Raw genomic sequence first — 70,088 nt, forward strand, 5'->3', positions numbered from 1 at the left:
GGACACCTTGGCTTCATCCTTCCTTTGGCTGTGATTTGCACTGGTGCTTGTGCAGGCATTTTACAGTAACTGGCTTCAGTTTGTTCCTCCTGGTACCAAAAACCGAGACTAAACCTCTTTAACACCACTGTAGTATTAAGAGGCAGGCCTTACTTTCTTGACTTGCTGGATGCACAGGCCATTGGCATCACAGGGCCTTCTTGGTGGGGTCTTCAGATACCCTGGTGGTCACTAAGGAAGGAAGCTTTTTTTTCTGGGAAAAACATACTTTCCCATGTGTGGAAAAGAATAACCTCTCACTTCCCCCTCCCTTTCTATACAAAGTGATACAGGCAAGTGCATTCATATATCTCTATCTTCCCTATCTATCCATCTATCTATCTATCTATCTATCTATCTATCTATCTATCTATCTATCCTATTAATCTATTGTGATGTTGCGTTTTATTCAACTGGTATGCTCTATCTCCAAAATGTACCTCTTGAAAATATATGGTTTATTCCAAGCTGTGTTCCTCCCCTGAAGTCTCATCAATCTGCAATCCCATTGACCCAAATCTTATTTCGCACCCACTTTGAATTTCCCTCTTAAGCTGTGCAAGCAACAACAGATTCTCTCATGTCCCATCTCTCCCCTAGGCTCCCCCTCTCTCCCCCTCCCTTTCCCTTTCCCCCTTCTCCCTCAGAAACCATGTTACATCCGGGGCTGGGACCCCAATAAACCCTCATCTAATCAGCACCCTCAGAAGCCGTGTGGAGTCTCCTTGCGTGCCTGCTGCTGCCAGCGTACTCACAGCCCAGGGGGCCCTCCGGGGACTCCCCGGGGAGCTCCCCTCAAAGGAACTGCTACAATCTATGAAATATTTCTATGCACGATATTTTGTTTATTTGGAAATTATGACACATCACTTGAGAACTGGAAAAGAAAACCATCCATCTTTGATATAGCAAAGCTTGGGTGGAGGAGCAAACCTGAACTGTGATTTCCTTCTTGCTAGACATATGCTGGCTTCTTTAGATTGACTTTGAACCAAAATCCTGCAAAGCAGGAAAATGACTGGTGGCCATCACTCTGATATCCTTAAAAGCACTTTTATCATTTTAATTGTTTTCATCTACGATGGCTGGTAAATACCTTTCTTCTTTAAGTTATGTGCTGGCAATATTGGAGGTAGAAAATAACATAATACTGCATATTTTAGATACTTGATAGTTTTCTTGTGAAATTTTCTGGCAGTATCTCCTGCCCCAAAACTAAAGCAGCAGGTCAGCTACTGAGCACAACTCATTGCATAGCTGCAGCTCATGTTTCTACAGTGGAAGTGGCTTTTTGTTCTTCTGCATGGGTATGAAACACTACCAATTGAAAGGCTGCCTACAGAGCAAAGAGCCTTTTTTAGGGTAACCTGGACTTTGGGAAGGTGGTAGCTGTTACATGAATACCCAGCAAACTGCCGAAATTAATTTTTGTGACTACTCTCTCATGATTTTGGCCTGGCTTCTTTAGGAGATTCAATTTTCATTAGAAATGGCACAGTGGAGCCAGTGCTGCCTCGGGACAGGTGGAGCTGGGACAAATGGCACATTGATTTTGATCTCAACAAAAAGCCACCTGAGCTCCTCATGACAGCAACCCCACAGACTGGTAACGGATCCATTAAAAATAACTCATCACAGACCTTTTGACTTGAAGCTCTGACACATGGAGCTTGTTCACTTCTGCCATGGAGGAAGGGTGTTTGAAGACAAAGAGGTTCAGCAAGGAGATCCATGTACAATAAAAGTGCTTCTATTTTAGCAAATGAAGTATCATCGGATGTAAAACCTCATCCATACTCCAGTCTTATCCCTCCATTTACCCAAATTCTTGATCTTAATTCCTTTGTCAGTAGGAAAATATGAAAGGGAAGTGTAGATCCTCCTTTCCTTCTTGAGCTGGGCAGCTTGTAATCTCGTCTTCTTCCATAAACAAGAGCAGGCAAACGGGAATTTTGTCATGAAAGCATACTTGGGAAAGTTTGCCTTGTGTTTGTTTTTGTCCTGAAGTAACTGAGATTCATCGGAGTATTTACAAGCCAGAAATGATGGATTTATTTCGTTTGCTAGAATTTTGAATTTTTTAGACCTTTTCTGCTGCAGAAGAGACTGGCACTTGCAGAACTCTTGCCCCATGCACTTCTCCAGTGCTTCTTGCAGAGAAGCTTTGGGAAGCACTTAGGAAAAGTGCCATGTTCATGTGTGGTTTATGGAGCTCACAGGACAGGGAAATGTCTTTGCAGTGGGCACTGCCTTTTATTCCAAGGTGTAGAAGGATTCTTGGCTGAACAGGGCCATGATATTCTCCTGCGGGAATGGGACAGCCCTGGGCTGCAGATTACAGAGTCACTCTGAAAACCATGAAGCGTCCTCAAACAGGAACAAGATAGACCATGTCCTCTCCTCAAATAGATGCAACAAGGAAGAATGAGCATTGTGCCAGGATGAAACCAAATGCGCCAAGCACGTCATGAGAGCTGCTCATTTGGCACACCTGAGCTAAAGATGCTTATAGCGTGACAACCAATCAGTAATTAAGATGTATGTGTGAATATAGCTACTTAACCAATGAGCATTAAGAGCATTAAGCACTAGTGGCATGAGAATGTGTATAAAAAAGGATAAATATGCCAATGTTGCTTAATAAAGGAGGATGATGTGTAGCCACATTTGTTGTGAGTGTCGTTACTCAGCCGACTCTCTGTGGGAGCCTCACCACCAAGGAATTGTCTTTGCTGTGGGCACTGGCTGTTATTCCAACACCTGTGTCATTTGTTCTACTGGAATCCTTGTGAGAAAGGTTGTTCTTTGCCATTGAGATTTTTAGTTGACATTTTTGATCTCAAACAGCCCAAAGTTTTCCATTTCTCAGGTTTCTGATGCTGGTTTTTCCTTTCCAGTCTGTTGTTGGCCAAGGAAGATGCTGCTTAGATTCTGCAGGCCCCCATACATGGGTACTGTTATAGGTAAAAATCGATCCAGCCAATTTAATCAAAATAAAATATAAATTTATTCACAACCGATATACTGTCACGACAGCCAACAATCAAGGACAGCACCGACCCCGGGATGGAAGCTGGGTGAACACAGATCCGCCTTCTATCGCACCCAATCCCCCCTGTTCACCAATGCCGCTTGGCAGAATCCGTTCTTATACTCTTTTTCTAGCCCGTGGCGGAGTCCCTTTGTCTTTCCTCAGGGTTCTTCATATTCATGACGCCTCTATTCTCCGTCCTGTGCTGGACAAAACCTTGTCCGGGAACTGATGTGTATCCACTCTTCGGTTACCGGAATCCCGTGTGCAGATGTATGTCCTTGATGGTCCCCTCTGTCTAAGATGAACATCTCCATGGGCCATCATCGCTGGGCCTCCTCCTGTTCACACCAGTGAGAACGACAATCTCCTGTGCCGGCGAGGTTCACTTCCTATGTTAATGACACTCCTCCTACCCGACTGCCAGCTGCGGTTTCCTCACCCTGTGAAGCAATCCCCTCTTCCCTTGCTACTGTGATTTCAAGGTTTGATATTTTATTCTTTTATATATATGTGTATATATATATATGTGTATATATATATATTTCTATCAGCATGAATTACCATAATATACATAACAGGTACCAAGCTGAAAGTTCTCCAGTGCTCCACAGCAGCCCAGTTATCCACAGGAGGGCCAAGAGCAGCTCCAGAAGCTCCAAGGAATTCTAACAGATGAATTTCTGTCCCTCAGGAAGGCAGGGCTGGGTCTGAAGTAAAGGGTCTGACCCTGCACCCACCTTTGCATAAGAGCAGCTGTCCCACTCTTTATGAAAGACACATAACATGTGCCACTCTTAATTCAGCACTGGCTTAGTCAGTCTTATAAATATCTTAAAAAAAAAAAAAAAAAAACAGGCTGGTCAAAATTATTTATATTTTTGTTGGTTGGGTTGTTTTTGGCTTTTTTTTTTTTTTTTCATGGTTCTTTGCATGGTGCTCAGAGATCATGAAGTAAAAGAGATTTTCTGTTCAACTTGCCTGGCAGTATGCAGGGGGCAAGGAAAGGAGATCAGTGTTTCACCAGCTGGTTAAGGAGCTCTAGAAGCAATTGTGCTGTCCCTAATCGGGGGTGGGGGCACTGCTAACAGCCTGGATTGTCCCCACCCGTGTTCCCTTCCTTACCAAAGTTCTGTGTAGATCCAGAGCCTTGTACCTCGGCCTGATGGTGCAAAAATCCTCCCAACATCCCTCGGTTTGCAAAAATAAAGGCTTTGTGCTCATTAAGGTGAAAAACTGTATGGGTGGCCTGCAGCTAATGTTCTTTTGTTGCCTGGACCCCAGTCAGTGCTGACATCTAAATGACTGACCAGCCCCAAGCTGCTCTTAAGACTGTTTTAATCAAAGGCACTGAAGCTCTGTTGAGTGCAAATTCTCCAGGAAAACAAGCACAGTAACTTGGATAATGTTGGTGGTAAAAGCATATTACAGAATGGTACCAATTCCAGCCTTTATTTTGCCTTCTTTTGCTGCCATGCATTAAACTGTCAGACTCATCAATGAACTGGGTTCTTCCAGGATGGGGTGTGCAAGGATGATCCCTCAGCTCGTGTGTGGACCTGGTGTGCACCAGGCCAGAGAGGTGACTGTCATCCATAGCCAGCCTCCGTCTGCCAAGAGAACAGGGAGCTGCAGCTCTGAGGAACTCAGGGGTGAGGCAGCAAACAGCCCAAATGCCTAGTTTATATCAGTTACTGGTCAGGAGTATTTACTGCGGAGAGATTTTTATTTTCCTGCCCAGAGCTGGAAAAAAAGAACCCTGGCAGTTTCCTTTAGCTGTGAAGAGACTCTCTTCAACAGGTTCCAGCTCTGCTGCTTGTTTCAATTAAAAGCAGAGCCAAACTCTTCTGTTGGTCACATCAAACCAACATAAGTTTCAGGAGTCTCTGAAAGACATAAGAGTGTCAACATGATTTCATTTTATAATACTTACAGTCTTCTAATTCAGCCATGGGATAATTAGGCCATCACTCACAATATCAAATAACTGGAAAAAGCCCTGGAAGTTTATTTACAACTAAGTTTTAAAAACTAATTAACAAGTTTCATAAAGAAAACCATGTATTAAGAATACAGTAATTGAAACATCTCAAAGCTCTTTGATAATGGAGCCCTGAATCCCAGTCATGTGCAGTGCAGCCTCAGCTGTCCCTGTGAGGCCAGAGAACTGCCAAGGCTCAGGGCTGGGATGAGCCTTCGCCCAAAACCAGCTCCAAGACTGATTGGGAATCAATCCAGAGTAGGGCTCACACAAAGAGCAAAGTCTCAAGGCCAAATCCAAACCTTCATCACGTTGGATTTGTTTTAACACAGATCTGGAGCAAATTTGCTTCCCCTGCAACACCACTGTTACCATGAATCTTTACATGAGCTACTAAATAAGCACTGTCCTCTTCTGTCCTGAGCTGTGCTGCCCAAATACTGTGGAGAACTTGCACTGCCTCTGCCCTGTGCCCCTGGGGCTGCCCTTGGCCAGGCAGCCTCAGTGGGAGCTGAAGTTAAGGGAAAGGGCACATGAGTGAGCTCTTGCCACATGGACACAGATTATTTAGTCAGGAAACACACATAGAGAACTTGCCCTCAGCATGCTGTAGAATATTCAAACTGTCATTCACCACCTTTCCAATATAAGTAATGTCACAATCCCAATGTAGAAGGAAGCACAGACCAGACCCATTTCCATGGTGTGCTGGGATCCCCCTCTGCTTTTGGGAACTGGGCACTTCAAGGGGGTCGGGTAAGGCCATGGGAGCCAGATGTCAGTGGACAAAGCCAAAGCTGCACAGGGGCCTGGGGAGCTCTGGGTAAGCTCTGGTCACTCTTCACCCTCTTTGCAGGCCCTGTGCAACATCCCTGGATGGGTGGCTGGAGCAGCCCCAGGCCCGTGGGGGCTCTCTCTCTCCCACAGAAGAAACCCTCCCCAGAGCCCTGGGCAAAACCATCCCCAGCACTTCCCGGGGAGCAGGGAGCACTGCGGGTGGCCAGAGTAGCTTCCCCAGGCAGGTGCTGTCAGGGTGCCTGCAGCACCAAAAGCATCTCCGCTTTGGGCAGCCTTGGTAACTCCCCCAGCCCAGCAGACGCCTGAGCCTGGATGGAGTAATGACAGCCTCACCAGACAGACGAGGGCACTCTTGGCTTGGCAGATCCAGCAGGGTTTGTTTAGGGAAGATCCAGGGGTCCAGGTGGGGTGAGGGTGAGGAGAACAAACAGGAGCACAACCTCTGCTGAGGATAACCAGGGGCCAAGAGTAACCAGCAGGGGATAGGCCAGGGTATATCACTGGGGGAAGGTAGGAGGGGTCAGGGTACAAATAATGCAATGGGGAAGGGAGTCGGGGGAGGAGTTGAAATGGGGTGACTGGGGTCCACCAATGAGGGAGCAGAGTGGGGGTGGTTTCCCAGGGAAAGCCAGTGGGGGAAGAGGGGGCACAGAACTCTCTAGAACAGGGGGATGAACAGCAGTTGAGTGACAACAGCACATTAACAACCAGAGACTCCTGGGGATTTGTGCCAGCCTCTAACTAAACAGCACTGTCCTCCCAGGGCATTCCAGCCCCATCATTCCCATGACTATCTCCCACATCTTCCCCCTTTTTATTTATTAAATAAACATTTCCTAAAGTTTTGTCTCTGGTTTTCTTAAAACACTTCAGTGCTGTTGAGAGTACAGCAAGGATGAGAAAGACCCACTGTAAACTCTTAAGAATGGGGGCCACTCTCCCAGGAACGCCCCATTGCATAAGTGTTTTGTCCATCATGTCCACAACCTTCTTATCAGTAAGAAGAGTATTCATTTGGTCTTGCATTTGCTTGATGTTGGCTCGGATCGACGTGCTTCTTGAACAAAGGTTAAAACCACAAAGTCCTTCAAAATCCTCACAACCATGGCCATGGGCGAGCAGCAGGAAGTCGACTGCCGCTCTGTTCTGGAGGGTGGCATGTCTGGTGGTTTCTTTGTCCACCAAGAGGTCTGATAGGGTGGCAGATGTAGCGTTGGTCGGCTTACTGAGCCAGCACTCCAGGTGAGAAAGCTCACCAAGGGCTTTGGCGGCTGCAACCCATGGCAAAAATATGGACACAGCTACCCCTCTTTGTCTTGCCCCTGTTATAAATTTGGTCACCACAATTTTGGTTGAATTGAGAGTTTGATCGTTTTTGGTGTGTCAATTGAGTTTCTCACTTCCAATATTTAATTTGAGTAGTGTTGGGGTAAGGGTGGTAAGCTGATCAAGGCTGCAGGGGCCCCCTTTGATCTTCGAGGGGATCCCTGTGGCTGCAGATGAGAAACACTGCCCTGGGGAGCACTCTGGGAAATGGAGAGGACTTAGACAATGTTTCAACAGTATAATTGCACCACTCAACAACGTTGTATCTTTTACCATTTGGAGATACATCTTTTCTCACAATCATCTGTGGCTTAGTTATTTCCGGACAATTTTGTTTGGGTGGTTCACAGAAAAATTTACACAGTAAGTCGCTTTTGAGGAGCCCAGTAGGTCTAGTTGCTGGGGCTCTTGTGGTGCATGTAGTAGAGTCTTCATCCAATCATCCCAAGTGTACACTGGGGTGGGTTTCTTACCTGTCTATGGGTACTCGTTTGGTGACAGGGGGATTCCCTCCAGACATGTAGACAGCAGGTCTTCTACGCTTCCCATGGCCATGCAAAAATTATCTTGTTTGAGAGATTTCACTAGTGTGATCTATACATTTTCTTTCGGTTGTGGCACGACCCATCCGACCGATGTTTGGATGCACAGGAGGGCAGTGATGGTGGTGGCCGCTCTTAAGATGTTTTGGGGTGTCCTGGGAGTGGGCATCTGCTTCTCAAATGAATCAGGTATAGACTGTTTGAGCACTGATAGAAACAGGAATAGTAAAGTTAGTTGTCATGGTTATTTTCTTTGTTTTGTCCCCACTATATATTAGATCTTTGGTTTTCCTTTCTGTCTTATCCTATATTTAAATTAATAGGTTAAAGACATAGGTAAGGTTGGTTATGGGGGTAATGGGTAGGGGTTACGGGAGAGATCGAGGGAAGTGGTATGAGGGAAATGCTACTGGGATTTCAGGAGAGGGTATAAAGGAACCTGTAGAGTCATTTAACATTGGAAAATATTTCCAATATAACAAAATATTAGAGCTTCAGCAATGATGTTTGGCTGGACAGGCTTCTTTCTTCGGCGTCGCCAGGCAACAGCGTTCTCGGAACTGTTCTGCGGTGGGGGCATGTTGAGGTAGTCTGATGTAGTATTATCATCTGCTGCGGTGTCCAGGGAGGGTTTGATGAATTTCCCTGGGATGCATCGTGGGCCCTGCTCTGTGGAAACACACCCGTACCCTCTTCCCCAGGTTATCAGGGGGTACAGACCTTTAATACATTTCAAGTCTGGGTCTTTTATTAAAACAGGAGGTCTCTCCTTTAAATGTGCATAGGTGTTGGAAATGCCTGAGAATGGGCGGATTTGGCTCTCTTAGAGAACAGTTTGTAAAGTAAACGACATAAAGTGCTTTGCAAAGTCTCTCTGTTGGAAACATGGTTAGCTCAGCATTGTGCTGTTGCTCAAGCATTCTTTTTATTTCTTTGTGCACTCTCTCAACTGCTGACTGGCCAGTGGGGTTACAAGGGATGCCAGTACAGTGGCTGATGCCCCACAATTGTGTGAATTCCTTAAACTGATTTGTGCTGAACCCAGGGCCGTTATCTGTTTTTATAGCTTTTGGGACGCCTAGGTTGGCAAATGCCATATAGAAAGGCTTTATGATATCTTTTGTTTTTTCTCCTGTGTGGGTGGATGCGAACACAACTCCAGAGAATGTGTCTACTGAGATGTGTATGTATTTGAGGAGTCCAAATGGGGTGTCGTGTGTCCCATCAGTTTGCCACAATTCCAGAGCTCCCAAGCCTCTTGGGGGTTGACCCCTGATGCTACAGATGGAAGGGCTAGGGACTGGCAATTGGGGCAGGTGGAGACAATTGCTTTGGCTTGGTCTCTGGAGGTCTTCAATTGATGCACTAAAGCGGGAGCATTCTGATGGAAAAATGTGTGACTTAGATGAGCCTGTTGAAAGACTTGTGGTACAGCTGGGGAAATGTGAGTAGCATTCACTGCCATCACTAACAAGTCTGCCTTCCCGTTGCCCTCAGTGATGTATCCTGGCAGCTCTGTGTGGTACAGGACGTGATAAGGTTGCTCTCTGTGGGAGATGAGCCAAATTAATTCAGAGAGCAAGCTATATAATTTTTTATTCTGTACTTCTTTGAGCAGGGCATGCTCTGCTCGCTCTGCTATCCCGGCAACATACGTCAAATCTGTGACCAAATTAAAGGGTTGTTGAAATTTTCGGAATGCTCTCACAACTGCAGCGAGTTCTGCAATCTGGCGGGAACCTTCAACAACCTGGACATCAGAGTCCCACTTCTGAGTGTCCAGGTCCCTCCAGGTGAACACTGACTTGTGGGATTTGCCTGAACCATCAGTGAACACTGTGACAGCTTCTTGATTGGGGTTTTGCTTTTGTATGATTTTGGAGCCAAATGTAGTGAATCTCTAAAAAGCCTATGTTTAGGTTAATGAATTTAAATTTGTCCGGGATAGCTGTCTAATGGAATTTCGAGATGTTCATTTGTTTGTAATAGAGAATCCAATTGTTCAAGGGAATAAGGAAGATAAATGCATGCCGGATCACAAGCTGCAAGAGTCCAGAGACCATGTCGGCCTTTGATAATAAGTTTGGCTATGAGTTCCTGTGGAGTGGTGACTGTCTTGTGTGTTTGGTGCGGCAGAAAAAGCCACTCAAAAATAATGAGTGGGTCTTTGGAAAAGGCATCCCACTGAAAAAGCAATGCATGGAAGTTCGGCACTTACAAAAAATACCAAGATTGAGGGGAAGGGACCGGTCGATCCGATGTGCCTGGCAGTGCTTGATGGCATCAGCAACTTTCTCCAAGGCCTCATGGACTTCCAGTGTGATCGAGCGTGGGGAAGCCAGGTCGCCATCTCCCTGCAGAAAGTCGATGAGCGGTGCCAGCTCCTTTGTGGTGAAGACCAGGAAAGGTCGGATCCACGTGATGATACTGCACAGCTGTTGCCTATCTCTTAAGGTCTTAGGATGTTCGTTGATGGACAAGCTTTGGGGCATGATGGTCCTTCCCGTGATTAAAAACCCGAGGTACTTCCATGGGCTCGATAGCTGAATTTTGTCCTCAGCTATCTGAAATCCTGTTTTCGATTGCTGCCACAGTGTTGGATAGTGCTGAGTCTAAGTTTAGTACGTTGTCCATGTAGTGTAAGATTATAGCTTCTAGGAGCATCTTGCACACAGGAGACAACACTTGTGTGACAAAAGTTTGGTAGAGCACGGGGGAATTTTTCATTCCCTGGGGCAAAGTGACCCAGTGATATCTTTTGAAGCGTTCTCCATGGCTGACAGATGGAACAGAGAATGCAAACCTGGGAACATCTCCGGGGTACAGCGGGATGTTCAAAAAGCAATCCTTGATATCAAGGATCGTGAGCTGCAAATCCCGGGGGAAGCATGGAGGGAGAAGGGAGGCCAGGTTGTAGGGGGCCCATAGCCTTGACAACCTCATTGACCTTACGTAGGTCTTGGAGCAAGCGCCACTTGTCTTTGCCAGGATTATAGTAACAAAGACAGGGGTGATCCAGGGACTGGTGGATGGTACAAGGTGCCCCAGGCACCATTGCTCCTCAACTAATTCATGGAGCACGGTCAATTTTTCTTCTGGGAGGGGCCACTGATCCGCCCACACTGGTGTGTTGGTCTTCCAATTGAGAGGTGAGGCTGTGCACTCTGCAGTGGCCCATACTAAAAATCCCACTTGGGGTCAGGGATATTGAGGCAGGCTCCCCACTGGGACAAAACATCCCTTCCAAGTAATCTGATGTTAGAAGAAACAACAAATGGCCAAGTGGTGACAATCTGCCCCTCAGACCCTTCCACGCTTACCTGATGCTTGCTTCGCAAGGAATTGACAGCTTCCCTGATGCCAGAAATTGTGCCACAAGGGGACATGAACTCCCAGTCGCGAGGCCACTCTGCCCTGTGAAGAATGGTAATATCTGTACCGGTGTCTGCCATCACGTCCAGTTCGACGAATCACCCTTTTTGGGATATAACAGAGGAGATAGGTGGTCTTTGCCTACTGAAATTCTTAGAGTAATAAACATGGACATCCTTGTCATCATTTGGATAGTCTTGTCCGGATAAAATATACATTTGAGCAAAGGGGGACCCTTTGCACAGGGTATAGGGTGGGTTATAACACATTACAGAACCAGTGATTTCATTTCCAGGATCGATGGTCACCACCTCGGGGAGGACGGTAAGTTTGTGCGGTGTAATGCGAGAGTCTCCGAGGAGGAACACGGTGGTGCTGCGGTCATGGTAAGAGGGACCCAGGTACCCTGCAGAGACCTTACCAGATCCTCGTCGATGAAAAACAGGTGGATGCAGCTGTATAAAATCCTACCAGTGTCTTGGTTTACGTTGCGGGTTCTCCTGAAGGGCCTGAGTCCTTCTTCATGGCTCCGATCCTGGGAAATGAGCTGTCCGGGAACTGGGTCTCCTGGATGGTCGGGAGACTTTGGTGATACGGCCTGCCATTTGGTGTCTCCGCGTGGAGCTGCCACGCGCTCTGCCACCCGTTTCCCGGATGGTATGGGGATTGGTGGTTTCCAGGCATTCTTGGCAAAGGCACATAGGGGGAATTAAAATGTCTGGGGCAAATAGGGATTGGTGGTTTCTGGGCATTCTTGGTGAAGGCACAGAGGGTGAATTAAAATGTCCGGGGGGCAAATGAGGACGGTTACCTTGGAAATGGCCTAATTGGCCACAGTTAAAACACCTGACATTGTTTATGTTCACCACTGCCTCCCCGACTCCCTTACTGACAGCCAAGGCCCAGGTGTTTTCTAGAGAGGAGGCCTTGGTGCATGCATCCACCATCTGTGGTATGGTTGGCTCGGGCTCCTGCGGGAGAGCTCTAAGGATATTTTTTGTTTCCACGTTGGCGTTGGACATTGCCATTTTCCTCAAGAGCTCATCCCTGGCATCAACATTGTCTATCTGGCGTTCAATGGCCTCTCGGACGTGGTCGACAAATTTAATAAATATCTCTTCAATCCCTTGATGGATCAAAGAAAAGTTTTAGAGGGGGGTAGTTCTGTCAGGTATTTTTAAAAGACCACTTTTTGCAGCAGTTTTGATGTCATCTAAGACAGCAGCAGGTAACATGACCTGGTCTTCCAAACTAGAGAACTCCCCCTCCCCCGCCAAAGCTTCAAGGCCTTCTTCCCCTTCTCCCAGCACAGCACCTAAATCACATTTGGAAAGAATGGGCTTCAACAGCTTTTTCCATTGCATTTCCCATAGTAAAAATTCAGTGGGAGAGAGCAATGCGGTAGTAACATATTGTAAGTCATGGGGAATTAAGGTGTGTCCAGTAAAAGTTAGATCTAGAACATTTTTTAAATATGGTGAATTGCAGCCATAGTCCGTGGCCGTCTTTTTCAACTCCTTCACCTCGGTGTAGGGAATGTGCTCCCATCACGGTTCCGTCCCTCGGTTCATAATGACTGGCGCCGCAAAGCAATCAAGGTCCCGCACCAAACCCAAATCACCCTCCCGTAAGGCTTTTTCCCTGATGGCGCATGTCCACCTTCCTCCCAGCTTGATGGTGCTGCTAGGGATGTCAGCGTTCCCATCGTCCTCGGAGGATGAGATCAGGCAAGCTGGGGCGCGGAGTCTCCGACTGGCCGGCGGGACCTGGTGACTTGGGTCCCGGCAGGCCAAGATGGCCTGCTTCCGGCCAGGCCTGCTTCCGGTTCCGTTGGCATGGGAACCAGGAGAGGCAGGAGAGGGAGGGGCGTGGCCTGGTGGTAGACCTGACCCGCCCACTGGGGCGTGGCCTTCTTGGAGGCCAGAACCACCCACAGGAGGCCCACCCAGGGGTGCGGTCAAAGGGACGGAGGGGTGGGCCCCGACAATGACACCATCGATGCAACCGCGCACGAAGGGGAGGGACCCGACTTGGGGAACACGAGGGGGTGAAGGAGGAGAGACGCCATTTCATTCAGTGTTATAAGTAAAAATTGTTTTAAATTAGATTAGGGTTCAATTCTATTGTATTAATTATGTTACGTTAAGAGTTAGAATGGTTAGAATGTTCTGGAGGAAGGGTCCAGGCTTTGGTGGAGGGGCAGTCTGGCGGGCAGAGCAAGGATGACGAAGATTGGACGGAAGATCTGACCAATCATTCGACGCCCTGCAGAAATGATTGGTCCAGAATGAACGGCATTAAAGACCAAAGAGAAGGCTGTAAACAGACCAATCACCGTGCAGATCCAAAATCCACCAAGCCTGGACTGGAAGGGGGCTATAAAAGGGGAAGTTCGATTTAGCTTGGTTCTTTTTGGAAACTTGTTTTCTGGGGAGAACCCAGTACGTTTGAGAACAACATACTCTTTTGTTTTTTTGAGTCGCTGCGTGAGTGCTCGGGCCTACCCTGGGCACTCTGTTCCTTGTAGCTATTTAAATAAAGGAGAACCTCTTTCTCCTGAGAAAGTTTGGCCTCGTTCATATTCATAACAACATTGGGGTCTCGTCCGGGCTAGGCCACACCCCAAAACGTTCCAGTGTAGCCCAGGACCTGGGAGACGCGTCCAGCCATCTTTTTGGCTACCAGAGACTGGACTACATCGGACCACGGAAGGGATTGCGCCTATACCCGAGGCTGCAGGGAGCACAGCGACTCAAAAGGTGAGAGCCCTCCGAGAGGGAGCAGGGCTCACCTTGCCTCTGAGTTACGTGAGTGGGGTTTAAGGTGATAGGGGGTGGGAAGTGGGTGTGTGTGACTGAGATGGGGGCTGTGAGTACAGACCCCCAAAGTGAGTGCAGACCTCCCAGTACCATAGTTCCGGACTCCTGTGAGGGGGGACTGACCGGGAATGGAGGGAAGCAAGTGTTGTTGTAGAGTGTGTGTACCCCTATGGATCCCCGGGAGTAGGGGAGACGGGGAGTGCCTACCTATAGCCACCCTTACCCACTCAGGCTCCCGTTCCTCCAGTGATTGGAGGTTCCTAGGGGTGGTTTGAGCCATTGGCCTGAGTTGTACCCCTCGAACGAGGATCCCATTGGGGGACCATAGAGGGGGACACACTCGGTACCCCAAGCTAGGATCCCATTGGGAGGGGTTGTAGGGGTATCCAAGGAGGGTTAGTGGGGGCGGACTTGCCCAGTGAGGAGTAGAGCTTCGACCACTAGCTCAAACCAGCTGGAGGGCTGTTCCTCAGGAGCAGACCGGGGGAGTCTAGTCTCTGAGGAACTGGGACCTTGGGGGTGGGAGAAAATACTCCTATACGGAGACCACCTAACAAAGTGGCCACTGTGTAGGGGAGTGCCCCTTTTTGAGGCCAGGGAAGGGGACGGTGCCCAAACCAAGGGGAGTAGGGCCCCCTCGAACTAGGACCCCAGTAGAAGGGGTCATAGAGGGGAAGTAGGCTCACCCCGAGCTAGGATCCCAGCTAAAGGGGGTCATAGGGGTGGCTGAAACAGACTTCGCAGGTGCGGGGACCCACAGTGGGGAGGTGGGCCACCGGCTGCGGAAGGGCCCTTTCAGTCACTAGGACTAAAGGGGAGGTTAGAACCGCCTCACGTTAGGGAAAGGGGTTTTAGTGTGTGTGTGTGTGTGTGTGTGTGTGTGTGTGTGTGTGTGTTGGAAACTGGGACCCCTGAGGAGTAAGGTTCAGAGGTGAGGGGAACCAAAAGTCTTCTGACCGCTCCTTGGGGATTCTTTTGATTTCGTGTGTGGCAGGCCGAGAAGCGGCCATTTTATGTTTCTTGTGTGGTGAGCTGAGAAGTGGCCATTTTAAGTTTATAGCGTGCTGTTTTGAGTAGGAGATTGCAGCTAGTTGTTGACCAGCCATCCTGTTAAACAATATATACTTAGAGTTTAAATCATATTTTTATTAGTAGTAGTAGGTATAGGTGAAAGTAATTTTATTTCTTGGAATCGCCATTCATTATTTTGTTTTCTAATTACCATTTCGCCATTTTCTCCCTAGTATTTTTAACTATTTTTTAAAAATTATTGATATTATCATTTTTCTATTTTAACCTCCACCCTTAAATCACCCCATTAAAGTCACCATATTGATTTAATTTCTTTAATTCGCTATCTTTATATTTACTCTATTTCTTTAAGTAGCCATCTTTATTTTAGTTTCCTATTTCTTTAAGTCACTATCTTATTCTATTTTCCACATGAAATTCACTGCCATATTTATTTCGTTCCTTTAAGTTGCTATCTTTATTCTGTTTCCCACATTAAAAAGTGCCATATTTATTTCCGACACCAAATATTTTCTTTAAATCATCATTTTTTAAATATCTACTTCCTTTTAATCGATACTTTAATAATTATCTAGGCAATTCCATTCCTGGAACTTTATTATTTAAATCAGTAAATAAATTAATTCAGCGGTATCTAAAGTCTGAAATATGGGGCAGTGTGTGGGAAGCTTTTCCCACTGGATTCCCAGAGGAGCAGCTCTCTTCTCCACTGGATTCCCAGAGGAAGCCCAGGCCCATCTACACTGCCACTGGACCTTCAGAGGAAAACTCCACCCTTCTACAGGATCACTGCTCCAGCAGAATCACATCTATCACTGCAGGAAGACTGCAGCCACCATTTAATGGGACTGCTGCCAACACCCTGACCAACGGGGTGTCAGGTCATATTCTGACTCTGTCAGTATTTTGTATTACTGCATTGTTTTGGTTTTTTTTAAATTTTATTTTCTTCCCTAATAAAGAACTATTATTCCCATAAGAGTCTTTATTAGGGAAGAACTCCTTATCTTTGGGAACTCCCATATCTTTATTAGGGAAGAATTCCCTGTCTTAGGGAAGAGCTCCCATATATTTGCCTGAGAACCCCTTAATTTCAAAATTAAAACAATTTGGAGGGAGGGGGTTTACATTTGCCATTTCAGGGGAAGCTTCTGCCTTCCTTAGCAGACACCTGTCTTTTCAAACCAAGGCAGATTTCTATAACAAACCCCCCTCTTATTCTTTATAAATTATTTGGCTTGAGCAATATTTCTTGTCCACTTGTATGTTTTGGACTACGCTGGTAATTAGTCAAATAAAACAGGATTAAACAAGGAAGAAATATCAAACCATCTGTAGCACATAAAAGGAAGAAGCCTAATTTCTTCCACCTTTCTATCCCCAATACATTGCCCCACTAGCTAGATTTTAACATTGGTTCCCAATTTTGGACCGGTACCTGGGTTATTTTTCTGATATCTTTTGCTATTTCCAGGATGACATCCCTGTTCTCATCTATATTCAACAATCTGATATATTATAAACTTTCCACAAGCACCCACTTCTTTAGTCAATAGTCTAAAGCCAATCTATTTTGATACACTATGGTTTTTGTTTGGCTTTGTTGACTTGGTATTAATTCTGATGCCTGAGCACTTCTGTTTGTTAATATCTCGAAAACTGCTTGGAGTCTTATCATAGAATTCAGCACATAAATTTGGGTTCATAATGAGTTAGATTGCTGTGCTGGTTTTGCCTTTTTGTTTACTAATTGTTTTTTTTTCCCGAATCTTGAACTACACCCCTAAGGGCAAATGGGAAACAAATCCATCTCTCTCCTTTTGGATATTCAATTCCCAGTCTATAACCACTTTTTCCGAAGTTTCTTGCAATCCAATATTTTTTCACGTTTTGCCTACAGGTACTTCATTTGGATGGGTTATAACAGTGCCTGTTCACACGGGTTTGTGCAATAAAAGAGGAACTTTGGTTTCTTTCTATGTAATGCTTTCAGTAGCATTTGTGATACAATCTTGCCATTATCCCAAAAGGGAAAAAACAAAAGATGAGTGACAGAAAAAGGAATAACAGAGGTCTGGTATGGCTTATACCCCCACCTCCCATGCCCATGGGGTTGCAGCCTGTTGGAACCCTGCATGCTGAGAATTTTAGATTTTCTGTACAGACAGACTCTGACACCCTGGAGAGCACTGCATTTGACCTGAGGCCGTGGAACAGGCTTCCAAAATTGATTGATAGCACTGGGGTCATGGGTGTGTAATTGGTTAGAGGTGTATAATATCACAGGGTGGAAAATGTAGAGTTTGGGTTTTAGAATATCATAATAAATATGAAGCCAGATGGAGGTTTTAGGGCGGAGACAGGTTGTTCTTCTTTACCTTCTTCTTCCTTCTTCTCCATGTGTTTGGGTGGTCTTTTGTAATTAGACAGAAAAGTCCACACTGTGGGCTTTGAGGGATTAGTTATTGGGTTAAAAGGGAAAATAATTTAGGCATCATTTCTTAATTGGATAGTTTAGCCTTAAAAGACCTTGTAACAAGAGATAGCGAGCCATTTTGTGCCTTGCTAATGAAAGACTGCAGAACTCACGGCTGTGAGGCTGTAACATTGATAGGAAATCATAAACACCTGAGTCTGAACGTGAACTATCCTCTCAAGTGCCTTCATTTTTGACCTCGACAGAGGTAGAAAAAGGAAGCTGAAAACCAGCAGCAAGCCATTGCAGGTGTATTTGATCTTCTCGGAGGCAAGTACAGCGGCCAACCCAGTCTTGCCCTCTTTTTCCCTTGTCACTTCCTTTTTACTGATTTCCAGGCAAATAATTTTTGACATTCCTTAACTGTTTCCCACCATTCCTCAGGTATCTCCCATTCAACAGGCACTAATAATTCCCATCTACAAAGCAAAGTTATTATTTCAGTTGTTTTGAGTTCTATTTGGATAGGGGGTAGATTTGGTGCTTGACATTTCATGCAATGAGAGTCCGTTTTTTTGAACTACAATACGATTTTTTTCACAATTTAAACATTTACATATAACTCAGCTAGCACGTCTGGTATTGGGATGAATCAGACAGGGTATACGATATGCCTCTGATGGAAGTTGTAATCCTTCTTTTTCTTCCTATAAGTCACAGGCTAAGGCCAGAATATGAGAACTCTCTGTCTGAACCAGTCCTGATGCTCCTGTTTGAAGAGGAAGGATTCCTCCCCAAGGAGGTGTCACAAAACTTGTCCAGGAGCTGGTGCTGCTGCGGCCGTGGGGTAGAGCAGGTGCGGAAGGCGGGTCCGGGGTGGGAGCGGAGGAGGAGCGGGAGGAAGGGCAGGGAGAGGGGAAGGGGAGGAGCAGGAAGGCGAGGAGCACGAAGAGGAGCGGCCCGAGGAGGAGCAGCAGTGGCAGGAGCATTGCGGGGCTCCACGGCGAGCCCGCTGAGCCCGCAGCTCGGCTGGCCCCGGCAGCATCGCATTGCCCTGCGTGCCGCGGGTGAGCGCGGAGGGGAAGCTCGCCCCGAGCCGATCGCGGCAGCTCCGGGAGGGATTTTTGGGGGTGAAAGGAGGGAGGTTGGAGGGGTTTGGGTCTCGCGGAATCCGGAGTCGCGTCCCAAATATATTTCGGTTTTGCTGGGAGCGGTATTTTTTCTTCCTATGACGAGGGGACATTTTTGGATGTGGCCGGAGTGCAGAGCTGAGCCGTGAATGGCCCGGGGGGATTTTGCGGGGCCCACGTGGCGCTCGGCCGGTGCCGGCGGGCGGGCCACGGGTTTGGGGATCCCCGGGAGAGGCGGGGATGAAAGGCGGGAGCCCCGGCGTGGGGAGAGGGGCGATAGCAGAGCTGGGGGAGCTCCGGCAGGCTGGAGGGGCGGTGGAGCCGGGAGATGAGTGGGGCCCGGGCCCCGAGGCTGAAAGTATTGTCGGGGAGCGGGGGAAGCGCTGAGTGCCTGGGGTGGGGGATGCTGGAGAAGGGGACCCTGGGACACCTGGGAGCCGCGCTCGAATTGGTATAAAATTTCAATAGTCAATCCGGATTTTATTTTTTATGCTTTTTATTTTAAAGCCAGCAGCACTGGGTTTTCGGGAAGTCACCGCTCCACTCACGGCACACACCACTTACAAGTTCGGTAAAGTATATATACTGTTTTTAAGCCTACAAAGCATTTTCCAATGTGCTCGGTTAGTCCAAATCAGCAAATATCAATAAGCTGGGAGCAGCAATTTCATAATCTTTCCAGGTGGTCCTTGGCTTCCTGTCCTTCTTGTGGTCATCTGGAGGGAGGTGATTTACACTGGTGTCTGCTACCTGATTTTATCACGTTGTTGTAGGTAAAAAATTGATGCAGCCAATTTAATAAAAATAAAAACAGAATTTATTCACAACCAATATACAGTCCTGACAGCCAACAATCAAGGAACAGCACCGACCCCGGGATCTGAGCTGGGTGAACACAGAGTCCGAGCTGGCTAGCAGCGAATCCCCACTGTTCACAAAGAGAGCCTGGTAGAGCAGGCTTAAATACAGTTTTTCTAGCCCCAGGCAGGGTCTCTTGTCTTCCATGTAGGACTCTCGTCTTTTTTCAGGTTTTCTCATATTCATGTCGTTTTATTTCTCCGTGCAAAAGTCTTAACAAAGCTCGTCCAGGAATCCATGTATTTTTGCTGCCGAGTTCCTGGAATATGTATTTCAGATGTAAGTTTCTGATGGCTCAGGTTATGTAGGTCAGACATCTTCATGGGCCATCATGGCTGGGTGGCTCCTGGTTCATTCTAGAGAGAACACCCATCTCCTTTCTCAGCCAGTCTTTTTCATGTGTTAATTTGGATTCCTTTCCTCTGCTGCCAGCTGTGGTTTCCTCACTCTCTGTAGCAATCCCTTGTCTCTGGCTAGTGTGCCCTCATGACTTGTTTGATTAGAAATCATACTATATCCTATATAACACTCATACCACATCTGACAGAATACTCATAATGTACGAATTATCACTATACACATACACATGTAGTCTCAATCAGCACGAATTGCCAAAATACACCTAACAATCCCTCCCCTTCTTCATAAACACATTAAGTTGTGCTGTTTTTCTAAAAATGTTCATGCGTACATCTTTCTAGCCTTTTAAAAATTTTCCCTTAGAACCCATGTGATTACCTTTAGCTACTTGGTGCTTATGTGAGTTTACTGTTAGGATGGAAATACATGGAGTATACTCTTCTACTTCATGATATTCTTTTCCTTCCCTGCTGATGCAAATTGTTGTAATCACCCTTTTGTTTTTGAAATCTTTGCATTATCGCATTTGAGAAGCTGCTCTGGAGCTAAACTCTCACTTTTCTAGGGCTATTTTTCTGCTGATATGAGCCTTCCACAAATCCAGCAGTTGGATTGTTCCACCCTCTTCTTCTTTATTTCTGACTCCTGTCGTCTTAACTCTTGAGCTACCTGCTTTATTTTGCTCTCTGGATCCACCCCATCTTTATTCTTCAAAAACAAAAAGTCCTATCATATTGCAGACAAGCCCTGTCATCATGATCTTCAAGAAGGTCAAGAATAACTGGCTCATTCTTGAGGGATAGCCTATTTTCATATTTCAAATTCTTTCTTACCCAGTATGTTTTCTTCTTATCACACACCTTTTCAGGCGATTATGATCATAAGATAGTTTGTTAACTTGGAAATAAGCTACAGACTCCATTCTTCCCCCAGTCTACATGGTGTGATTACACGTATCACAAATAGGGATGGGTATCTGTTCAATATTCCTCTTATAAATTTTATGCATGGGTGTTTCTAACTTTTTGCTTTTTGCACATATTATTTTTCCATTCTAGTCACATATACTGAGTACTATTTAAGGTACTGTACCCACTTTTCTTACCTTTGCTGCAATCTGCTGGGGCTGGGTGTGCTGAAGTCTCTGTCTCTGCTTGTCCTCTCAGGACAATCTGCAAACATTGCCTGCACTCATTACCAGGACTCTGCCTCTCCATGCTGGGCAAATTTTCCAGGTGTGAACCAGCTGTGCTGCTGCACATGGTTAGACTCAGGCCCATCAGGATCCCCATATTTGTATTCTTCTGCTTCTGCTTATGCCCACTGGGTTGCTGCCAGCAGCAAGGTCCGACCATCTTCTCAGCAGCAAGAATATTCTTCTGGGGTCCCATACCCGGACCAAGCCACATACTTTTTTAAAGATGCCCCATCTTGAGAGTTGAACTGTATCAGTTCTGCAGGGCACTGTGTTCAATCTCTGGTACTCGATTGTTAGAATTTGAGCTTGCGAATTTACTTTTTCCCTCTGTCCTGTTCTGAAACAAGTGATGTCACTCCAGGGAATCCAATTCTATTATGCCTAATTCAGTAGTGGTTTCTAAGATACAGCTAGTCAGATACTGTTCTTCCTCTGTATCCCTTGTACATAAACCTCTTGGTCTATATCCAAGTGTGTGTAACCTAGACTTAGTGACAGCATTCGCATTTAAAATAGATGGATGTGCAACCAGTCACTGTGCAACTTACCTGATCTTTTTCAGTCATTTACTTGGCTTTTCTCTTTTAATTTGGTGCTTACTAAATATCCAACAGTTTTTGTCGTACTTTAACTTATTTTAATTTTACTTTCAATGTTTCTTATAACTTCAATCTAGTTTGTATCTTATATACCCAGTCTTTCCAGATTTTTCACTGATCACGTTACTTGTTTTATTATATTCTTTACAGTATCTTCTAACTATTCAATATACTTAAAGCAACTTCATGAATAATACTCATAGTTCCAAAGAAAAGATTTTACTTCTCGTAACAATCTGTTTTTACAACTTACAACCTTAGGTATTAACATGCATAAACACAGACTCATTTACTTATAAAACAAGAGGTGTTTTCCACACTTCAAAATTACTAGATGGACATTAATTATGATGGGATTCTTTTGTTTTTTTGTGTAACCTTGTGGCAAATAATTTATCAAAGAATATTTTAAAAATTGAAAACATAGGAAAAGATTGGGAAGATTTCATCTCACTTGTGCAAGAGAAGTTAGTTTAAGAGCAGTTTAGTTGCTTAGCTTACAGTTTGGCAATTTACTAGGCCTACAGTGTCTATTGAACTTGTAAATTGAGTCCTTTAGGAGATAAAGGCCTGGATGTCTCTTTTGTGGTTCAAACAAAGGGCTCAGCTCTGCCTTTGGGAGTCTTTAATAGGGAGCTTATCTAGCTCCCAGAAGAAGTTTTAAGTTTTACAACATTTAATAAAAACATAGTAACTTGATGCAACTATAACTTTTCTCAGAGGATGACAGTATTGTTTCAGATCACACTACAGTTCTTAAACTTATAATTGCTTTGTCTTACAAACACATCTAAACTTTTAAAACTTCCACCCAATGTAGCTTTTCTTAATTTCACACATTGAATGTGATGTTTTAAATCTTTCTTTTCTGTTTAAGCACAAATATATATATATATATATTTTAACCAATATACTACTAGTTTACTTTAAAGCACTGTAATCATAATAAATACAGCACAAATTTAACACTTACAGACAGAGACTGGTTAAACACATATTTTATGCACATATCAATTATGAGCTACAAGACTCGTTTGGACTTCAAACATATAAATCTGGCTGATTTACTTTAGAGCTGCTAGTTCTGTTAAACTTTTGTCCAAACTTTAAAAACTGCATATAATTCACAGACTTGAGCAGACACTTAAGGATCTTGATCTTTACAATATTCTAAACGTCTTCTTAGCCTAGCCTTTTTGTGGTAACACAATAATTTACTTTCAACACTTCTGAAAACTTCTAAAACTTCTAAAACTTCTAAAATTTTTTTCAAAAACTTCTCAAGACTTTCAAAACTCCAAGCAAATTTCCAAAAATTTTTTAATCTGCAAAAGTGCATCAATCTTTCTCAACTAGTCTCTCTTAAAAACTTTTTTTCAAAGTTGTACACCATCTCTATAGGTATGCACATAATTAAGGAGATACACTTCAATACTACTTTCTTCTAGGAAAGACATTTTGCTATTTTTCTCTAATAACACCTCTAGATCTTTTCTTAACACATTGAAACTTAGTTTAGAAATTGATAAGGTATTTATTCTTTTATATTTTGGTGTCTCTCTTAATTGCAACACTTTTAATAATAGGAACTTCAAATTCTTTTCCTTTTTCTATTTCTGTAGGGACTTTTCATGTTTCACATCTTCCTGGTATTTCTATAATACATGTTTTCTTTGCACTAAGATCAAAAGCTTTGCTAATGTGAGCCTCTTGAGATAATGTGAGCTGTATCTACTGGCACTTCTTCCTTCTCTCTTTTTCTTGAATTCAAATAATTAGGAGGAGCAGATGGTCTTACAGCCTCCTCCACAGGCTGGGCAAGGGAGGTAAATTGTCACAGGACTCCCAAGTGTTATTTTTGATTTTCAGCTTTAACCCTTGATTCTGACTCATCTTGTCCATTTTAACCTATTAGTAGTAAGTTTCTCATAAAGGAATTTTACCTTCTCACTATACCCTTCAATCCAGTGCCTGCAATACCTTAGAAGTTTCAGCAGCTGTCTGATCTCTCTTTTTGTCTGTGGGAGGGTAAAGCAACAATTCTTGCTACTCTTTCAGGGTCTAATTTATTTTTCCTTTTTATTAACCAATGTCCCAGATATTTAACTTCAGGTTCAGTAAACTGTAACTTAGATTTTGAAATTTTTAGGCCCTTATCTTTTAAGAAGTTTAATGATGTTATGGTACTTGCTTTTACATCTTTCTCTTTAGGATTAGCCACTAAGAGGTTATCTACATATTGTAATAATTTTGTCCCTTCTATTTGCACAAATTGATTTAATAATTGTTCAAGAGCCTGACCAAACAGATTTGGTGAATCTACAAACTCTTGAGGCAAAGATGCCTACTTGAATTGCTGCTTTTTATTTGTCTTTGGGTCGCAGCATTTCTGTAAATTTTGATTGGGAATAATCTTGTACTAGCATAGTCCCATAATCTGGCAGAGTCCCCTTCCTCTTTATTTTGCAAATTCTTACCACCCACGTGATGATGTAAAGCTTGGCAAGTCCATCTTTTTGAAGGTGCTAAACACAGGCTAGATTAGATGTTTTCTAATTTCCTCATTTCCCCCTATTTCTACGCAATAATGTATCATTAGTTCTTTGGATCTTATTTGTCTCTTGGGGCAGTTCTCTTAGTGTTCTAGCATCCACCTCAACGCACTATTTCTCGGAATTTCAGGTAGACTGTTCTCCTGTTCTTTTTCAGGTTTGCTCTGAGTATTTCCCTGAATCTTGCTCTTTTTTTGCTCCATTTCACAAGCTCTTCCTAAAGTTCCCTTAACGTACGTACCTTTTTCTGAGCTGAAAGGAATTCCTAGAAAAACTTTTTTACTGGTACTGTGTCTAAGTTCTGATCCCCTTTTGAAAAAATATTACCAGTCTACTAGACACACAGCGAACCGGTCTGTGGATTTTCGGCTGGTAATGAGCTCTTGTTCTTTTCTTTTACCTGGATTTCTTTTTCCCCCATGCTGGAGAACTTACCTTCCGCTTTCTGATCCTGCCCGTAATCGATCCCCCTAGCTCCCCGACTTTCAGGTTTTTTTGTCTGAAAATGATTTTTTGTCTGCTTCCCCCTCGACCGACCACTTTCCTCTCGGAAGAGTGGAACTGTGATCCTGGGGTCCACACTCGCTTCGTGACAGTGCCACGTCTCATGACTTCATGACTTGTTTGATTAGAAATCATACTATATCCTATATAACACTCATACCACATCTGACAGAATACTCAAAATGTACGAATTATCAATATACACATACACATATAGTCTCAATCAGCACAAATTGCCAAAATATACGTAACAAAATGCATCAGGCTTTTTATTATACATAAGCATTTAGTTGCTTTGTTGTAATATCTCTTAGCTTTAGCACAAGTTCCTCTATTTTATTCTAAGCATCAGTCCTCTTGCTACTTCCTGTCTTTTACTCTACTATACTTCTTTTATTTTGATGCTTTATTTGGCCATTTGGTCAGAAAGTTTCAGAACCTTTCTTTGTGTCTATTTTGGGCACAGCAGATAGAAACATTTGCTGATTCCATTGCCAATTGACACAAATCACAAAAACATTTTTCATAATCCTCCCCTTTATCTTATTGATTCATGTCTTTGCTTCAAATTGAGCTAATACTGTTTGAGTTTCAGTTTTATTTGGTTCTGCTTTGCCCTTGACTGTCATAAGGGAGTGAGTTTTTTCTCCTGTGGTTGTTATTGTAGGGTTTATGGGCATTGCTGAAATCTGCATTCCCTGGATCACTGAATGCATTAACCTAATAAAGCATGGAATCAAACATGGTATAAACAATAGGCCTAATGCAGAAGAAAGCAACATAAACCCCAATGTTTTCCACCAGGCACCTTCAAACAAATTATTCCGTGAATTGTCAGTTAATGTGGAATTCCATTATTGCACTGGAACATGTGCAACTTGTTTAATTTTGTCTACCAAATGTGTAACAGCCTCTCCATTATCATCAGTCTCTAAACAGCACTCAGATGTACTAAATTTTCCACAAAACTCCCTTTTTTCAGCTCATAAGTAATCTGGGGCTAGCCTATTTTGATATACTGCTGCTCTGGTCTGGCTTAGTTTTCTAGCTGCAAGTTTCAATGCCTCTGATGTTTGATTAAAAGTAATTTCTGCACTGGCCTGTAATCTAATAATTTGGTTAAGCCTATAAATAGGGGTTCTATAACCCCAGCTGCCGTGCTGAGCCCAGGAGGCAGGATCACAGTAATCTGTGATCCATTGGGAAGTCCATTCTTCATTTTTCCAGGTCTGTTTTCCTCCTATTTCAGTTTGTTTTCTTCTGCGCAGAGTTTCCTAAAGAGATTGTCCTAAATAATCACCTTTGCTCTTTGGTAGCAAAAAGAATGCAGGTTGTATAATTGCAATTGTACAGGTACCTCTCCACCTCTTTGATAATTCATCATATGCCCTTTTTACCACATATCCAAAATAATCCTTTTGAAGCTTTCCAATTTTCAGCCTTCTGCCCCTGATTTTCCCAATATCCCTTAAGATCTTTTACCTCCTCTAAAGGATTGGCATGTGTTGCACTTTCCCAGCAAACAGTTCCATTGGTACAATTGATGGAGCAATAACCTGTTGGTGGTTTTGGCCACCAGGTTGTAAAAGTGGAGTTGGTGGTATATATCAACTTGCAGGAGGTATGTCCTACATACGTAGTATAATTGTTTCCTTTCCTAGAAATACAAATTTGGCCTACTGCTTCATGAGTCAATATTTACCCCTGAGGTTGAATTTCATTAAATCTTTGTGTCGTGTTCCATAATATCAACTGATCAGGTCCAACCCCTTCTCCCCTCCATGACCATTGCTTGGTTATTTGGGATCCCCACCAACCCAACAGTTAGTCACATTTAATTCCTTAACTACTTTTTGCATCAGATCAATAAACAAATTTTTTTCCTAACATGGGGAGGTCCCAATCACTGAGTATTTTCTTAATATTTTATACAGGTCACTTCCTGCTCTTGTTCTTTTTGGTTTGAATTTCCCCTAAATGCTTTGTGATGTTTTTCACTAACTCTTCCTTGAATTTGTCTTGTACTCCCCCTTTATTTGAGTATCCCCACGTTCCGCCTTTGGGAGAAGAGAAGAATGGTTCTCCCTGGTGACAAAATTGATAGTTTCCAGGTGCCCATCCTCCCACTCCTGAATCTGTTGCTACCCAGTAACTCTTCTCTCCTGTTGTACAAGTTTCAAGTTGTCCTGGCCCATAACGTCCTGCATTAATATGAGTGTGTGCTTGGGCCATGGTCCAGCCATACTTTACATTTTGGTAGCACTTCAAGCAGGGATTGGTTTCCCATTCCCTGGAAGACCCAACAGTACCAGAAGGCCCCACAGTTTTATTGTCCCTCTTCCTCCTTGGCCTCCCGGGGTGCTCCCAGCAGTGAGGGGTGCCATCTTCTCTGCAGCAAGGATATTCTTCAGGGGTTCCATGTGAGCTTTCCTGCATTTCGTGCCATTTCTTAAATACTTCCCAGTTCTTTGCTTTGGCTGGCTTGGATCTGCAAGGGACTCGATTACGTTTGCAACGCTCAATCTTTTTAATGTTTGCCTCACTTGATAGTCCCCCTCTCAATCCGTATTTGCACAACATCCACCACTCATAAGAATCTAGTTTTAATGTTCCTTTCTCTAGTCTCTTTTATAAAAAATATATTCAGACAAAATCTGTTCAATGTGTTTACACTCTGGACACAACCCACTTGGAGGATAATCCCTGTGACAATGATAACACCACCTCTCCTTCCAATAGTTGCATTCAGTGCTTACAAAGGGATAGCAATTACAGTCCTTTTCAATACAGGTAATTTTATCTCCCGACATCTCTTGAGAATATGGCATCCCATATAACATCTTGCATGGGGAGATCCCATGCTCTGAGTTTGGCATTGTTCGAATATTTAACCACACCAATGGTAAATACTCGGTAAATATTGGATTAATGCTTAATCCAAGATAGTTTTTTTTAATCATTAGTTTTGCTAGGCGATGCTTTAGGGTCTGGTTCATTCTTTCAACTCTCCCCAAAATCTGAGGGTGCCAAGGGGTATAATATTCCCAAGAGATCCCTAGAGCTTTCATTACTTTAACACTTTTGAGGTAAAGTGGGAACCCTGATCCAAATCAATCACTCTAATCATCCTAAATCGTGGAATTATTTCTTCTAAAATAATCTTTGTAACAAAATGTGCTGTTGTTTGTGTCACAGGGTAGATCTCCACACAATGAATTAATTGGTCCACTATTACTAACAACTACTTATATCTTCCCATTTTCTGTAGTTTGGTAAAATCTACTTGTATCTTTTCAAAAGGCCTATAGGCAGTTTTTCTCCCTCCACGCGAGGTCTGTCTAGATGTCTTCTTGTTAATTTTCTGGCAAATAATGCATCCTTGTGTCTTCTGTTTTGCTATATCAAATATTCTTATACACTCAAAAACCTTTAAAAATTGGGCACTTAGTGCTCATGTTCCCCAATGAGTTCATGAATGTAACTTGGGAATTATTCTTTTAACATTACTTTTAGATAGCGTTTCTCTACCATCTGGTAAAAGCCACTTATGCCCTTCTAGCTTAGCCCCTAGTTTCTGCATCTCTTGTATTTCCTTTGAGATATAGCATTTTTGATACTGATACTTTGTATCATCCTCACTGTTATTCCAGTTATTTTAAAAACACAGGTAAGCATACTGCTGCCCTTTGTGCTTCTGCATCAGCCAAATTATTGCCATGAGTCCGATAATCCATTCCCCTCTGATGTCCTCTTACATGGACAGCAGCTATCACTGATGGACCTCTCAAAGCTTCTAATACTTTCACTCTTATTGGAATGATTGGCTTACTTATTTCTATCTTAATGGGTCCATTAATGCTTATTATACATAAGCATTTACTTGATTTGTTTTAATATCTCTTAGTTTCACAACAACTTTGTCTATTTTATTTCAAGCATTGGTTTTCTTGCTACCTCATCTCTTTCACTCTACTGTACTTCTTTTATTTGGCTGCTTTATTTGGCCATTTGGTCAGGAAGTTTCAATACCTTTCTTAGTGTCTATTTTGGACACAGCAAATTGAAGCATTTGCTGATTCCATTGCCAATTGACACGAATGACAAAAACATTTGTCACAGAATCAGGGGAGGATGAGCCCTGGGACCCCCAAAAGCCCCTCAGCATGGCTGAGCAGAACCCGAGAGCGGGGGGGATGCCCGGGACCCACGGGGCCCCAGCAGCTCTGAGAAGAGGGACCCCCATAACCCCAATGTAAGGACACTGGAAGCAGGGAACTCCTAGGAAGTGGTTTTGGACTTAGTGAATTTTGGAGGTATTTCTGGCCACCAGCCACCCAGTGACTTCTAGAGATGGACTTGGAGAGGAGGACCTTCAAAGCTAATGTCCTGGTTTAGGACAATTTTGGGGGAAAACCTCTAAAGGTCTTTCCTCTAGAAGACCAAATTCAAGTGGCTCCTCCCCCAACTGGTTCTGGAAAAATATTTCCTTTGAGAAAAGTGGAAAACACTGTTTATTTAACAGGCAAAGCACTCACCAGCCCAAGTGTCATGGTTTGACCCTGGCACAATGCCAGGGCCCCCATGAAGGGTATATTTCCAAAATGGTTGCTGTGAGATGTGACCCGGGAACAGAACAAAGCAGGCTCCCATTCGGGGATGGAGGGAAAAACACAACACTTTATTTATTACAAATCTAGAAAGGAACACATACCAAGCTAAAAATGAAAACCTTCCAGATACTTTCCTCCTCCCCCTCCCTTTTCTCCACAGATTCACCACCCCTCAAGTAACCAACCCTCAAATCCATCAGGGATAGAGGAGTCCCCCCTTGCCTCATAGGCCTCCCCCGGAAGCACAATTAAAACCTCCTGTGCTTCCGCGTCACCCATGGCCCTGCACAGAGAACATCGGCCCTCGTGACTTCTCCCCCCCCATGTCCAGTGCTCTCACCACTGGACACGGGCCAGGACTGCTTTTAGGGCTCCCCGTTTAAAGATGCTCCACCCAGTTCCAGTAGCAGCAGTCTCTCAACTTTGGGACACCAGTCCCCCCCAAATTTCACCCCCTGGGGCCGAGGGGCCTCATGAACAGTGTCAACATTGGGACACCAGTCCCCCCCACATTTCATCCCCCTGGGGCCGAGGGGCCTCATGAGCAGAGATCTTCCTCTCCGTGGAGACAGAGGGCATCTCACACCCTCCTCAGCTGTTTCTGTTCACGCCGCTGCTTCACTCTTGACTCCTGGGTGTTGCCTCCCCCTAAATACAGTCTCTGGGTCACAGGAAAAAAACACGGGTCTGTCCATGGCTATACAAGAAAGAGTCCAGCCCAAGGCCACTCCATCATCTCTTCCACTCAGGATTCTTCTCTCCTCTTCCAGCTTTCCTCACGCTTGCCCATTTCATCTCTCATCTCTCCCTCTCACCTCATCCTGATTCAGGAGGATTCAGTATTTGTAAGGTTTCTATTAGTCTACAAAGGGGTTAAAATCTTCAACTCTGCCTGCCCAAGGACTCCCACATCTGCCGGGCACCTTCTCTCGACGCATCCCCCGCTTCTGGCTGGCTGAGTTGCCAGCACAATTTGTGTCCCTCTCTCCGGGGGGGCTGCCCAGACATCTCAATTCTCATCAACCCCTGCATGTTCTCCTCCACCTCTGCACCTTTTGGGGCTCCCGGCCTCCTCCCTGTCATGGCCTCCCCCTCCCCCACCCACACGCAGCTGGGCAGGGGAGAGGCCAGACCTACTCACCAACGCCGGATTCCCAAAGAGGAAGTTCTCTGGGAATCTCCTGCTTTTAACCCCCGTGTGTTCTCAGAGGCGTATCCAGATCCTCAGTGGCCACATCACATGCCAATTTTGAATTTGGCCACTGATTGGCCCGACTTAGACCTTTCCAGAAACACATTTCCAGGCCAAACCACGACACCAAGAAACGAGCAGTATTAAGCAATAAAACCTCTTGCTGCTCCAGAAGAGATGACAAACTCACAAAGCCCCTCCATGGGCTGTAGCTCAGCTCACTCAGTCTCTTATCAGTCCCTCTGGTGCTGGAAATGCCGCGGCCCAGCCCCGGTGGGGCACAGGTGTGAGCTCCTGGTGCTCTTGTGAGTGCTCAGTCCAGAGCAGGTTTAGACAGGTCCAAAGACAAGGAAAGCCAAAAACCACAGTCCAGGGGGAACTTCTCTGCCTCAGCAAGCTCGAACTAACTAAAAGCAAAAGGAGAGCTCTGTCCTGCTGTCTGTCCATCCGCAGACAACAGAGGAGCAGGAATGTGGAGGTTCTGAAATGAGAGAGGTTCTGAAAACAAACTCCATGTTTCTTCTTCCTCTTTGCTCTCAGAACCAGCCTTAATGATACAAAACTTACTTCAGAGGAATGGGGATGCGAGCATCATGAAGTCACTCCTGAGACCCCTAAACCCCACTCAGCCTGTCTAAGCAGGAGCTGGGAGAGGGAGGATGTCCAGGACTCATGGGCCCCTCAGCAGCTCTGAGAATAGGGACCCCCATAACCCCAAAGTAAGGACCCTGGAAACAGGGAACTCCTGGGAGAGGTTTTCGACTCCTTCTTGATTTTTGGAGGTATTTCTGGCCACCAGACACCCGGTGACTTCTAGAGATGGAATTGGCCAGTGGGACCTTCAAAACCAATGCACTCACATCTTGTTTTTCTCCCAAATTAGGATTTCCCATTCCCAGACCTTATCTGGATAGAGGAGAAGGCTGCGAGGAAGCAGAATATGCTCCAGGACACTGAGGCAGGTGAGGAGGAAGTCAGTGCCCCTTTTCCCCTCTCTCCTGCTCCATCTCCCAGCCCAGCACTGCCCCTGGCTGCAGGACAACCCTGCTGCCAACGCTGTCCTGCTGGGGATGGACTGGGGGGATCTCTTTCTCCTTCCCTCTGGCACAGAGGCAAATCCCTTCCTCTCCTTGTCCTTCCTCCCGCAGACAAGGAGCTGAAGATGGAGAGCAGGGAGGACAAATCCCCACGGCAGAACCTCATGGACGAGGCCGTTTTGAGCGGCTCCACAGCACGGGAACCTAATGGGGCTGAAAAGCCTCGGAGATCCCTCAGGAGGAGGGGCTCCAAACCCAGCCCAGGATATGCTGAGGGAGAAAGACCCAGCCTGTGCCAGGAAGGCAGCCAGAGATCTGGCCAGAGCTCTGAGGTGGTGGTCAATGAGCAGCTTAATGATGGCAAGAAGACCCACCAGTGCTTGGAATGTGGGAAGAGTTTTCCGGCGAGCTCCTGCCTGATCATCCACCAGAGGATCCACACCGGGGAACGGCCCTACGAGTGTGGGGAATGTGGGAAGAGCTTCAGGATCAGCCACCACCTGATGAACCACCAGAGGATCCACACCGGGGAACGGCCCTACGAGTGTGGGGAATGTGGGAAGAGGTTCCAGACCAGCTCCCACCTGATCACCCACCGAAGGATCCACACTGGGGAATGGCCCCACGAGTGTGGGGAATGTGGACAGAGGTTCAGGATCAACTCCCACCTGATCGCCCACCAGAGGATCCACACTGGGGAACGGCCCCACAAGTGTGAGGAATGTGGGAAGAGCTTCAGGATCAGCTCCCACCTGATCGTCCACCAGACGACCCACACCAATGAACGGCCCTATAAATGTGGAGAATGTGGGAAAGGCTTCAGGAGGAGCTCCAGCCTGAAACTCCACCAGATGACCCACACTGGGATACGCCCGTATGTGTGTGGGGAGTGTGGGAAGGGCTTCCGTGACAGCTCTCGCCTGATCATCCACCAGACAATGCACACTGGGGAATGCCCCTACACGTGCTTTGAATGTGGGAAGACCTTCATTGAGAACTCCAGGCTGATTATGCACCAGAGGATCCACACTGGGGAGAGGCCCTACAAGTGCGGGGAATGTGGGAAAAGCTTCAGCCAGAGCTCCACCCTAAATGCCCACCAGAGGATCCACACTGGGGAGAGGCCCTACAAGTGCGGGGAATGTGGGAAAAGCTTCAGCCAGAGCTCCACCCTAAATGCCCACCAGAGGATCCACACTGGGGAGAAGCACTATGAGTGTCCTGAGTGTGGGGAGAGGTTTCAGAGCAGATACCGTCTCCTCAAGCATCAGCAGATTCACACAGAATAGAGGCCCTTCCGCTGCCCCGAGTGCGGGAGGGGCTTTAAGAGAAACTCCACTCTCATCACCCACCATCAGATCCACGCTGGGGAGAGGCCCTAACAGAGTCCCAAGTGTGGGAAGCGCTTCTCCCAGAACTCTACTGTGACCCAGCACCAAGGGAGGCAGCAGTAAGGGAAGCCCTAGAAGTGCCCCGTGTGCGGGAAGAGCTTTGAGCGCTGCTCCAACTCCATCCCCCACTGGAGGACCCCCATTGGATGGTCCACGATGACCCTCGTTGGGCTGAGACTTGGTGATCCATGGTCCTGGTGATCCATGTTGGGAAGAAACCTGGCTGGTGATCTCCACATCTTCCTGGCTCCCCTTGGGCACTTGGGATACAGCCAGAGAAAAATCCATTGGGATGCAAACCGAATTCAGAATTTCATAGGGGACAGCACAGTTTTTTGCTTTCAACCCCAAAAAAATCTCACCTTTTGCATCCAATCATTTCTTCACGTGGCATCAAGGAATACTGGATGGTGTTGGAGGTCTTTTCCAATCAAAATCATTCTATGATTCTAATTCTCTCTGGCCCATAGGCATTTTTCACAGCCAAATGGTGATTGACTGGAGCAAAAACAAGATTTTGGAGACAGTGGAGTGGAAATTCCTCTAGAAAAGGTTCTACTCACCCAGACACATGGATACTCAGCCAGCATGGACACGTAAATTCTTTTATTTTGGCTTTCATTTTCCTTCATTTTTCTTCATCCCTTCACTCAAACATTGGGGTAAAAATAAAAACATTTAACTAAGATATGGATGGTGACATTGGGGAATATGGTGGGGATGGGGCTGGGGACATGGACAAGGACGTGGGTGTGGACATGGCTGTGGATGGCGATATTGGGCATGGGGGGGTGTCACAGATATAGATGGGGACATGGGGCTGTATGGCCATGGATGAGGACAAGGGGACAAGTCCATGGGTTGACATGTCCATGCCATGAGATGTCCCATGACCAAGGACACCACATCCCCACCACCACCACGATACTGTCCCCTTCATGCTCCCGTTTATTCCCTGCTCTTTCCCTGGCTGTGACACCTCCCTTGCAGGATGTCCCCATGTCCTGGTGACCCGTGTCCATCAGCTACTCCCACCAGTGGTTCCAGCAGCAGCCAGAGCCCGTCCTCAGCATGCAGGATCAGCTCGGGCTTGCGGCGCGGGGGTGGCCTCGCCGTGTCCCTCCACAGCACAAACCGGGACAGTGTCAGTGCCACTGCCACCTTCATCTCAGCCATGGCAAAGCTCTGCCCGATGCAGTTCCTGCCACCACATCCCCACTGTCAGTGTCACCCCACTGTGAACCCAGCCAGGGATGGGGGTGGCACCTGGGGACACTCCTGTCCCCACTCCACCACATACCTGGGGCCAGCAGAGAAGGGGATGATGGACAACAGGCACTGTCCCTTGGTGTTCTCTGGGCTGAACCTCAGGGGGTTGAACACCTGGGGTGACACCGCCACAGTCTCACTGAGGGGACACAGCTGTCACCACCATGGTGACAGGGACCCATCATACGGTGGCCCTACCTCAGGCTCAGGCCAGAGGTCTGGGTTGTGGTGGGTCCCGTAGACGCTCATCGGGCAGATGACCCCTGGTGGGATGGGAATGGCCACTTTAGGGACAGCAGATGAGGGTGGCTGGTGACACTGGGGACACCTTGGCCATGCCATACCCTTGGGGTGACACGGCCATCACGCAGGGGTATGTCCTCGGTGCAGCACTGGGACACAGCAGTGACAGGAGGGTGCAGCCGCAGGCTGTTCTTGATGCACATGGTGGTGAAGGGCAGCTGGGACAGGTCCTCCCTGGGGACAAAGTGGGGGTGGCATCGTGTCCCCAAGCCACATGACCTGGGGTGGCCCTGGGGACATCTCACCATTCAATGTCCGCAGTGTCCCGGCCAGCCAGGAGCTCCTGGACCTCCTGGCGGCATCGCTCCTGGTGCTCAGGGTGGCCAGCCAGGTTGTAGAAGAGCCATGCCAGGCCACTGGCCGTGGTGTCATGACCTGTGGGGACATTGGGTGAGTGAGGGGACACTGGAGTGGCTCCTCCCCAGTGGCGCCTGGGAGCTCGTGCTCACCCTCAAACATGAAGGTGTCAGCCTCAGCCGCGATGTTCTCGTCCGACAGGGTGTGGCCGTTCTCGTCCTGCGGGGGTGAGATGAGCCAGGGGCCACCTGGGGCCACCGGTCTATGGCCAGATCCCATCCATGGCCACCACTCTTCCCCCATGGCCACCACCCTCCGGGCACCACCATGCCACTGGCCATCAGCTCTATGGTCAATGCTGCCCATGGCCACCACTGTTCCCCTGTGGCCACCAGTCTATGCCCCAGCCCACCATGGCCACCAGCATCCTCCTGGCCTCCATGGCCAACCCTTCCATGGCCACCACCATCCCCTAGACCACCATCCCCCCATGGCCACCACCCTATGGTCACCATCATCTCCCCATGGCCACAGCCACCCTCTTGAGCACTTCCATGTCTCCATGGCCACCATCATCCCCCATCCCCTCATGGCCACCAAAGGACGAGGGTTGGGGGACAACCAGAGGCTGGACATGGTGACACTTTGGGTGGCCTTGGGGAACCTCAAGGACAGGTTGGTGGCCACTGTGGGGTGGCATTTGGCCTGGCCATGCTGACACCTCTGGGACCTGTGGACTTGGGTTGGTGGCCACTGCCTGGGCACTGCCAGGTCTCTGTGCCAGGTGCAGTGACACCCATGGGTGGCCCTGGGGATCTGTCTGATGTCCCATGTCCTACCTGAGGCACTGAGGAGTGGCTGGAGGGTGCTGGGGTGGAAGAGGCGCAGGACAGCAGCCAGGGAAGTCCCCCCCAGAGGCAGCCATGAGGGTACTGGGCCACCAAGGTGTCCACCTGCTGTAGGGCTTCCTCCGTGCTCTGGCCCTGGGGAGAACAGGACATGTGTGTCACTGGGGGCACAGATAGGCTTGGGGACGTGTGTCCTCAGGATACTGCCAGCCTTGGGGACATGTGTGATTGTCTCCACTGTCCCCCTGGCAGGTGCCACCACTCTGTCCTCACCATCCCAAGTGCCACCACCCCATTCCTTCAGTCCCCTCATAGGTGCCACCACCCAATTGTTCCTTTGCAGGTGCCTCCACCCCTGTCCCCGTTGTTCCCGCAGGTGCCACCCGCTGTCCTCTCACCATGCTGTTGTGTCCCAGCAACCAGTTGCAACAGGATGGGATGGGGAACTTGTTCAGCTGGTGACAAGTGGCCCGGAATCGGGTGACAGCCACCAGCGCATCCCAGAGCCACCACAGCAGCAGGGCCACCACAAAGGTGCCCAGGGCCACCGCGCCCAGGGAACCTAGTGCCATGGCCACCGCCATGGAACTGCTCCTGGGGACAGGGCAAGGGGCGGGCATGGGCGGTGTCACCGCGGGGTCACGTGGCGCCACGCTGGGTGTCACCGGATCCGCCTTTTGTCGTAACGCGCGTTCTGGTGGCAGCGTCCTCTGACATGTCCTGATGGCTTCTTGTGCTGACATGTCCTGGTCCTGCGTCCCCATATTTGTATCCTGGTGGCATCGTGTTCCCCCCTCCATGTGTCCCTATCCCTCCTTCCCTCTATGTATCACCATCCCCCACCTGTGTGTCCCTATCCCTCTGCACATATCCCTGTTCACTTTCCCCGTTGTCGTGTGTTCCTGTCCCATCCTAGTGTCCTCATCCCCATCTCCCCCATGTGACCCCGTTCCCTTCCATGTGTCCCTGTCCCCTCTGAGTGTCCTCATCCCCATCTCCCCCCTGTGACCCTGTTCCTTTCCGTGTGTCCCTGTCCCTCTCTGTATGTCCCCTGCCCCCCGCCCCTGGTGGGACCAAAGTCCCCGAGGTCCCAGTGCTGTGTCCTGTGGGATATTCACGTGTCCCACAGCATGTCCCTGTGTCCCATAGGATGTTCCCGTGGCTGTTCCTTGCACTGAGCTTCTGCGCCTGTGCCAGCACAGAGAGGGACACCCCATGACACCCCACAGCACCCCACAGCATTTTGACCTCTGGTTTTGTCTTTTCTCCTTGGTTTGGTGGGCACCTCTGGCACAATCCTCTGGTACAAGCGGAGGTCGTGGTGGTTCATTAACTGATCTCACAGTGCAGAAACAACACAGAGGGGATTTCAGTATTGATCAAAACAAATGCACCTTTTATTGACTGCCCACAGCAAATGCCATAGAAGGGTTAGAAAAGAGATAAAAGATTAAGACAGAGAGAGAGAGACAAACAGAGGGTATAGCTACCAAACATAGAGACAAAATCTTCGTGGTCCAGGTTGATGGAAATTCACCTTGTGATGTCAGGGAGAATCTCAATGTCCTGGTTAACTCAGGTATTGTATTTGTGTTTCCCCCAGACAAGGAAGGAATGATGAATCTGACTCCATGTTCTCAGAAGGCAATTGATTATTTTATGATACTATATTATATTAAAAGAATGCTATACTAAACTATACTACAGAATACAAAAAGGATAATTACAGAAGGCTAAAAGCATAATAATGAAACTTGTGACTCCCTCCAGAGTCTGCCACAGCTTGGCCCTGATTGGCCAATAAGTCAAAACAATCAGAGCAAAAACCAATGAAACAATCACCTGTTGGTAAACGATCTCCAACCACATTCCACATGAGCAAAACAGAGGAGAAGCAAATCAGATAATCATTGCTTTCATTTTTTCTCTGAGGCTTTTCAGCTTCCCTGGAGAAAAATCCTGGGCAAAGGGATTTTTCAGAAAATGTGAATGTGACACTCAGGGGTTTATTATAGTCCTTTGCTAAGGGGGGGAACAGGTAATTCTCTGGAAATCGCTGAGGGGGAACAGGTACAATGAAGAATAAATCTGTTGAAACCATCAAGGGGGAACAGATCATGTTCTCAGCAGTGAGTGAGAGTCATTGTTTTCTTGACCCAACGACCACACCTGGCACATCTCCCTTCAGTTTGGTCAGCCCCTCCCCATTATAGAATCATAGGGGTCTCAGTCACAGCCCTTGGGAGGGGGGGCTTCAATCTCAGTCTGTCATTGTGGTAGAGAAGCAGATGAAGGGTTTTCCATGGGGAACCACCAAAGTTAGCCCTGAAAGTTCATTTGGCCAAGAGGTGGGGAAATTCATGGGCTATTGCCAAGAAGCAGGTGCAAGCATATGGGGTGAGTCGCTCCTTTGCCAGCCCCCTGTTAGAAGCAGTCACTGCAAACACAGCTGTGCACAATCACTTGGGCAGCATCCACCTCAGCCAGGCCAGAACTCCAGTCAGGGTCTTTGGGCTCCCGGTCTCTGTCATTGTGATGGTCGTGAGGCAAATGAGGGAAAGTTCAGACCATCACTTACAAGGGCCCATGGCCCCAAAGGGGCCTCTGGATTCTCCAAGACCCCAGAGTGTCACAGGGCCCCTGTGATCCCATCAGTCCCTGCAGTGTCACCATGTTCCCATGAGTCCCTGTAATGTCACAAAGTCCCTATGAATCCCTGCAGTGTCACAATGTCCTCAGGAGGCCTTACAGTGTCACAGAGGAGCAGCACTGGAGTAGGCACAGCACCAGGGGAGGTTTGGCAGCGTTCCCCTCTCTGTGAGACCACAGCAGTGGCAGCCACAATGTTCCCCTCTCTCTGACACTACAGGTGTGGCAGTACCATCTCCCCCTCTTTGTGAGACCACAGCAGTGGCAATTCCAACATTCGCCTCTCTGGGACACCACAAGGGTGGCAGCCCCAAAATTCCATTCTTTATGACCCCACAGCAATGGCTGCCCCAGCGTTCCCTTCTCTGTCACACCAGAGCAGTAGCAGTGCCAACATTCCTCTCTCTGTGACACCACAGTGGTGGCAACCCTGACCTACCCCTCTCTGTGACACCACAGCAGTTACAGCCCCAGCGTTCCCCTCTCTGTGACAACATAACTGTGGCACTCCCCCTAGTCCCCCTCTCTATGACACCAGAGGTGGCACCCCCAGCGCTCCCCTCTGTCTGACACCAGCACAGTGGCAAACCAAAGATTCCCCTCTCTATGAGAAAACAGTGGTGGCAGCCCCAAGGTTCCAATCTCTCTGACACCACATCCGTGGCAAACCCAACGTTCCCTGGTGTATGAAAACACAGAAGTAGCAGCTCCAGCGATCACCTCTCTGTGACACCACAGCACTGGCAGTCCCAGTGTTCCCCTGTCAGTGACACTACAGTGTTGGCAAGCTCAGTGTTCCCCACTTTGTGACATGACAGCAGTGGCAATACCAATGTCACCTTGTCTATGACACTGAAGCAGTTGTAAGCCCAGTGTTCCCTTCTCTGTGAAACCCCAGGAGTGGCAGCCCCAAAGTTCCCCTCTCTGTGACACTGCAGGGGTGGCCATCCAAAGTTCTACTCCCTATGACAGCACCACAAGTGGCAGTTCCAACATTCCTCTCTCTGTGACACCTCAACATCTGCATCCCCAGTGTTCCCCTGTCAGTGACATGACAGCAGTGGCAATACCAATGACCCCTTGTCTATGACAGCAAAGCAGTTGCACCCCCAGCGTTCCCCCGTCTGAGACACCACAGAGGTGGCACTCCCAGCATTCTCCTCTCTATGACAGCATTGCAGTGGCAGCCCCAACATTCCCCTCTCTATGACACCGCAAGGGTGGCAGCCCCAAATGTTCCCCTGTTTGTGACAGCACAGCAGTGGCAGCCCCAGTGTTCCCTTCTATGACACCACAGCAGCAGCCGCCCCAACCTTCCTCTCTCTGTGACACCACAGCTGTGGCAGTTCCCTTGTCCTGGTCTCTGTGACACCACAGTAGCTGCTGCCTAAACGTTCCCCTCTCTGTGACACTGCAGCTGTGGCAGCAGCACTGGAACAGAAGCAGCAGCCGTGGAACAACAGGGGAGCAAGGGAGGAGCAGAGACAGAGCTCTGGATCAGCGGGAGATGAGCAGTGCTGGAGCAGTGCTGGAGCTGTGGTGGAACTGTGGTGGATGAGCAGAGGAACTGTGCTCAGAGTTCAGAGGAAGATCCCCAGAGCAGCACTGGAGCAGCTTTGGAGCAGCAGTGGAGTAACCATGGAAAAGGTGGAACAGTGGTGGAACAGGAGCCATAGCCACGAACTGTTGCCACATTTCCCGTCATAGAGAAAAGCAAGGCACAATTCTCCCCAAGGATTTCTGAGATTAACATTCTCTGAAGCTCAGAGAAAGGGAAAACACAATTCTTATCTCATTTGCTGTGCGTGTGTTGTGCCAAAGTAGAATGCAATATGGAGATTGTTTACCCAAAGTGAGGAATTTTGTTTCCTGGGCCTATTAGGGCCAAGAGAGTGTGTGTGTCGGACTGTCGGCTGCCAGTCAGGGGAGAGTCACGAGATGAGTGCAGTTCTGTGCAGTTGTGTGCAGAGATGAGTGCTTGGCAGATTCAGTTTAGATGTAATGCATACAGTATAGTTTAATAAAGTAATAAATTAGCTTTCTGATATTAATGGAGTCCACCTCTTCATTCCCTCACCAACATTGGAGACACCTTTGATTTACAATAATGAGCATTGGTGGCACAGGAACCACAGCCATGAACAGTGGTGGCACATAGGTGGCACACTGCTGGCACACTGCTGGCACATTGATGTCACATTGAAGGTTCATTGGTGGCACATTGGAGGCACATTGGTGGCACAGGCAGATGCCAACACTGCGGGGCACAGAGCGGCTCTGAGCACTTTGTCCTGCAGGGACTGGCTCTGCACACCAGAGCAATCCCGTCAGGCTGACCCAGAGTGGGTGAAGTAGCAGGAATTGCTGCTGGCCTCTGGAAGGCATGGATAGAGAACATTTGATGGTGACCTGGGGCTTTGATCCTGATCATTGTTGCTGATTTTGGGTTGCTGGGACTGTTCCAGTCCATCTGAAGTCATGAACTCAGGAGATACTCAGGACAAAAGCAATCAAACTGCCTTCTTTACTGCAGGGAGGCACAGCTTGGGAGAATGTGGAAACCCAGAGCACTGGGAATATTTCTCTGTATGCGCTGGGTGCCCTGACACCCAGGGCCGCACTGACTTGGACCCTGCTTTCCAGAATCTGCTCCTCTGGAGTCAGGATGGGACAAATGAGCAGTGGGAAGTGGGAAGAAAATGGACCATTCAGACTGCAAACTTTCTTCTTGTAGCCTTTCCAGTGTTTAGAAACTGTCCTGTTTTCAACAACCATGACCAACTTCCACATTTCTCCCTTTTGCCCTGGCAGAAAACCTTCCTATGGCCCTATTTAGGAACTGACCCTCAGATACAGCTCAGTGCAGATGCTTTTTGGTTGGTTTTGCTAACAGATGAAAAAATCAGTGCAAAGGGAGTGATGAAGGAGAGAGAAGAAACAATTCCTTTCTTTTCTCTTCCTTGTGGAAAGTCTCCTGTGCAGGTTGTGCTGCAGCCAGAGACTTCCCAGGCCAAGGGCTGAGGGAAGCGATTCAGCTGAGGCAGCTGAGACATCTCCTCCCTGCTTTGCAGCCCTGGGGCTGGCAGGGGACACAGCTGCCCCCCGTGCACCCCACACAGACCCTGGAATGGGGGATTCTTCCTTGTTGAGGTTGGTGGAAGAAATACGGAACACTCAATATGAGTGATCAGCAAATCTCGGAACTTTATTGAATAGGCACACATATTTATATTAGTGTTAATAAGGCTAATGCATATTGCAAAAGGCAAGCTCATTATTGGTTAGTTACTTATCAGCTAACTACGCCTACCTCAGCATTCTTGTGGCTACTGTGTTGCAGCTGTTCTCATCTTTTCTTCATATTTCTAACTAACGATCCTCTCCCCCATCCTGATGTTGCACCAAAGGCACAGTGCCCTTGCCTGATTTAGACACTGACTGCTGGCTCCTATACCTATCTCCTTCTTCCTTAACTAACGGTATTATGTCAGTGTGACCTTTGCCAGCTGTTCACAAAATCCTCCACACTTCCCCTGTTTTTCTGTTGCACAAGCATGGTCTGCTTAGATGTAGCAAATATCATCCTGAACATGGATGCCAGGGCGAAGAAAGAAGAATGACAGGGCACGCCCAAATCCCTCCATATTGAACTCTTGACCCCTATGTACAATTCTCTAGAATTTTTCCCTTCACCTTGTGATTGCTACTACTATGCTACTTAAACTTTTGTGACCTGTAACTCTTCATATAAAGTTGGCAATTTGCTCCATGGGGTTGAGATTGAATTTTTAGGTGTCTTTGGCTTCCTACCAGGGTCTCCGAGCTCCTGCCAGGGCTTTGAGCCATCTAGGGCATCCAGAGAGATATCCTGGGTTCTGACATCTCCTCTTTCCCTTTGCGACAAAAACACCTCTTTGGCAGCCTTATTCAAGACCTGCTGGATGCACTGAAAAATGCATGGCCAAAAGGAGCAGAAGAACTACAAGTCCCATTAAAATGTAAAAAACGATCAACTAACAAAAACTGTACATCACTGATTCCCACACCCATGAAAAAGCTTAAAGTCCATAATCTCCTTTGAGTGAAGCTCGAGGGTTGGAATCTCTGCACAGTCCACATCTGTCTGTCTTCTTTGCTTGTCAAATGGTCAACCTTTTTCTTGCTCTTGATAGAGTTTCACATTCTTCGTTGAAATCCATCTGGACTTTGCACCTGTTAAAACACAAACACATCCCACGTCCCCGCAGGGACTGAAGGATTTTCTCAGAATCTTGGAGGTGAAGAATGGGTCCTGGTTTCATTTTGCAATGTTACATAGAGAAATGTTAAAATAAGAGTAATTAGGAATCAATTCAGATAATACACACAATCAACAACACATACAAGATCAGAAAATTACTAAACACTACAACACTGAACTCTTATCCCAGAGTCTGCAACAGCTGATAAACCTTAAAACAACAGAAAATTGGAGAAATCATGTCCGGATTCATGCTTCTCCAAACTTTCTCTGAAAATGGCTCAGCTGTTATAAATGGTCAAATTGCCAAGTCAAAAGGACTTGAATACTTTTTGATGCAGAAAACATCTGGGTTGATTGCCAATCACTCCATCCAAATAGAGTTAGAACTTGGCCAGAGCCCAAACTCTAATTGGTGGGTATCTCTTGGCACATTTTTAAACATATTTAAAAATAACAGTTATAAACAAGAAACCTTAGGATTACAAACCAATCGAACTATCAAACAACCGAATCCTTTCTAAAGCCTCTGCCAGGATGGAGATTCTCCAAACACAGCAAACTTCTTGAATTCTCTGCTGGAGTACTTCTGAAGTAATAATTGAAAGGAACCACAAAACTGGCAATTTGGATAAAAACCCTCAGAAACATATAAGTAGTTAGGAAATAAAAAGCCAGGATCCTGAAGAGACACGTGTCTTGCAGGTGATCGCGCAAAAAAAATAGAAAAACACATGAAAGCCAGGTGCAAACACCACAACAACACACCAACAACAATTCTCATCACAAAAATCTGAAAACTCCCTAACAAGAAGTGCTTGAAGGGGTTAAGACAACCTTCCCAAAGTATTCATCTAATATTAACAACAATCACTATCTATCAGCATTACTTACAAAAACCGAAAATAACAAAGGTTATAAACTTAATATAAATAATTCTTAAAACTTTGAATCATTGGGGAATCGACTAATGACCCCACAACAGGATCTGATTGACCGTTCCCAAATGCTTTGTCTTCCAAGACACCTTGGGTAATTAAATCTTTACTAATACTTTCATCTACATGACATTTTGTCTCCCTGGGAATAATTTTTCAGAATAGAAGGGGTTCCCTTGATTTTTTTTTTTTTTTTATCTTGTGCAAAGACTTGTTTGGTGCTTTCTCACTTTTCCCATGAAGATTCTGTGGAAGTGGCCTGTGGAACAGCTGGGTGAAGTGCCCCGTGGAGTTGCCCTTTTTTTTTAAAAAAGCTGGATAAAGCACTGTGAGAATTCTCAGAAGTTTTCCATCCTGATCTTGAAGAAAATTCCTGACCTGTTTTTTCTCAGATGCCTGTTTGAATTGCTGCAATGGGCTGCTGTGGCTGCCTGGCAGCTGTGACCGGGCAGTGCCTTTAGGACCGTCTGACCGCGCCCTGTCTCCGCCTGCTCCGGCACAGCCTCAGCCTGCGCCACCTCGGAGGTGTGGAGAGGAACGCCCTCGCCGGACCCGCGCAGCCCCAATCTTGTTTGGGGTCCGCTCCGCCTGGATCTCCGCTCGGGCTGGTTCCCCCTGGCTCTGCGCCAGCACCCGCAGCCAGCAGGAGCATGTTCCACACTGCTTGTGCTATTGTGCGCTTACAAAATGTGAAAAAGCCCTCCCAGCTCCAGCTTTTGGGTTTCGCATTACTGGTGCGCGTCTGCCGCGCTCTGCTGCCACTGCCACTGGCACTGCGCTTGTCGCTGCCGCGTATTCGGCCCCCGCGTCTCGCCTTGGCTGGCCCGGCCCTGGCTGGCACTTCCCTCGCGATCTGTGCGCTTTCCCCACGGACAGCTGCCGTGGGAGTTTTTGTCACCGTGCGTGTCACTGGACCCACGGTGCGTGTGACCGCTGCCGGCACCGAGCATGCCACCGCCACCACACGCGTTCTCGCCGCTGCGTTTGCCCTGGCCTCTCCCACAGCCCCTGTCGCCCTCCTGGTCTCGAACTTACGCCACTCTGTTAATTCATGTACTGTATGAGGATTTTGAAAAACTCTTTGTGCGTACCCGTAAGCTAACAACTGTGGGAGCTCTTTCTGCAAGTCTATGTCCTTAACCTGACGCTTTTTTAAAAAGCAAGTAAGTAAATCATGTGCTGCTTGCCTTTCCATTTCCATTTTTGAGAACGTTGACGTTTTTGCAGCCCTTCAAGGTCTCAGCAGCACGTGTCGGCCGGGCTCTTCTATAAGGTCACCCAGGGCGCGGCACCTTTCGCTTTTTCAGCGGTGCTTATTCGCCGTCCTTGCTGCTATAGGACCCAAACTCGTTCACTGATCCACCGTGGTTGCCGTTACCGGTATCACATCCGGGGTTACCATTTGTTGAGATTGGCGGAAGAAATGCGGCACTCAATATGAGTGATCAGCAAATCTCGGAATTTTATTGATAGGCACACACATTTATATTGGTGTTAATGAGGCTAATACATATTGCAAAAGGCGAGCTCATTATTGGTTAGTTACTTATCACCTAACTACACCTACCTTAGCATTCTTGTAGCTACTATGTTGCAGCTGTCCACATCTTTTCTTCATATTTCTAACTAAGGATCCTCTCCCCCATCCTGATGTTGCACCAAGGGCACAGTGCCCTTGCCAGGTTTGGATACTGACTGCTGACTCCTATCCTCGTCTCCTTCTTGCTTAACTAACAGTACTATATCAGTGTGACCTTTGTCAGCTAGCTAACTGTCCACAAAATCCTCCACAGGCACTGGCATTGTCCCTGTTCATCATCGCCTTTTTCTTGCTCCTTGCCAAAATTCATTCTTTGTCCGTTCATGTCCCTCCTGCTACTTTACCTCCTGTAACATACAATTTATGCCATAGGTTATTCTTACCCCAAGGTTAAATCTCCTTGAGGTATACACCAGGTCTCCCTATCCTCCTGAATCACCCACCAAGTACACCCAGGTTCTCAGGCAAAGATGATCCCACAAATGGGTTTGCCTTTTCCCATGGGGGAGGAAATCCACAGTGACTTCCCCAGCCACTTCCCTATGTGTAATGCAGGAACCTTGTCTCCTTCCACAGTGTCTAAGGGCTTGGTTCAGGTGGGAGCAGGGATGTAAGCAGATCCCCTAGTATTGGCTAGCCAAGTGGCTTCTGCCAAGTTTGCATCCCAGTACCTCCATGTCTCATTACCTAATGTCCTGAACATAGTTTTTAGCAGCCCATTTTATCGTTTAAATCTTCCCAGAGGCCTGTAGATGACAGGGAATGTGATATATCCACTTAGAGCCATGCTTCTTTGCCCAGGAGTTTGTAGGGTTATTGTGAAAATGAGTCCTGCTTTGTGACTCAATTCTAACTGGGGTTCCACATCACCAAAAAATGTGTCTTCCAAGACCTGAAATTGTTCTGGGCAGTGGCATGGTTTATTTGGTATGTTTCCAGCCAGCCCGTTGTGGCCTCTGTCATGATTAGGATATAACTCCTGCCTTGGTGTGTTGGTGGCAGTGGCCCAATGTAATCAGTTTGCCGGGCTTCACCGTACTGGAAACCCAGCCACTGGCCTCCACTCCAAAGATGCTTCGCTCGTGTGGCTTGTTTGATGGCAGCGCATTGTTTCACACTGATGGACTCTGTGGTCAGGTCCATCCCTTGATCAAGACCCTCATCTTATATTGCATCCCTTCTAAGATGCCCTGGTGTTTTTTGGGCCCATTGGGCTGTAAATAGCTCACCCTTTCTTTCCCAATCCTGGTCCACCTGAGCTATTGCAATTTTGATGGCTTTGTCTACCCATCCATTATTTTGATCCTCCTCAGTAGAGGATCATAGCTCAGCCAGGGACTTGTTTATGGAACCGAGCTGGGTTTTTTATTTATAGCTGAACCAATTGCCCAGTACAAGCCAGCTTGTACTGTAACACCGCACTGGCTATAATGGGGCTGTTGAAGGGTGAGCAGGTTCTGCTGATTACTCCTTGGCTCTCCAGTCATGGAGTTAGTTCTTGGATAGGAGTTACAGAGTCTTGGTTTGTGTGATACTGCCACCAGTGCACTGTCCTGGTAGCAATTGGTACTTACGGGTCTTGCACCTGCAGCAATCCTACAATGAAGGGATCCTCTGAGAGGCCAGGCAGGCTGGATAACTGTTTGATCTTCTCTGTATTCACTGTACTGGCACCAAAAGCCCATTGATATCCTTTTGAATCCCTGAAATACCCTCTTCTGAGGTAGTTGATGCCAAGGATACACGGGGCCTCTGGGCCAGTCACAATGGGGTGCTTTTGCCATCTGTCCCCTGTTAAGCTCACCTCAGTCTCTGTTACAGACAACGCCTGGCATCCCCCTGTCACTCCAGAGATCCAATAGGTTCTCACTCTTGTGCCTTGGTGGCATCAGTGTACACTGTGCACTTATACCACCAAAGCTTTATACTTCTGTGGATCCGATGTGGCAGGCCATGGAATCCACACAGACAGTGGTTTTGGTAGGCCTACAGAGGAGCCTTGGCTCTGGCACCTGGAGCACCACCTCCCCCTCCTTCTCCACTGACCTTGTTTTCCCTCGCATTTTCTTACCTCCTTCTCTAAATAGAAGCAAAAACCTGTGACTTTGTTTTGATTTCCCTCTTAAATATGTCATCACAGAGGCATTACCAACCTCTCTCACTGGCCCAGCTTTAGTCAGCAGTATGTCCCTCCTCAGAGCCATCAAGGATTATCTTTGCTGGACATGGTGGAGGCTTTCAGCAGCTTCCTACAGGAACCATCTTTGAGGCCCCCTGCTACCAAAAAACCAGGCCGTGCAAAACTCACCTTTTCAGTTACAGCTTTTTGTAAAGATGTGTCAGTGTGTTCATTTCTTATTGTCACATCCACCAGAATGCCTGTTTATCTCTTAGAAAGATCAGATCTGATATCTAGCTTGCCATCCCTCATGTGGCTCTTGAAACACTGTCCTTTTTAGCTTTGTTGATGAACATGTCACAGATGTAGTTGTATCTTTTAATCCTGGCATTTTGTGTTACTGGACAGTTTCTGATGGCGTGGGAGCATGTTTAATTTCCAGCCTTGCAGTGTCTGCAGCTTTTGACGCATTGATCTTGTCTTCCTCTTGCCAGGAATTCCCTTGTGGTGCAGACATTGGCCCTCAGCTGCAATGCTGTTATTAGTTTTCTGTGAGGTGTGCCTCTGTATCTTGAGATCCAGAAATTGCTGATGTTATCCTTCTCAAAGTCTGTAATTGCACAGCCTTGGCATACCAGCTGTTTCCATTTATTAAATTCCTGTTTCCTCCAGTTACATGTCATGGATATTGAGTTTTTGGAGTAGCTACTTCCCATTCTGACGTTGTGTCATCACCTGCACTATCCAGCAGTTCTGTCTAGGTTTAGGTGTCCATATTGACAGGATCTTCTCTTGATCTCCTCCAGCTCTCATCCATAATTTCCTATATACTTGACCTAAGCATTCTTCTTTCAAGAATGATCTTAAGGCATCATCCAAACACTGGGCAAGTCCACGTAATCTTCAGGCCTGTGTACTTGGATTGAGTCCCATCAGCTTTGTGACCCAAACATCCATCCTTCATGCTGGAGTGCAGGATGACATCACACGTGCATGGCGTTAAGTGTAGCCATTCATGACAGTTGATTGAGTCTGTAGGTCAGAAGATTCAAGGAGCCCTGCTTTTGCATCTATGTGGTATGCCAAGTAAATTAGTCTAGGGATGGTATATACTTCTTTGGTGTGTCAATTTTCTGAAGAGGTTCTAATGTAATGATATATGTTCTCATCCGTATTACTCACCAAGCTGATGACATGGGAGTCCACTTCCCTTTGCTGCAGACCATGTAGAATGTGCTGGTGGCTCACGGTGTCAAAAGCCTTAGCGATGTCCACGAGTACAACATCCAGTGGTCTGTGTTCTCTTTTGGCTGGTCAAATTATTGTTTGCAGGAGTATCTAATTTTCAGAGTATCCCGCTGCTCTTATAAAGCCTCTTTGCCTTGGGTTGAGGGGGCATACCTTAGTCAGCCTTGCAGTCGTTATTCTGGAAAACAGTCTTAACAAGATGGAACTGATTGTGATAGGTTTCCAGTTATTAAAGTCTTTTAAATGTTCTGGTTAGGTTGACTTTGGTCTTAACAGTCTTACATCGTCTCACCATACCTGAGATTTTACCTGATGTTAACCAAAAGTTACATATCTCCATGATCTAGGAGAATACAGGGTCTTCTTCTTGATGTCTCTTAGGGTAATCCCATCTGGACAAGGAGCTGAGTTTCTGCTCATTTCTTGCACCTTCTTCTCAATTACTTTGGCTGTACTTAAATCCCTGAAAGTGCAGTTGTTGGCTTTCCATTTCATTTGGAAGTTCCCAAGGTTCTTGGTGTTTCCCATTAGGTTTTAACTTCTGAATAAATTTTGTTGGGTGAAATGTCACAGGACAAACATTTGACATCATCCAGAATAATCTTGGCTAATTTCCCTCTATCTAGATGGAATAGGTGCTGGAAGCACAGGTAGTTGGGTCTCTTGATTACTCTCTTCATGACCCGGTTCTGGTGACCTCTTCTCGAGTTTCTTTCTGGGTTCCCTCATTTGTTCTTATCTGTGGTTGATGTTCTTATCTGGCTTACCATATCCAGATATCAGAAGCAGTCCTGCACTGATTCATTAACCAGTGATGTCATCTCCTGGCCATTAAGTAACTGCTTGAATGCCCACAGGAAGGTGTTGAGTTTCCAGCTGAAAGCCATTCACCAGGAGTCCTCTGATAATGGGCCTGTGGCTACCCCTCCCTCTGCTGGTTGATGTTCCCCAGCTGTTCTTCCTCATTTTCTGGATGATGGCTCATCCCAGGTTCTGTTCTCACACCCACCACTGGTTCTCTGGGCAACAGTCTCCTTTTGTCAGGGATTTGATTTGCTGTTTTGGATGGAAGGTGTTCAGCTATGAGTTTATTGATGTTTTTGTTTCCCTGAAACAGAGCTTCTAACCTGATCAGCAGATGTTCCTCCTCCTTGGTCCAACATCTTTTTTGAGATCCTCAGGAGGGCAGAGGTCTCCTTTGGGCAGGAAGCAACAATCCTTTCCTGATTTCTGACAATTGGACATGCCAGTCATTTGTGTTCTTCCAGGCTGATTTTTGTTTTGAAGTCACATCCCCATGGCTCACAGATGCACTCTCCACCTGGAGGTGTTTCAGCCATTGTCCTGCATTTAGGAAGATGACAAGCAATACTGTGATAGTTACTGTTTTTCCTCTTCTACTTAGAACATCGAAAACAAATAGTCCTTTTCTTGTGGTCTCTTTCCAGGTGTTCAGTTAAGCTCAACACACAGTCCATACAGGTTCTGCAGCATGGGCATGGTGGATTTGTCGGGTGTCATCACTGTTGGAATGTCCTCATGTGTCGAATTGATGCAGTTCCCTAGCGTGGGTGGGGATGTTGCCAGCATGTTGTTCTCCAGCTGAGGAGGTGATGTTTCCATTGTGCTTTCCCTCTCATCCTCACCACTTTTTTCCCTGTTGTTAAGTACAAACAGCTCATTTAGTCTCTGGAGACAACTGTCTTTTCCCACACTTGGGTGAGGTGTAAGATGTTCATACACCTCCTGGTCCAATTCTCCCAACTTGTGGACAAGTGAACACATTCATTAGTTTCAAACACTCCCTAGTTAAAAAACTCCAAAGTCACCAATTTGATTTCATTTTCCACCAAATCTAAGGGGGCAGATGGTAAATTTGCAGACAACAGGATTACTTCATTGTTAGACAAGGAGTCTAGTTTGAAATTTCTAGATCCCAGGTCTACCCAATCAGAAGGGTTGGTCTGGGTGCAGGTTGATACCTGGAATAAGCGTATCAACGGCCCCAGTTTACAGATCCGGAATTTTAGCTTGTCACAAATTAAGGAGAGGAAGTATTAGATTGCTAGTGGAGCCCCCAGCCACTTGCTGATCTTTGCCCAGTAAAAACCCATTGACCAGGTTTTGAGTCAAAAGCTATGCAGCCCGTACCTTAAATTTGTTTCACTGTTTACGTGGATATCATTTTGTGGCAGTTTCAGTTCAAAGCCAGGCAGAAACACCAATTTTGTGTAGTGGTATTGGTTCATCAATTTCAGATTTCCCCAATTTTGAGATTTCTCAACCAATGCACTGATAAGTGTGGGAGGGTTCAGTGCTGGCCCATCACCAAGGCACTCACTTCCTGCTGTGAAATACGAATAGGAAAAAGGCAAAGCAGGCTCAAAACTTTAAAAGGGTATAAAGAAAATTGTCTTAGAAGTAATTTTAAAAAAGTAGTAAGAATCATAACAAACCCTTCAGAACACTTCTCCTCCCCCCACAACCTTTTCTTTCCCACTGACAATGTAGAGAAACCAAACTAAAATTTCCAGTCAGTTTGCCACCTCTAAAATAGTCTTTCTTCAGTTCACTTAAGGAGAGAAGTCCCTCTTGTTAAACTTATGAAGACTTCTCCACAAGAGGAAAGAAAACAGTTCTCTTGTGACTCTCAATTTTGTCATGAATAACAGCCACCATGAAACTCTGCCATGGTGAAGTCCTTCCCATTGCCACAAGCCTTCCCACAGCTTGCCAATGGGCCATGTTGACTTAAGGGGGTATTGTTTTAAAGATGAGCTGTTCAAAGGCAAAAGTTCTCATTATCTATCTCTAAAATCATCTTCATCCCTGGGAAAAGAGACTGTCTTCTTCCGGGGGGCATCTCATCAGTCTTCTCCCTCTGTTCAAACTTCTCATGGGATCACAGCTACTTCAACATCTTCTTGCTTTATCATGGTGGCCTTTACTCAATATCAATTTGAACACTTTCATCTCCCCATAGTTTCATGTGTTATGAGGAAAAAGAGTTTTCTCTCCATAGCTTACAAGAGGATTTCAGCTCCCAAAACAAGGCACCTCCTCACCCCTCCCATCTGGGACTTAACTTCTTCCTCACTGACCTCGATGTTTTCGTGTTGTTCCTTTACATGCTTGTATCTTGTTCCTTTCTCACACTCGAGGGAGGATTGAAGCACTGAAAGGGTTAACATCCCACCTAGGGCCTACCTGACCCACCGGTAACTTGTGGCGGGGAGCTGTGGCTGGGCTGTGCCAGGATCGGCCTCATGGTTGGTCTTTGGTTCTCTCTGTGCTCAATTCCAGCTGCAGGGCCACTCTACAGGGGCTGCAGGTGTCTCTGGTCTGAGCTGCACTGCGGGGAGGGGACTGACAGTAAGATCTTCACAGCCATGGCCAGCCCTGCTCCGGCCAGGGCTCCGCAGCCTCCCCTCCCGCCTTCCTGCTTGGCAGCGGCTGGGGCTTGACCCAGCCAGAACGGGGCTGAGGCAGGGGGGCCAGCGGGTGGCCTGGGGAGGGGGAAGGAGCCAGGCCTGCAGCAGGGCCACTGGGCCCAGCCTGGCCGAGATGGGGGCTGGGGCTGGGGCTTGCCACCTCCTCGCTGACCAGAAAACAAAGACGACCTTCCCGGGTTTTTTCGTCTTTAACATGCGTGTTTCATAGAGGCGTGTCCAGCTTCTCGGTTGTTCAACAGACTTTCAGTTACACATCCCAAATGCCTTGCTTCAGTGCCATTCAGAACTGTAGCCTCACCTGCAGCATCCCAAGGATGGACTAACCAACTAATTATAGATGCATCAGGTCATCAAGTGTAATTCTTCCTTTGGCCATGAAGGCCTTTCAGGGAAAAGGACTCAATATTGGCTTCTGATCTTGTGCCAGTTGCTTTGACTCCTGATTTTATGTCAGGAAGCATTCAGGGTCCTTCTTCTGCATCATCGTCATCAACCACTGGTCGATTGGTCTTGTCTGTGCACTTTCAGCTTCTTGTGCAAGTAGCAACAGCCATTGGTGGAGGCTCACTGTCGGGTTTAGCTACTGGCTACGTAACTCAGGCATTGGCTGCAGCCTGAGTGACTGGGATAGCTGCTGATTTATCTCCCTGTCCCCCTTCTTCTCTCTGCTGTCCTAGAGTATCTAGCAGTGTGCAATAAGCATATGCCAGGGCCCAGCTTACGCAGTGATGTTTTTCTCCTTAGGGTCATCATGGCACTTCTCTTTCAGGTATTTCCCCACCTCAGCTGGGTTCTGAATTTGTTCACGGGGAAAGCGCCAGACTATAGGGTCAGAAAATTCCTTCAGGATTTGGCCTATATCCTCCCACTTCCCACACCACTCAGGATTTTCCACACCTGGGTCTACTCCTGGCTCAGGGGTCGCATCAGCCCCTCTAGAAATCACAGCCCTCATTCTAGAGAAGCTGCAGACTGTATAGAGGAAGCTTATCAGATTAAATACCAGAAAGATGGTCTCTTTAACATTCAGGGAATACTGAACATTCTCCAATAGTGATGTAACAGATTCAGAGGAGAAGAAGGAAAGCAAAGGCTGAAAAGCCTCATCCCCTGCTCCATGGTTCATAACCATGAACCATTCATACCTGGAACAGACCTGAGCAGCTTTATAAACTTCCTACAAGTCATTACCACCAAGCCCAGCAGGATAGCTATTCTAGTCCCTGCCCCTCTACTGCAAAAACTATGTATTAGGAACAATACCAGAGGTATTTCTTGATAAGAAAATAAACCTAGAGGCCATAGAGGTATTAAGATCTCAAAAAAACCTAGGGACTAGAAATGCATGCAAGCCTCCACCCCAAGAGACATGATGAATTCAAACAACATGGCTATTAACTGCTTTATACCAACACAGAGTAATGGCAACCAAAATGCCATCAGACCAGGGTTTTTTCCACTCTCTCTTGCCTCATGTTGGGCACCAATAATTTGTCCTGGTTTAGGGCAAATTTGGGAGAAAACCTCCAAAGGGGGCCCCTCCAGAAAGCAAACCCATACGGCCCCTTCCCCTAACCAGTTCAAGAAGGATTCCTTGGAGATAAGTGAAAAGAACTTGTTTATTTAACAGGGAAAGCACTCCCCAGCACACAGAATGAACAATACCAGATGACCAAACTCATTCACTGCTCTGAAGAGATGACAAATTCAGAAAGTCTCTCTGGTGGGTGGTTGCTCTGCTTTCAGTCCCTCTGGCACTGGGAAAGGCTGCAGAGTGGGCCCCGACAGGCTGCAAAGTGTTCCTGGTGTTTTCCCAGGCTCCAGTCTGGAGCAGGTTCGAATGGTTCCAAGAGGGAAAGAAAAACAGTCCAGGGAAAGCTCAGACTGCCCCAGCTAGCTAAACAAACTAACTAAAAAGCAAAAGGTGCAAAAGGAGCACTGTGTTCTGCCCCGTCTGTTCCCAGACATCAACAGTTCAGCCAAATGTGGAGGAGTGAGTGAGGCTGCTAACAAAAACTCTGTGCTTCTTCTCCCTGCCTTTGCTCTGAGAGCCAGGGTTGAAGGCACAGAATAGAATATCCAGCATAAATAGAACACACTATTGGGGATACAAGCATCATAAAGTCACCCTAGGGCATTGGGAACCAAGATTACAACATCCAGAGGTGGGGTTGCAGGATGATGTCATGCAGGGAGGGAACATGGAGGAAGGGGTGTCCGAGGGAAGGAAGGGGCTGTGGGACTGGAAGGGGTTGGAGGAGGGGATGGGCGGGCAGAAGGGATTGTGGGAAGAAGAAAGGTAAGCTGGGGGGCCCGCCATGTGCCTGCCGCCATCTTGGATCCTGACCACACGGTTGCCGCCATTTTGGGGATGGGGGGTGTCGAGGTTTGAGCAGGAAGTGAGTATCTGAGAAAGCTGTGGTCAAACTAATTAGATTTGAAAATTGGCACCTGATGTGGCCACTGGGGACGTGGATACACCTCTGAGAACACACAGGGGTTAAAAGCAGAAGATTCCCAGAGGGGCTTTCTCTTTTGAGTCCGGTTGGTGAGTGGATCTGACCTCTCCCCTGCCCAGCTGCGTCTGGGTGGGGCAGGGGAGGCCATGCGGCCTGTGGGAAGGGAGGCCGGAGCCCTGCAAGGTGCAGGGGTGGAGGAGACCTGGGATGTTTGGGCAGCCCCCGCTCCGGGAGAGAGTGATAGAGACTGTGCTGGCTTGAAATTTGATATCTTGTGCTGGCACCATGGACAGGAGAAGAAGGGGGGGCAAGGTGCCCCCAGCAGACCGTGGCTGAGGTTTTAACCCCTTTGGTGCTATGACAATGGAAGCTGTAAAAAACATTGATCCTCCGCAGCTGAGAATTGAGCGGGCATGGAGGATGGGCAAGTGAAAAGAAGGTTTGAGTGAGTGAAGAAATGCCAGCAGATGAGAAGCGCCCTAGATGGAGGAGATGATTGCAGTGGCCTTTTGGCTGGACTTCCCTCTTACATGGCCACGGGACAGAACCAATTTCTTCCTGTAATGTAGACACTGCACCTTGGGGGAGGTGCTTGGCCAGAAGCCAGGAGTGACAAAGCTGTTATAAGAAGTAGAGGGAACAGAGACTGATGGGGAGGGTGTGGTGGAGCCCTCTGCCTTCAGTGGAGAAGGATCTCTGTTCATGAGGCCCCCAGGCCCCAAGGGAGTAAAAATATGGGGGGGACAGGTGTCCCAAATGGTGAGAGGCGGCCACTTCTTGGAACTGGGCAAGGCATTCTTAAAAGGACCTAAGAAGCAGTTTGGATCCATGGCCAGTACTGAGAGCACTGGACATGGAAGGAAGATGGTCACCACGGCAGATTCTCTTTGGGCGGATGCCACGTGTGACATGGAAGCACAGGAGGTTCCAACTGTGTTTCCTGGGGAGGCCCATGGGGCAAGAGGGGCACTCGTCTCTCCTGATGAACTGGGGGAGGTTGTGTGAAGGATGGTATTGGACTGAGAATTGAGCGTTAGAAGGGATTGAGTGTTAGAGGGGTGGGGGGAGGAGGAGTGTTTTGGAGGGGTTCCATTGTGGATTGTTGTGTGTGTTTTTTGGGTTGGTTTTTTTTTTCTTCTTTTTGTTTCTATGTTATAGATTAATAAAGTGTTGTCTTTTCCCTCCATTCCCAAGTTGGAGCCTGGTTTGTTCTGTTTCCTGGTCACATCTCACAGTAACCATTTTGGAAATATACCTTTCGTGGGGGCACTGGCATTGTGCCAGGGTCAAACCACAACACCGTACATCCTGGATTGCCCCATCGCGGGGGCAAAATCCATCCCCTGTGTTTGTTGGTCTCCACATGGTTGGTGGTTGTCCCTTTGTCCCCTGTGTCCAGGTCTCTCCAAGGGCCTTCAGGCCTTCCAGGGAGCCAATAGCTCTTCCCATTTTGTACTGGCTGTGCGCTGCTCAGGATCCCTGCCAGTCCTGTATCCAAGCCATTTCTGGAGATGTTGGGGAGCACAGGGCCGAGGATGGAGCCCTGCAGATCCCCACTAGTGACCGGTGCCAGCCTGATGCCACCCCAGTCACTGTCACCCTTTGTGCCCAAGCCTTGTGCCCATTGTCACCCATCACATGGCATCTTTATCCAGCTGGGGCTGGGCAGTTTGTCCTGAAGGATCCTGCCAGAGACAGTCTGCAAATCTTTGCTGGAATCCCAGTCTTTTGGGATTTTTTTACTGGCTTTCCTTGATGAACCAGATGGGTCACCTTGTCTTAAAAAGAAATTGACAAGCTATTATTTAAACACAAAACTAACTTTATTTACAAATAAACTATGTACAGCTATAGTTGGTTTGCCAACCATAATCCTCAGAACAAAGTGATGTCCAGGTTCAATGATGTATGACGAAGTGCTGACCAAGCCTGGATCCAACCACACGCAGAGCCTTCTCTGAGAAGAACCTCAGGAAGTCAGGAGTCCTTTCTGCACCTTGTGAATCAGCGGGAGGGTGTTCCTGATCAGTCTTGCCTGAATGTGCCACTCTGGACACAAGAGGCCCCCAGCTCAGTGGTGCCAGCACCACAGAGAGCATCGGGACCCTGCTGGTGATTGCTGCTCCCTCAGCCTGCTCAGGATCAAGCTGGTCTGAGCTGCCAGGCAACAGATGAATTCACAGCCACCTTTCTCCAAGGCCTGAAGTTCTGTGACCAAAACAGAGCCGAGCTGAGTTCCTGTGTTTGCAGAGACCCCCAGTCTCCCAGCCCTCGCTCCCCACTCACCTCTGACAATCAGAGCAGGCACCTCCGTGCTTTGGTCCTTGACATGCCGCATGATGGTCCCTGGGCACAGAGCTCTGTCAGCCCCTGCTGTTCCCCAGCATGCTCCCAGCAGCCAGGGCCCACCAGTAGCCTGGATGTGGCACTGGGCAAGGGCTGGGGGAGACAGGAGCTGCCCAAAGTGGGAGCCTGGGCTGGGGCTTACCAATGAACCTGATAGTCGAGTCTCGCACGCATTCCTGAGGGTCCTTCAGGTACTTCAGGCTCTGAAGAAGGTACTGCTCAGCCCTGCTGCTGTCCTTTTTCATCTGGAGAGACCATAAAGGTGTGAGCATTGGCACATACCCTCCAGGTGGCTGGAGCAGCCCCTCCTGCCAGCACCTCCATCACCAAGAGCCCTGTTCCCTCCCACTGGGTGCAGAAAGGGGAGATGGGCCTGGAGATGAGCCTGGAGAAGAGCCCTGTTCTTGAGCCAGGAACAAGGATGCAGCTCCAGGCTGTGGGGTCTCTTGCCTAGGCCCAGCTGCAGAGCCCATGGCCTGGCACAGTCCCTGGGGTGCATCCTCACCAAGCACTCAGCCATCTTCCAGGTCTGCTGTGTCTTCACCACATGCTTCATCTCCTTCCACTTGAGGAGCTCTGCGATGGCAAGGAGGGCATTCCTGGAGGCCTGTGGAACAGCAGAAGCTGGGACATGGCTCCAGGGCCTGGGAAAGGTGACTCTGCCTTTAGGGAGCTGGGACACGCCCCTGCCAAAGCATCTGGGAATGGCCCCTAGGTACAGGGATAGAGGCTCAAATCCCTGCTCTCCAACACCTTTGGGGACCACACAGCACACATCCCACACCTTGGTGGTGCTGGGCTGGGGCTGAGCCCTGCTGCAGTAGGCAGGGCAGGGGTTGGGGATGGCCGTGCCAGCTTGTCCAGCCCTGCTGCACTGATTCTGCAGGGACCCTTCCCAGGGTCTGTGCTGGGGGGGCTGCCCAGTGCCCCGGAGCCCCAGGGAGTGTCAGCCACCCCTCTCTGTGTCACTGCTCAGCCTTGACATCAATACCTGGCCCACTTTGGGGGCCTCGTCGTTCATGCGAAGGATGAGCGGGGCCAGGACAGTGTGCACGAAGTTCTTCATCCACTTCTTCTCCTTCCCCACCACTGTCCTCACCAGGTCTCTGAAGGAGCTGATGCAGCTCTCCCGCACCCAGCTTTCCTCCTGGAAGGAACAAGGAGAGGTGAGCTTGGGAAACAGCAGCTCCCACCCATAATGAGGGGTGTAGCAAGAGCCTGAAGGAGAGATGTGGGACTTCAGGCGGCTCTTCAAAATGCAGTTTATTGTATCCAAGATGTTACAGCCGTGCAGGGTCGTGGGTGACAGAGCCTGTGCTTAAGGCAGTCAGCTCCAGCTGTAGGCAAGCCTGAAGACCCTTTAATTTTGGTTCCAATGCATTATATACTTTGCTGAGCATCTTAATACAGAAGAACCAATCTATAGCTTAAGCTTTACCTATAGCCTATCATAACTACTATAATTACCATATTCGTGTTACTATTCTCCAATCACTAAAAGTTAGTATGTTACAGTTTAAGTTAGAAGTTGTTTTCCAGTTTTCTTGCAGTGGAGAATTTTGAGACCTTTTTTCTGCTTGCGACGTTGGCAGTCTTGTTTGCCTGTGCTATCTTTCTGCTTGGTAAAAACATCTTCTTGTTTGAGGTGGGTTTATCGTTTGCTCTAAGTGATAAAAATCCCCTTCTAACTAACATACCCTTTGCCTTCTTAGTTATCCAGTAGGAGTGGCTGGGCAATTCTTTTCTTCTGTATCAAAACTTGCTTCCATCCCTATTTCATTCTCAAGTTCTACATTCAGAAATCTTTCTGCCAAGCATCCATATCTGTGAGACTTTCTTGTCAAACTTTCATCCTTCCCAGCAGGGTGTGACAGCAGCTGAGGTGAGGGGCGATGCTCGGGGGCCAGATTGCAGAGTGGGGAGAAGCAGAATCCATGCCGGGAGAGCCCAGGGAAGCAGAGCCTGCCCCGAGTGCTGCTGTCACAGCCCAGTGCCCCTCTAGGGCTCGGGCTCACATTGGCCTCACCTCATCAAAGTGGTACCAGAGTATCCTCGCCACATGCGCAGCAATTAAACTGGCCTCGGTCCTCTTCAAGCACTTCATCATGTTCTGGAGGACCATCAGGGCCATCATGACCAGAGACGGGCAGTTCTGCCGCAACAGGTTCATCAGGTCTGGCAGCAGGACCTTCATTTTTCTTGCCTGCCAGAAAGACAGTTTCCATTTGGTGAGCAGGCCCTGCCAGTCAGGGAGGCTGTTTGGAGCCGTGAGCCCTTGTCCTGACTCCCAGCCCAGGGTTGAAAGGCTGGCTTCCCCGTGTGTGCCCCTGACAGCACCCTGCTCACCCTGTCCTCTCTGTTGGACAGTGTGATGAGGGCCCTGAGCAGCAGGGAGGTTATCTCTCTGTCTGTGCTGTTGGCTGAATACAGCAGAAACCTGCAGGTTTTGTACAATGGAGCGAATTCCTCCTCTTGCACATCTTCGGAGGCCAGCAGCTGAAAGAAACCCTGCAGTGAGCAACTTTGCCCCTGGCAAAGCCAGCAGGGCTCCTCTGGCACAGCTTCTGCTTCCCCCCACAGCCGAGGACAAGGGCACCAGAGCTTTTGCTGCTCACTCACAGCCAAGTAAGAGAGGCAGTCGTTTTCAGGAAAGGTGCGGAAAATGCCATTCTTCAGGTCCTGGAGTTGGACACGAAGCTCCTTCAAGACCTTCTCTACCGTCTGGGGCACCGAGAACATCACCTCCCACAAACTGAGGGCATTTCTGCAAGGCAGAGCACTGTCAGCAGGGCCTGGGCCAGCGCTGCAGGATGTGGGCTGCCTGGGGATCCTGCCCAGGCAGGCAGGAGATGCCTGAGGAGCAGCGTGCTGGCTCTGGGCTAGCTCTGGCAGGCCCAGCCAGCTTTGGCTGTTGCAGGCCTGAATGACCCCCACCAGGGCTGGAAAGCATGGTGGGATGGGGGGCCTGGCTCCTTGGTGGGGTCCTGCAGTGTTCTTGGGTTTGCCAGCCAGAGCGTCTCAGGGTCCCTCTCCCCACAGGGGCTTTTGGGACCAGTACCTATCTCCTCGTGGGGCGATCTGCAGCAGTGTTGTGACCACCTGCCCAGGACTCCTCTCAGCCACCAAGAGAAGCAGGCAGTGGAGGCTGTGCTGGACTTGGCTGTCCGTGACCACCCCAGTGTGGTAGATGTGGCTCACGATTTTTGGCACCTGGAGGGACACGGGTGAGGATGGTGCTGCCGCTGGAGCCGAGCTGCCCTTCCCATCCCTCTCTGCTGCCTCAGGGCGGCTCCAGGTGCCAAAAACATCTGGATTTGGGAGGGATGGAGGGAGGCAGGAAGCCAATATGGCAGAGCAATCCAGACACAGGCCACTTACATCCGTCAGCCACCAGTCAGGGTCTCTCCCAATCACCTCCAGCATGCTGAGAGCCACCTGATGATTTCAGGGAGATGAGTAGCGGAACATCGTAATGGTTGAGAGGATGATGTGTGTCCTCTCAGAAGGTCCCAGGTATTTTCCAACAGCCTGTGGCAGGAGGGAAAGGAGCCCTGCTGATTCTGGGCCCCTTTGCTTACACAAATGCTGTGGACAAGAGTCCCAGCAAGGGGAGCTCTCGGTACCTTGATGAAGTCCTTGGCATTGGGAGAATGAAGTGAGGAGCTGATCCCATCTTCCCAGTGTGCTTGGAGCTGTGCATTGTCCTCTGGCAGTGTCACACCTGAGGGGTGGGGAAACTGGGACACATCAGTGAGACACAGCTGCTGTGCCAGCAAGCCAACCACATCCTTGCTGGACTTCTGGATGCTAAGAATTTTAGACTTTCTGTGCTAACAGAGTCTGACCCCCAGGAGAGCACTACATCTAACCTGAGACCGTGAAAAAGACTTCCAAAATTAATTGATAGCACTAGGATTACAGGTGTATAGTTAATTAGAAATGTGTAATATCACAGGCTAGAAAACTTAAGAGTTTAAGGTTTTAGAATACAGAAATATATATAGGGCAAGACAGAAGTTTTAGAGCTGAGACAGGTTGTTCTTCTTGACCTTCTTCCTTCTCCTTCAGAAGTTTGAGTAGTATTTTGTAAGTGGACAGAAAAGTTCACATTGAGGACTTCAAGTGATTAGTTATTAGCTTAAAAGAGAAAATCATTTAGGTGTCATTTCTTAATTAGATATTTTAGCCTTAAGAGACCTTGTAACAAGAGAGAGCCATTTTTTGCCTTGTTAATGAAAGACTACTGAAGTCACTGCCTGTGAGACTGTAACGTTGATAAGTTAAACACAAGTCTTAAATGAGTCTAAACATGAACTATCGTCTCAAGTACCTTCAGTCTTGATCTCAACAGAAGAAAAAAAAGCTGAAAACCAGCACATCCTGACAGAGTTTGGGAACTGGGAATTGCTGGGGAGGAGTTGGTTGTAGCAGGAGGTGCTGCACGGGTGTAAAGGGCAGCCTTCCTCCAGTGTCTCCAGCCAGTGCTGCTGGCCCAGGAGGCTGCAAGCCCCTGGAGCTCTGCATGCAGCCCCCAGCTGCACTGTGGCTGCAGTACTGGTCAGGGGGAAGGGCCCGTGGGGCTGGCGTGTGGCAGGGAAGGACACAAGCTCTCCAGGGCACCTGGGGAATGGGCGGAATGGGGCTGAGTCCTGTGTGGACAAGCAGCTCAGCTGCACAGGACCATCAAGAAGCCGGGACAGAGAATGTGGGGAAGGAATAGAGATGATAGCAGTGCTGGGGACATGGTGGCACCTGCACCAGGCACAAGGGTCCATCAAAATGCCAGGGAAGAGCAGCAGATAGATCAGGGGGTGTCAGTGTGCAGGGGGATGCAGCCCAGCACAGCTTCTCTTACGTTGCTGCTGACAGATGAAATTGAGGAGGGCGTAGAGAGCATCCAGAGCCACATGGTTGGTCTTTTCTTCCTCAAATGCCATGAGGATGAGATGTCCAAACACCTTGCCAAGGACTGGGATCTGGATCTGTGCACAGGCATCATCTCTTTCCTCATTTTGACCAGCCTGGGGGAGGCAGGCAGAAGAGCAGAATGGCTGAAGAAGAAGAATGGCTGAAGAAGAGCAGCTGAGGCCAAAAGCCTGACCCACACAGTGTATCCCAGGCTGGAGGTGGCTGAGAGCTTGGTAAGGCCCTGCAGGCCCCATCTCAGAGAATCACTGGACAGCAGCCCCAGCAGGGAGAGCTCCCTCCCTGCTCCTTGGGCAGTCCCACCCGACAGAAGGCTGGGGCAGAGCCGGCTCCTGGCTGGGAAGCCCAGGGAAAATGGAGGACCAAGACCTTTCAGCTCAGAGCCTGAGCCCAGGCTGGCCTTGAAGGCACCTCGGAGCTGCAGCTCTACTGGCCATGGGGACAGGGAGATGGCTGGAGGTGCCTGCTCCTCACCTCCAGAGTGGAACAGCTGGCCAGCCAATGGCTCAGGCTGCAAATCCTCTGCAAGGCCCTCTCCCGCACAACGGCTCTCTCAGAGCTGGTGAAGGTGAGCAGCACCTGGGCGCAGAGAGGCTGAGGTGAGCCCTGGGAGCAGACACCAGCTCCTGTGGGAGCAGCGTGGCTCTCTCCTCCTGGGCTGGACTCCTACCATCCTTCAAGGCTTCCTTTCACCTCGAGCTCAGCCTCAGGAGGCTCCTGTGCCTGGGACAAAGGCCCCGGGCCAGCCTTGTGGCCAGGCAGGTGCCACTCTCTGCAGCCCCTGTACTCCAGCTGAGCCCCAGGGCAGGGCAGCACCCTCCCTGCAGTGTGCTCTGCCTGCTCACAACTGGGCTGAGGACCATCCAGCCAGGAGTGGGCAACCCCCCCAGGGTAAGGAACAGTGCCCAGACCCCCACTCTTTGCACAGGCCAGACCTCCAAGACGTCCTGCGGCACCTCGCCAGATTTGAGCGCCACAGCCTTCAGCAGGATGTCCATGGCATCCACGGTCTGCAGGGAAGACAGAGAGCGATGGCAGGGATTCTGCTGTCCCTCCCACCCTGGAGACTGATCAGAATTCCCAGGGCAGGATGCCCTCACTGCCAGGGAGATCCAGGGACAGGCAGTGTCCTGCATGCACTAGTCTGTGATGCTGGACATGGCCCAGCCCTGGGAAGGGGATGGAAAGATGAGGGTGGGAAAGCAAAGCAAGAGCCTGCCATGCCTTCGATCTCTGATCATGAGGCAGCATGGGGTGGCTAAGAGCAGCCCAGAGGGCCTGGGGTTCCTGCAGCTCACCCAGCACTTACCTGAGTATAGAGGGAAGCCTCCAGGCCCGTCATCTCCTCTTCTGGAGGAAGAAGAAGAACACTCTGAAAGCAGGAGCTGATCAGCTGTGTGTTGTCCAGCAGCTCGGGCAGCACAGAGCTGCAGAGAGAGAGGTTCCAGTTGGATACTGCTGATGGCAGCAGCATCTCAGGGCCTTGTGCAGGTGGACACAGAGCGTCCCTCAGCGGCACAAGCAGGTACCTCAGTTGGGTGATGGCCAGCATGGCAAGCAGCTGCAGCTCTGTGCGCATCTGCTTCTGGGGCTCCTCGCTCAGCAGCGCCTGTGGAGCACAGCTGGGCTGGGACCTGGCAGCTGCCAGCACCCAGTGCCACCAGCTCCTCACCCTGCACAAGCACGGCCCTCACAGGGTGCTGGGGCTCCCCAGGTGTGCCCTCACCTCGATCTTCTCTGCCAGCTCATGTCTGCGGCAGAAGCACTCCAGGCCTGCTAACGAGCCACGGTTCGTGGCGCTCCTGCACAGGCTGCGGATGCTCTCCAGGAACTGCAGCTTGTCATCCTGCATCTGGCAGCAAAGGACAGAGAGACTATGGGGCATCTGAGAGGGGACACATGGCCAGCAGGACCAGAGCCCTGGGGGAGTACAGGGCACAGCCACCAGCCCATGGACTGCATTTACCGGGCAAGAGAGCCTGACAAAGGTCTGGATGAATGCCATGGCTTCCTGCTCCTCCTCACACACAGCTAACCCAGTGGCACCTGACAGAGAGAAGGAAGGGCTGCAGAGAATCCGGCAATGGCAGAGAGCAGGGGAAGATCTGCCCTCCACCCAGGCCTGTGCCTCTTCTGCTGGCACGGCCTTCCCAGGCGGATCCTGGCTGGAGGGTGCCCAGCAGAGGAGCTGCCATGCTGGAGCACATCACGGAGGGGAAAGCCCCAGAGCCTTGGGCTGAGGAATGCACTGGCAGAGGGACAGCAAAGGTGCAGGGCCTCATGGCATCCCTGCCTGCTGCCGGCCCAGCCGCGGCTCACTGCCCTCACCCTGGAGTAGGAGTTGGGGCCCCTCTGCTCACTCCCTCCTTGGCAGAGATTGTGCTGGGGCTGGCAGTCAGCCCTGAGCAGCCTCAGCCTGAGGCATCACAGCCAGCCCTGGGCTGCTGTGAGCCAGGGAAACAGGCTGGGCTCCCAGCCCTGCCCAGCCCAGCAGGGCCTCTCACTCACCCGTCTGCAGGGGCTGCACCATTGTCACCTCGTAGGGCTCCACTGGGGAGCTGCTTTCCTGGGGAGCCCCGTCCTCCTCCCAGGCCACCCTGGGCTGCCTCGGGGCTCTCCTCTCCATGCTTTGATAGAAAAGTCAAGTAGCGGAGAAAGGGGAAATAAGAATTATTTGGGAAAAACCTCAGCACCACGGGGCTGCTGAAGAAGCAGGGAAACTCTGGAGCTTGTGTGTAGAGGCTCCTGGCCAGCTCTGTATTCCCAAACTATCCTGTTCTCTCTCTGTCCAGCTGGACACTGACCACAGGGGCAGCAGTGGGGTGTCACAAAGGGCTCCCCTGTGACACAGCACCTACCCCCAGAAATGGATCCAGGTAACCATTGACATGGAACCTGCCCCCAGCAACGGGCCAGGGACCTGGGCAGGGAGGCTCTGGCTGTCCCTGGGGGCATGGGCACAGCTCAGTCCTGGGCACACAAAGTGCTCCCAAAGGACTTCCAGGCCCCCTTTGCCCTCCTGTCCCCTCCGCACATCCCTGGTGCCCTCCAGCATGCCCCAGAGCCCTGTGTTCAGACACCCCCACATGCCCCCAGGATGTCCCTGTGTGAAAAACAAGGTTCACTCTCCTGTAAAACATTCAAAGTTTAATAAAGGACAAGAGGAGACAAAGACAAGAAAGCAAAGATTTACAGCTGGGTGCATCTTGGCACTTAGCCAAGAGCACACCTGCTATTTTGGAAACACCCTTTAGATACCATTTCTACTGCATCAGCCTATTCATAAACAATTATGCATAGTAAACTTTTCCCAAGCTAGTTAACATATTCCAAGAACTGTTTAGAATGGCTCCTCCTTAGGTCCGCCTTTTTAGAGCATGTGGATTCCTTGGCTGTGGTTTTAGTCCTTTTTTATCATCACCTTCAGTTCTGGGCCTTGGTGCATACTTTCTACTGATGGCAAGTGTTGATAGTTGGCATATCTGTACAGGTGTCCTCATCTTGTGTTCATTGGGTTTTATCCCATTCAAGCAGGCATTTTAACACAAGCATACTTATATCAGCTATTTCTAAGTTTTAGTAAACAACAGAAATAAAACCTATATCTTTATAGTCATGTTATTTTAACACCACACATACAGAATCCATTTTAATATTTGTGACTTGGTATTAATTCCGATGCCTGAGCACTTCTGTTTGTTAATATCTCGAAAACTGCTTGGAGTCTTATCATAGAATTCAGCACATAAATTGGGGTTAATAATGAGTTAGATTGCTGTGCTGGTTTTACCTTTTTGTTTACTAATTGGTTTTTTTCCCGAATCTTGGACTACACCCCTAAGGGCAAATGGGAAACAAATCCATCTCTCTCCTTTTGGATATTCAATTCCCAGTCTATAAGCACTTTTTCCTAAGTTTCTTGCAATCCAATATTTTTTCCCGTTTAGCCTACAGGTACTTCATTTGGATGGGTTATAACAGTGCCTGTTGACATGGGGGTGTGCAATAAAAGATAAACTTTGGTTTCTTTCTATGTAATGCTTTCAGTAGCATTTGTGATGCAATATTGCCATTATCCTGAAAGGGAAAAGACAAAAGATGAGTGACAGAAAAAGGAATAACAGAGGTCTGGTATGGCTTATACCCCCACCTCCCATGCCCATGGGGTTGCAGCCTGTTGGAACCCTGCATGCTGAGAATTTTAGATTTTCTGTACAGACAGACTCTGACACCCTGGAGAGCACTGCATTTGACCTGAGGCCGTGGAACAGGCTTCCAAAATTGATTGATAGTACTGGGGTCATGGGTATGCAATTGGTTAGAGGTGTGTAATATCACAGGGTGGAAAATGTAGAGTTTGGGTTTTAGAATATCGTAATAAATATGAAGCAAGATGGAGGTTTTAGGGCAGAGACAGGCTGTTCTTCTTTACCTTCTTTTTCCTTCTTCTCCATGCGTTTGGGTGGTCTTTTGTAATTAGACAGAAAAGTCCACCCTGTGGGCTTTGAGGGATTAGTTATTGGGTTAAAAGGGAAAATAATTTAGGTGTCATTTCTTAATTGGATAGTTTAGCCTTAAAAGACCTTGTAACAAGAGATAGCGAGCTATTTTGTGCCTTGCTAATGAAAGACTGCAGAACTCACAGCTGTGAGGCTGTCACATTGATAAGAAATAATAAACACCTGAGTCTGAATGTGAACTATCGTCTCAAGTGCCTTCATTTCTGACCTCGACAGAGGTAGAAAAAGGAAGCTGAAAACTGGCAGCAAGCCATTGCAGGTGTATTTGATCTTCTCAGTGGCAAGTACAGCAGCCAACCCGGTCTTGCCTCTTTTTCCCTTGTCACTTCCTTTTTCCTAATTTCCAGGCAAATAATTTTTGACATTTCCTTAACTGTTTCCCTCCATTCCTCAGGTATCTCCCATTCAACAGGCACTAATAATTCCCATCTACAAAGCAAAGTTATTATTTCAGCTGTTTCTGGTGTTTGGATAGCAGGACCAATTAGGTCCAGGTGTAACGTAACTTTCTATAAAAGCAATGGGTCTCTTAATAATGATATATAGAATAAAGAGATGGGTCAGCCTTCTGTGACTCATGGAGTCAATGCTAACTGTTACCAGTTCAGGCACGCCCTGCTGCGACACTGACACGACACCAGGCAGCCACCAAATCCGCTCTGTCACTGCCCTCCACAGCTGGACCCCCATTTTGTACTGGCTGTGCGCTGCTCAGGATCCCTCCCAGTCCTGTGTCCAAGCCATTTATGGAGGTGTTGGGGAGCACAGGGCCGAGGATGGAGCCCTGCAGAACCCCACTAGTGCCAGCCTGATGCCACCCCAGTCACTGTCACCCTTTGTGCCCAAGCCTTGTGCCCATTGTCACCCAGCACATGGCAGGTTTATCCAGCTGGGGCTGGATAAACACTTTGTCCTGAAGGATCCTGGCAGAGACAGTCTGGAAAGCCTTGCTGGAATGCAGATTCTCCACCTACACCCCGTGGGCAGCCAGGGTCACCATGTCCCAGGAGGAATCCGAGACGCGCTGGCTCCGACCGGGGCCGGCCTCGTCCTCCAGGGCTTTGCAACAGCTCCCAGGAAAATCTTTTCCAGGATTTTTCCAGGAAGTGAGACTGAAAGGCTTGTACTGGTCCCGTGCAGCTCCTGTACTGGTCTCCTATCGGCCTGTGCTGGTCTTTAATGTTCCCTTACTGGTCCCGGTCTGTTACGTACCGGTGTGTACTGGTCCCATCCTGGTTCCATATGGGTCCTCACTGCTCTCATCCTGATTCCATACTGATCCTGCAATGGCCCATTCCTGCTCCAGTACTGGTCCCACACTGGCCTGTACTGGCTCCTGCAGTCACCCACAGTGCTCTCATACTGGCCCAGTGCTTGCCTGTAGTGGCTTATGCAGCTCCTTACTGGTTCCCATACTGGTCCAGTACAATCCAGCACTGGCTCATGCAGGGCTCTGCTGGCCCCATGCTGCTGCCATACTGCTCCACAGTGCTTGTACAGTGCTCACACTAGCCCTCACACTGGGCTGTACTGGCCTACACTGGTCCCACACTGGTTTGTGCTGTTCTCTACTGGCTCCTACTGGTTTGTACTGGCCTGTGTTTGTCTGCACTGGCCCATCATGTTCCAGCAGCAGTCCCATAAAGGTCCTGGATTTGCTTGGCTTGGTCTCTATAGGTCCCACACTGCCCTGTACTGGTCCTACATCAGTCCAATACTGGTCAAGTACTGGTCCCATCCTGGTGTCATACTGGTCCCATGCTAGCCCTACTGGCTGCATACTGGTCCTATACTGGTCTAGTACCAATCCCTTCCTGTTTCCATACTGGTTCTTACTGGTCCCATACTGGTTCAATACCAGCCCTTTTAATAATTTTGAAGCAACTGAGCCATTTGGAGTGGGACTTGAATAATTTTGGAGCTGCTCCATTTTAAGGAGTTATTGAAAAATTTTGAGTAATTGTGTAAGTTTGAGTGATTATTCAGAGCTTGAGGCAGGTTCTCTACAGGAAAAGAGTTTGGTCTTTGGGACCTTTTCCTCTTTTTTCCCTGTTATGTTTTAATCCCAGAACTGATAGATGAACAGAAGGAATTTGAAGTCAGCACCTGGAAATTCACTCTGGAAGAGGTAATTCCCATTGCTGCGCAGTACAGTGAGACCAGAGAGGTAAATCCAACGTGATCAATGCATCTTTCCCTTCACCTGTGTAAAATCTGAGGTGGTTTTTGGGATTTTCCCAGTTCCAGTATCTCATGCTGCTCATTCAAAGGGTCTGGCAATTCAGGCTGACGAATTCCCACATCCTAGAGAGCTGCAATGTTCCTGTTTAATCCCAAAAATCACCCAAAAGAAAGACTCCAGGGGAGATTTAGGTGTAAAATTGTGGATTATTTTAGAAAGCACCAACTGCACCTAGAGCAATCCCAAAGGTACCTGCGGGCAGGTGGGCACACACAGGTGTGATGGAGCTGGGCGGGATCAGGCCAGGAATCAGATGCTGATTTTGTGATTTACAGCAGGATTTCTCCCCTGATCCCAATTCCCAGTGTTGTGGTGGTGCCAGGTGTGCTGGTGGTTGGTCTGGGACCCTCAAACTGGGATTTGGGACCCCTAAACTGGGGATTGGGTCCCTCAGATTAAGGGTTCAAGACCTGGACTCCTAAACTGGGGTCAGAGACCCTCCAGCTTTAATCTGGAATCTTTAAACTGGGTGTCGGACACTCAAACTGAGAACTGGTACCCCCAAATGGGGGTCTGCAGCCCTCCAGCAGGATCTGGGATACTCACACTGGGGTCTCAGCTCTCCAAAATGGGTCTGGACTCCCCCACCTGGAGGTTGGGCGCCTCAAAGAGGGGTTTGGGATTCTCCAGCTGGGTGTGGGACCCTCAAACTGAGGTCTGGGACCCCTCAACTGGGTCTGAGCCCTTTAAACTCTTGTCCCAACTATGGGCTCATTCCTCAGGTGCAAATTCCCACAGCAAGGCAAAGGATTTTAATTTTTCATTCCAGATACTCAGGGAGGAGATGGGAGTTCCTTGCAAAAGGCCCATCCCAGACGGAGCAGCAGTACTGACACTGGTTTGGAGTAGGGGCTCAACAGGTCAGTGGTCACATCCCCCACCTTTTGTTGGTTCTAATGTGGCTGGTTTTGCATCGAGTGCAAAACCTGAGGGTTTAGAGGGTGGCACCCTGAAAAAACTGGAGGGACGTGGGGGAGTGAGGTAGGGGTTTATTTGGGTGTACAAAGAGAAAAGGGGGAAGGGGACACCTCAGGATGGAATTTTGGGTCCACCTTAGAGGGGGGAGGTGAGTGAGAGGACCCCAGGATGGAGATTTGGGATCCCCAGGGTGGGCTTTGTGGGGTCTGAGGGGAGATTTGGGGATCCCAGGGTAGGTTTTGGAGGGGCCCACAGTGGATTTTTGGGGTCCCAGACTTGATTTAGGGGTTCCAAGATAGATTTTGGGGTCCAAAATAGATTTTGTGGGTCCCAAGCTGGATTTTGGAGTCCCAGAATCTGGGGAGGTCTCAGGCATTAGTGCCTCTGGCAGATGGGGAGACACAGTGCCAGATTTTACAGTCTCCTCAGTAGAGGGGCCTTTGGGATTTGAGGATTCCCAGGGTGGATTTTGGAGTTTCACAGTGAGGTTTGTTCTCCCTGGGATTGATTTGGGCATCTCAGGTTGGGTTTTGGGGTTGTGGAGTAGGTTTTTGTAGGTCCCAGGTTGGATTTTGGGGGTTCTAGGGTGGGTTTTCAGGGTCCTGGGATGGATTTTAGGGTTCCAGCACCCGCAGTGCAAAGTCCAGGGTGGGGGCACTGTGGGTCAGACACCCCATGGACACCACGTCAATGTGGGGCACCAACAACTGGGGGAGGGTCTCCAAAACGATGCCCCCACTGGCCTCCACCATCACCCCGGGGTGTGCAGCCTTGACCTGCGCCGCCGCCGCGTGCAGCTCCCTGGGGGGGACACCCCGTGAGCAGGGAGCACGCCCTCCCCAAAATTTGGGGACACACGGGGCATCAGGATGTACAATGCATCTGGGATGTGCAGAATTCTCCCCCAAAATGGGGGTCTCACTACCCAAATCTGTCCAGTTTGGGTCCCCCCCACAAGAAACCACCAATTCAGGGATTACTCCACCC

At 48.3% G+C, this 70,088-nt stretch overlaps 3 protein-coding genes and 1 long non-coding RNA gene across 5 annotated transcripts; 1 reads left to right on the plus strand and 3 right to left on the minus strand.

The window, feature by feature from the left end:
- Positions 1-4,714: 4,714 nt before the first annotated feature.
- On the minus strand, positions 4,715-12,882 carry LOC135287428 (uncharacterized). The gene is made up of 4 exons (XR_010351106.1): positions 9,936-12,882; positions 7,649-7,924; positions 6,183-7,039; positions 4,715-4,956 (listed from the first exon to the last, which is right to left on the minus strand). It is a non-coding gene; the product is annotated as an uncharacterized LOC135287428 (long non-coding RNA).
- A 5,415-nt stretch (positions 12,883-18,297) lies between these two features.
- LOC135287385 (zinc finger protein OZF-like) lies at positions 18,298-33,444 on the plus strand. Its single transcript, XM_064400742.1, has 4 exons — positions 18,298-18,423; positions 18,994-19,057; positions 31,243-31,321; positions 31,508-33,444. Exons 3-4 carry the CDS (start codon positions 31,300-31,302, stop codon positions 32,683-32,685), a joined length of 1,200 nt encoding a protein of 399 aa, XP_064256812.1. The 5' UTR covers positions 18,298-18,423; positions 18,994-19,057; positions 31,243-31,299; the 3' UTR covers positions 32,686-33,444.
- On the minus strand, positions 33,265-36,268 carry LOC135287274 (cytochrome P450 4F4-like). The gene is made up of 9 exons (XM_064400626.1): positions 35,903-36,268; positions 35,496-35,639; positions 34,809-34,875; positions 34,605-34,734; positions 34,385-34,533; positions 34,255-34,319; positions 34,088-34,170; positions 33,823-33,988; positions 33,265-33,285 (listed from the first exon to the last, which is right to left on the minus strand). The coding sequence occupies exons 1-9, from the start codon at positions 36,266-36,268 to the stop codon at positions 33,265-33,267; spliced, it is 1,191 nt and encodes a 396-aa protein (XP_064256696.1).
- Positions 36,269-55,993: 19,725 nt separating this feature from the next.
- On the minus strand, positions 55,994-60,216 carry LOC135287368 (maestro heat-like repeat family member 5). 2 transcript variants are annotated; one of them, XM_064400727.1, is made up of 11 exons: positions 60,119-60,216; positions 59,874-60,023; positions 59,554-59,705; positions 59,115-59,259; positions 58,842-58,991; positions 58,522-58,698; positions 57,487-57,642; positions 57,001-57,102; positions 56,638-56,740; positions 56,436-56,495; positions 55,994-56,357 (listed from the first exon to the last, which is right to left on the minus strand). In XM_064400727.1, exons 2-11 carry the CDS (start codon positions 59,916-59,918, stop codon positions 56,221-56,223), a joined length of 1,227 nt encoding a protein of 408 aa, XP_064256797.1. In that variant the 5' UTR covers positions 59,919-60,023; positions 60,119-60,216; the 3' UTR covers positions 55,994-56,220. The 2 variants fall into 2 exon arrangements, with proteins under 2 accessions (XP_064256797.1, XP_064256796.1); XM_064400726.1 differs by having other exon boundaries at positions 58,842-59,259.
- Positions 60,217-70,088: the final 9,872 nt, after the last annotated feature.

The sequence above is a fragment of the Passer domesticus genome, chromosome 29 (assembly GCF_036417665.1).
Source record: "Passer domesticus isolate bPasDom1 chromosome 29, bPasDom1.hap1, whole genome shotgun sequence".
In the NCBI taxonomy this organism is placed as follows: domain Eukaryota; kingdom Metazoa; phylum Chordata; class Aves; order Passeriformes; family Passeridae; genus Passer; species Passer domesticus.

Bases quoted from the DNA above. Each gene is read 5' to 3' on its own strand.
- LOC135287385 (XM_064400742.1), top strand. From the start codon at position 31,300: ATGCTCCAGGACACTGAGGCAG. The intron at 31,322-31,507 runs GTGAGGAGGAAG...TTCCTCCCGCAG, and splicing joins GCTCCAGGACACTGAGGCAG to ACAAGGAGCTGAAGATGGAG.
- LOC135287274 (XM_064400626.1), bottom strand. From the start codon at position 36,268: ATGGGGACGCAGGACCAGGACATGTCAGCACAAGAAGCCATCAGGACA. The intron at 34,735-34,808 runs GTGAGCACGAGC...ATGTCCCCACAG, and splicing joins TGACACCTTCATGTTTGAGG to GTCATGACACCACGGCCAGT. The intron at 33,989-34,087 runs GTATGTGGTGGA...ATGTGGTGGCAG, and splicing joins CCCTTCTCTGCTGGCCCCAG to GAACTGCATCGGGCAGAGCT.
- LOC135287368 (XM_064400726.1), bottom strand. From the start codon at position 59,918: ATGCTGGAGGTGATTGGGAGAGACCCTGACTGGTGGCTGACGGAT. The intron at 56,741-57,000 runs GTGAGGATGCAC...TGGTCTCTCCAG, and splicing joins GGAAGATGGCTGAGTGCTTG to ATGAAAAAGGACAGCAGCAG. The intron at 56,496-56,637 runs GTAAGCCCCAGC...CTCTGTGCCCAG, and splicing joins CTCGACTATCAGGTTCATTG to GGACCATCATGCGGCATGTC.